Raw genomic sequence first — 72,089 nt, forward strand, 5'->3', positions numbered from 1 at the left:
ATAATTTCAGTGCGGTTATACAACAACGTCACCATTGGCAGTAACATTATAAGTAACATACCATACTTTCTGATGGACTTCATCACAGCAATTGACGTCGTCTTGACAATGAATGTGAGAGGAAACCGACTACTGTGTCGCCACTGCATACTGTGTGTGTGTTAAAAACTGTGGCGCCAAAGCATGGTGAATGTGTGAGAAAACCTCTATGTGACCGTCAAAAGTAACATTTTAATTGTGCTGCTGAGACACAAACTTCCAATTTCTTTGCAACTGAGAACAGGGCGATGATTTAACACTGTGCATTGTGAAATAAAAGTCCCTTATTACTGCTCACATGGTAGTGTGTTTTTTAACCATTTCATGTTCCCCTTCATATTCTGCCATGCAACGTTGCAGGTTGTAGTATGTTCTTTAATGGGTGGCGTATGACACTCTGTGAGCCTTTATGGAATAATTTCTTTACGCTGCCAAGGTACATTATCCAGAGCGCTATTGACACCACTTGCTTTGGCAATGTTAGGCTTAGGGCCATCTATTATGCTTTCGTGCCGTTAGGGTACTTTCTGAAACCCAGATACCCCACTTACCGACATCAGTTCTGCATGAAGACGCTATGTTGTCAGATTTGGTATCTTTCTGTAAGTGGAAAAATGAGATCAGGTGCAGTGAAAGTGTTTGCTGTACAGAAACGTTTCAAAAGCAATGCTTCCTTATAACTTCTCAGTAGACCTTTCTTCACCCATTTCACCTTGTGACACTTACACAAAAATGTGTGCACAGGTCAGTGGTAATGGTGTTGATTGCAATATTTCTGCCATTACTGCATTTTTGCCAAGCATAAACCCTGTATATTCCACACATTTATGTACAGTTCATTGCGCACGAAAACACACCTTTTGTGTTTTGCATGTGGTACTATTTTCATATTTCCTAAGTGTTGTCATGTACATAAGAAATCAACGGTATTCCTTTCGTCTCTGAAGGGTACGCTGTAGGTATGCTTACTGACCACAATGTCGGGGAGATAAATACTGCCATTTACTAGTTGAAATAAAACATTGATTTGCAGTCGCCATGTCCACCAGGCACTGGCTTGCTATTACAGGTGTTGCTGATAACCTCACATTTTAGAACGAATACAAATCTTCTTCGCCCACTACGGTCACACGTTTCCCTTTTTCACTTTCTAGCATCTGTAATGGAAAGCGAAAAAAGACTTTGTATGCTACGGCCGCCTTCCCTTTCAATGGTGGCCATCTTGGAAAAGGATTTGTTTTCTTCAATCGGGAACGCCGGAGGAAGTGGAACATGAGACGAGGTTCAAGGAAAGCCAAGAGAGAGACTAAAGAGAAGGAAGGACAGGGGTACGTGGAGAAAGACCAAGGAGAGTGTGGATAACAGAGTTGAAAACTGATCTACGGGGGGCAAGATGAGAAGCAGCGAGACCAACAAAAAGTGAGGAGCAATAGTTAAGACGAGAGAGAATCAAAGTAGTAATAAGAGGTTTAGTTACGTGAAACGTAAGGAAAGGGCGAACTTTGCGTACATTGTGCAATTGAAAATGACAGGAGCAGGCAGTGCTAGTAATGTGTAAGGAAAAGGAAAGAAAAGAATCAAAGAGGCCACCCAGATTTCATGCAGAAGTTAAGAAAAGGAGGGTAGTAGGAGGAAAATAATTGGAGTGGAGGGTCAGACAGGAGTAGGGACAGTGGAGGCAGGAAAGAACGAAATCTCGGTTTTTGAGGCATTCAGATGTAGGAAATGAGTGTGCATCCAAGATTGAATTGCAAGGATACTGGCAGAGATGGTAGCCTGAAGAGAGCCAGAAAAGGGTGTGAAAGAGGCAAATAACTGGTATTCATCAGCATAAAAATGGAAAGAAAGCCCAAAGGAAGAGACAATAAAAGAAAGGGGGATGTGAAGGAAAATAAGGAAAGGGCCCAAGACTTAATATGTATGGGCAGCAGTATATACTGTCGCCTGTTGACTTTGGTGTTCCTCAAAAGGGCTGGATGAGGAAAGGGGGCATGGCGGTAATGCCTGGATATTCATGACACCTCATCCTACACTCCCTCACCACAGTAGTGATGCTGCTTCCCCCCTCCTAAGTTGAAGATAGATGTGTTGCTGGTGTTCGTTTATTTTAAAAAACTGTACAATTAGGGCAGCAGCATTTTACCTTGTTTGGCTGAAAGGGCAGGGTTTAAAAAAATAATAATATAATTCCTCAATGGGTTCCTGGCATGGAAGAGGGCACACCTTGAAAGCAAATATTGTGATAGGAAAGAGCAGGAGTAAGAGTAATGAAGATGCCTGTTAAACAATCCAGGAATGTGCCTAGGGAATGACAGCAGTGATCTGTAGATTAAGTATGTTTGCAGTACTGTGAGAGCACTTAATGAATGGCACATACACCATATGTCATTTGGAAACATTCTAGTATTGTTAACCTACCTCAAATACTTTATCTTTTGCTTTGGGAGTCTGGTGTAGTTTGCGGGTGTTTCCTCTTTCGTTCTCTCTTATGTCGTTTGAGATCTCTGGTCTCTGTTCATCTGCATGAATTGACTATGGTGGTGCTTCATTACGGAGAGTAGATAAAATCCTCAGGACAGGGCTTAAAGTGCGCTCACACAGCTTGCATTTATGTTACCCTTACTGAATTCCACAGGGGCCCTGGTTTCACCACTTGAGTTGTGCGCTTTAACTCGTCACAGGTTGGTCTTAGCAAAGTAATGGGTAGAGGTTTGTAAAGGCATGGCATCGCATTCTGAACAAGAGTTGCACTGCCACTGGGGATAAGAAATGAACTGCACTCTAATATGTGCACATGTGTGAATTATCACAATCGCCACAAATCAGGTCACTAGGAAAGCCATGCTTGCTCCAAAACAAAACGTTATCATTCATAGAGGAGAAAGGAAAAGGGGCATAGTTGAAAATACCCATGAATTCAGAAATAGAGATGAGGGATGAATAGAAGAAGACCTGTCTGCACATTCTCCTGAACGTTCCTGGAATTTGCTAGGGACGGGTGCACATTCCAAATGATTAACCGTATGCACTAGTGCATTCAATTTAGCTCAGTAGAAAACATACCTGGTGGCTATAAGGACATACGGGACCATGACAAACTCTTCAGGAACTGGCTTATTCCTGGGGGGATGGTCGGGCAACCTAGCTCCTCCCTCAAAGACCAGCCAGTTTATGTTAATGTTAATGTTAAAGGTTTTTATACTGTGCACAGGTGCCACTTCGTCTCTTGCCGCTCTGGCGGTTCTGTGAAAAAAAAAGATGTGGGTAGGTTAGTGGGAGGAGCGGGGAAAGAGCAATGGAGCTGTGATGTGCTGTTGGCCTTCAATACTGATGTACCATTCACTGAGATTGAGTGCGCAATTCGGGAGGCGGACATCATGCAGTGTTGTGAAGTGTGTGTGGTTTGCTGTGCTGAGGAGTTCTGGTTGTTTTAGTTGTAAGTGGTTTCAACCCAGCACTCCAACTAAGTCAATGCATAGCGTGAGATGCCCAGCTGGAACCCTTATTTCTATATTTTTATGTCAAAAGTTATTTTATTTCTGAATGATGTAACCTTATATAACGCCCCTCTCTTTGAATCCCCCCACCCCCGGTCTCACTGAACCAAGAAGTAGGTTTGTTTTGCAAAGTTAAAAGATTTATTTGATGGATTGAACAATATATATATCACACTTTTATGAATATGAACAATATCTAAATATCACACTTATTATTATTTCTACAATGATCAGCAATGGGTAATATGACAATAATCAACAATCTCTTTAATCAATAGGAGTATGGGTGAGAAGAATAATGTAGCAGAGAGAAAAACTTTGTGTGGGTTCAATGAAATGCAATGATATGAAATGAATGCAGCACAGAATAAAACTTGGCATGAATTCAATCAAAGACAATGTAATCACTCTTTCCCGCTGTTACTACTCAATCCCCCCTTATATGCAGTATGAAGAAATGGAATGAGGGCACACAGGTTTCTGGAATAACATCAACTATTGCAAGTTCAACCCCAATTCCCCCAGCAAGCTTAGAGAACAGGAATGATTTTAAACAGGTCAAATGCTTTTGAATGTAATATGAAATGAATGGGAAAAATGCTAAAAATTGATTCTAATTCGCTAAATGGGATTCAGAACTAGTGAGAGTTGCTTTGGATTGGTTCAGGTAGACACTAGCAATGATTGTTGAATGATTAGCAGATGGAAAAGGAAATTCAGAAGTTAAAAGCAAGAAATAGCTATTTTTATATGGAGTGAAAATGAGCCAAATGCAAATCGGGGCAAACGTTTCAGCGCGCGAGAAATTGGGGATGTTAGCTTCAAATTGACAGTTACATTTTTTCCTAGCATGTACGGTTCAGAAGTTACAGAGGTTTTAGCAAAGGTTGATTTTTCTCAAAAGAGTCAAGATTTCAAAATGAAAGATGTGCTGTTGAGGATTTGGAACAAAGATTGGCTTACATTAAGAGGCTATGAAGATGCAAGATACCCGAACGGTCAGCCACCAGAACAGGGCACCTCCGCTCTGACTTTTGCCCACCAAGACACTTGTCTTTCTTCAGAAAATATATTTAGCGCAAAGATGATTATCACTACAATTATCACAGAAGTATATGGATTAGAGAAGGATTCAGGATAGACAAAGGAGATTCTACAATGTAGTCTGGATTTGTTGGAATGGGTTGGATTGGATTACTTAATACTAAGAGATGACTATGGACAGTCCTATGCTAAATACTCACTACTATGGCTTTGGAACGGAATAGGCCCGTCAAAGATCTGGTCAAAGGTTTGGCTGGAATTCGCTCCCCACTGGACAGGTCTCAGGCGCTTGGTTCTGCTCTCAGCAAGGCACTCTGGTCTGCACGGCCTCTTGGACTGGATCTGATGGGTTGGTTCTGGGTACAGCTCTGTTCTACTGATCTGGATCTCGGGGTTCTAGCAAGGGTTCATAGCCAGAAGCAGCCAAAACAGCACAGCCAGGCTGTTGAATTGGTTAAGCCCTGTGGATGTTTGGGGTTAAATCAAGTTGCAAGATTTCAAACGCCAGCTGAGAAGGGTTCAAATTTTTGGATTGGGCCTTTGCTTCAGGGTTCTGGAGTCTGGATGGTTCTGGAGTCTGGATAGTTCTGGATCTGGATATGGGTTCTTCTTGCAGAGCGCTTCACCAGTCGATCAGTTGATGAGTGAATGTGTCCCTGTATGTCCTCAGCAGTCCCTATTTATGTATTTTTCAAGGGGGCGGGTAGGATACTATACCCAACCCTCTAAGAATCTGATAGGTCAGAGAATTCCCTCTCCCCTGATTTGAGAAGGGAACAGGGTGTCATGATGTGTCATGATGTGTCAGAGTGACACTGTGTTTATGGGCCAGAGAAAACCCCTCCCCTTTGTTTTTACCCAGAAAATCTATTTTTCATAAAAAACATATTTCCAATATCCCCAACTTGTTAATAATACATATTTACATTACAGATTAACTAAGGTACGTTGCTGTCAAAGTCTCCTCTTCCTACGAGTTTTGGTTCACAAATGACAGTTTTTTGCGCTTTTCGTTGGTTACCCATTGTCAGATTTGTCAAATTTTTTTTTACATATATTCACTTAACATCTGACTATATTCCTGTAAATTTTCATATTCCTAACATTATCACAATTGCTACAAATTAGCATTTTCTTTCAGTTCAAGAAACTCATTGTCTCTTTACCAGAGCAGCAGAGCAAGTCTCCTCCTCTTCTGATTAGCATCCAAATGCGAGATCCTCTCCTTTTGGTGGGAAGGAAAAGGGTGGTGTGTTCTCAGTGGGGGAAAACCTCTTTGAAGTTTAGCTGAATCAGTAAATTATGACATTGTTCTTTGTGAAATTTAAAGTTACAAATTTAAAAATAAGCAAACATATCTTCAATTCTAGTCTTTTTCCATATGAAAATTAAGTAGTGGCAACCTATTTTGCCTTTGATAGGAAGTCTCTTCTTTCCCCGGGCTTAGATTTTGAGACACAAGTTTAACATGACAGGTTTAGAGATCGCCAGCTTCTGGCACAGGCGAGTAGCGGTATTGCGCCCATTTTTAACCTATTTTTCCAAGCAAGAATCTTTAAATGTAGATTTTCCTCTGACAAATGTACTTCTGCTGACATTGTATATATGTGGATTCTTGAAGCAAAATGATGTTTAACGGCCAAAAAGGCAGTTGGATCTTTTCCGTGGTTGAGAACCATGATTTTTGTAAATTTGACAGCCAAGAAAAACAGATTTTCAAACAGCTCTGTGTTTCTCTTTGCAATGCAGCATTACTTTTTCCAGTAGGTTCCTTTGACTTTGTGGGTATCCAAATGATAGGTTTCGGCAGTGGTCTCTTGTGTTACCACTAACATAGGCAAAAGTGGATTGGCGGCCTATTCTTCAGGTTTTCCTGTGCACTTCTGGGTGATTTTTAGCATGCATCATGCTTTCTGGCGGCCATTCTGATGTTCCTGATGCAAGCAGCGCACAGGAATGTTGCAGGGTATGGACTAGTGGGTTAAAACATCCCAAATAGTGCAGTATGTTAGAGGTGTATTCTGAATTCTGAGTGCAGTCCCTGTTTCTGATTAGATACCTGTCCCTAGCCCAGAGAGTGATCAGCAGGCTGGGAGTTCTTGAACTGGATTCCCTTGGGTAGTTTAGTTGTAGTAGGGGCATAGTTAGTATTTGGTCCAGTTCCCTCTTGCTGCCCTTACTGGTGGCATGCCTGGGGGTGACCCTCCCTTTCTCATTTTCATCCCTCGGTTTTCCTGGCCCTACCATTTCTGGTTTATCGCCCTCTCTTTTCCAGGGTTCTATGTATGGTCCTCCACAGTTCGAATTTCCCTCGGAATGGAGTTCTATAGATTTGCGGCTAAGCAGGAGAAGGCAGAGCCACCCTTTTTTTTCTTCTGGTACCATTTGGGTTCAAGACGGATGTCGTTGCATGATCTCGGGTTTCTAGCTGGCTTGTATATGGAGAATTTATTTTGGACAAAGTCTGCTCCCTGGCCTTGCATTGCTCTGTGCGTTATGCACAGGGCTTCGAAGGAGATTCTTTTTTTGACCGGGAGCCAATGTAGTATCCTGAGCGCTGGTGCAATGTGATCTATTTTGCTGAGTTTGAGGAGGAGTCCAGCTGCCACGTTTTGTATTTGTTTCCTCATAAGGTATTCTGGCATTCCAAGATATATGCTGTTAGCATAATCAATCCTGGACATAATGAGGGATATGATGGCCAGTGTTTTGTGCGTGTAGGAGAGGAATGGTAGGATCTAGTCACAGTCCTTTCAGATGGCCTTGCTTCGGTTCTGCTCTCACAGCCTACTCATTGAGCACAGCTTGATCACCCTGGTATTTGCATGAGCTATACTGTACCAATGAAGGTTGATCACCTTATGAACCAATACATTCCTGGTTAGTCGCACATGTTCTTGGTGCATCTCTCTGAATAGGAGGCAGTATGCACAAGCGAAGACCATCGCTCCCTGCTCTTGCCTCACTCATCATACTGCACCCTACTGTTGCGGTCCAATAAAGTCAGAACATGTCTGGTGTTGCTTATTCTCCTCTTCACAAGGCGTAAAAGCAGTTTGAACTGGGCTGCCCAAACTGGAGGAGAGGTCAGGAATGAGTTGCATATATTTGACCACCTCTGGGAACACAGATAGGCCCAAAACAATTAGGATGCCATGCTAGCCAGTGGAATGGCGAATGCTCAGGAATCATTGACTTAAAAATGTCCATCCATCTCTTTTTTCTTTTTCTTACAGACATAAAGTTAGCCTAATTAGATTCGTAAGAGAGGTGTATAATTTCTCATGAGTACAGCACAAACGTTCTTGTAAACAGTCTACCGTTAATTGCATCCAATGCTTAGCAATCCCGAATGGAGGGCCATTCTCTGTGTTTGTGGTTGGATGCATCAGACATGTTTAGCTGTCTATTGATCATGTTCAGATGCTCTTAGCTAAAATTCAAATCAATCTAGAACCTGCCAGCGCTTCATTTCTTGGATGAGCGTTATACCTGATTATCTGTCATGCACTAAACCCTTTGCTGGGATTCGCAAAAATCCTAAAAAGTATAGCATTACTGGCGGCAATAGATTAACAGGAAAGTGAGCAAAGTGGCATCTTGGGGAATCCATGCTTCTCTCTTAAAAACATGGATGTTATCCTGCAGGTGGTAGGAACAGATCAGTGGGGCTATTCCAGAGTAAGAACATTTTCGGGTTATGATCGTGAATCCAAATTACAAGTAGCATTTACACAATCCCCCTGTGTATACTTACTGTAGCATAGAGCTTCACCTCTCCAAGATGGCTCGTGTTGTTATGCAAGATGCGCAGGTTCAGGCTGAGGTGTGTCATCTTGGCTGGGACAGCAATTTAATTGGAAAACAGCACTGTCAATCAAATTGACTTCTGCTCCTCAATATTTGCATTGTAGTAAGACATCTCGCCACAGAACTGAAGAGGAAATGCGAGCCTTGAAATAATGAGACAGGTCTCCATACGTGCCTTGAACCCTAAACCTGGATGGAATAGATTATAATACCATATGCATTATCTGGGGTTATGTCTACTCATTCAAGTTCTCATCCCCCTTAACTTTTCATTTACCTTCAGTGATACTGGAACTGCATAATTCACTTGAGTGTGTCCCATATTCACATACTGATGCAAACATGAAGCGCATGTGTGCGTGTATTGCAATAATATCGTCACATGTCTGTGTAGCCCTTCTTGCCCGACTGCTCCCACTTCCAAGCACTGCAATCACAGGTGTTACTATTAACGAATTTATCATGCTCAGTAGAGAGAAGTGCTGAGCCCTGCTAGTTGGGTTTAGAACTTCTCAAATGCAGACTGGGCCTATTTTTGCAGCACGCACTTGATGAGCTAGTCTCCCTACAGGCATGTTTAATTTTAGGCTTAGGTGTCACTTGCCAGCGATAGTTAAGAGAGGGATTTCCTAATGCGTAACCTTTTCACACATGATTTTTGCCTCTACTCCACATTTTCATGAGGAGTGCAAGCATTTAAACCAGCATGATATTTTTATGCTAGTAGAAATGCTTTGGATTTGTATGGAATCCTCTTTTTATTTTTACACCAGCGAAAAGCAGGCAGCATGCATTGTAAGCGCTGCCTGCCATGCATGAATGGCAGGCAGAGTTAACTCTATTTTCGCCGCTGCATGCAGAAGGGAGGTGTACAGGTGATTTTGCCTGCTTTTTTCACCTTTGTAAAAAGCCAAAATTACACGGACGGGACCTGTTGCAAAACTATCAACAGGATCCGTCCGTGCAATTTAAGAAGATGGCCTCCTGGGGAAAGGCGATCTTTCGGATGTGGAATTGCCTCAATGATATCGTAAGATACATTTTTATGTATTTATTTATTTATTTTATTTATTAAAAATTCTTATACCATCATGCCATATACCATTATACCATAGGGCGCGCACCCAAATCACAAGACAAACAAGCCAAAAAACAGCATTAAAAGGACAATAGGCAAAAAGGAGCCGGGGGCTGGTACTCGGGATCAGACGGAGGAGACTCAGAAATGGTCCCTGCATTTTATTAACCCATTTGCTCTACGTGTTGTTTTCATTGCAAGCGGCAACCTCGAGAACAATGCGGTTTACGTTCAAAATCCTGATACACATTACGGAGGGGACCACCATGTTTGCACTTACATGCAAACAGTTCCCCTAAATGCAACTTTGCCCTTTGCACTGCGCAGTGTAAAAACAAAGTGGTAAATGCAGGTGTATTTGCGTGCACGTTTAGACATGACAGACAGCATTTACAGTGGATTCCTATCATATGAGCAGAGAGATACTATAGCAATTCACAACAGCATGAAAATGGCATGCAGACGTACCAGAATACTTTTGTATCTCTCCATCATACAAATGAATGAAGATATGGTGTGGGGTAAAGTTCATGTGTAAAATGCACATACATTGTACGCATGAATTATATGATAGGTAATTTATAACGCCCTTTACTCTGAGCTATTATCTACATTGCCCCCACTGATCCTGTTAATAGTGTGTTTGTGTCATGTTCTGCATTGCATCGAAAGCATGCATTGCAAATGTTCCAAAAAATCGTAAAGAGAATCACTGTAACTCTTTTGACTTTTTCTTTTTTTTATGTACAGCACATTCAGTTTGTAAGCTCGAATTTCTGAGGTGAAACTTGGCCTGCCCTTCACTTTTACTAACAAAGGCAAACTGGTATAAATTAGGATTCCCACAGCCATTGCACTTTTTTAATGTGCAAGGGTTTTTCTTTGTAGAACCAAATCTTTGAAGACACTCTGTTAAAATTCCTCGGGGTGGTTTTGTTCCTTTGGAAACGGTTTCTTCCGCTGACCCCCTTGAACCTCGCTGACCGATCCAATAAACTAGTGAAAGACCAAGAATGCCTTTTTTTTAAAGAGAAAAGAAGCATTTGGAGCTCTGAACTGTCTTGGATGTGAGAAGGAGCCCTGAGGGCGAGCAGAAGATCTGATATCGACCTCGCCATTAATGGCCTACTTAGTAGCCTGCCCAAGAAGAAGGGACCGGCCTTCCTCGCTGGACCCTTTCCAGTGCCCGAAGTCAAATCCATTGTGCCTCGAATCACAACAAACCCGCTCTTTGTGGGGCAGGGAAATTAACCTGGGTAAACTATGTAACCACGTTTTGATGAAAAACAATTAGCTCCTTGTTGTGTTAATCACTCGCAGTGTCCTTAGGGGTCTGTAGAGCAGGCCGGCTGTGGTCATCATTCTGTGGGAAATCTATTAAGGGTCTTTTAATGAAGGGTGTACCGTTTCATTTGACTCAGCAGCTCTGTGCTCTTTGCGATGTTTGCTGGAAGCCTGAATTCTGGTTAATTTCTCGGTTCGTGAGCAGCGTTAGCCTATTCCTTTAACAGAAATTAATTAATGCAATTTACAAAGCATTCCTTTAAGCTTAACCTTGCAACGTGTTACTGAAAGGGTTGATGGCGAAAAGGGCACCGACGCCGTTCCAGCAGTGCCGCTGACGCCTCTGGTCACCTGCCAGTAGCATCAAACAGTTGGTGTAGCAGCAAACCAATTTACTTTGAAGTTGACTGGAAAGATCATCACTGTCGTCATGTTTTCACAAGGAGGGTTTTAGTAGGATAATTTGAAACAGCAAAACCAAAATCTATGTCTCAGCAGAGAACTTTACAGAACACACCTGCAGTACCTGTGAGCGAGGTCCAATCATATCGCTTGTTTCACGGCTGCATTTCCTGCATCGACCACAGCAGTGGTGATGCAGGAAAGCAGTGGCGGCTGGTGAATTTGTTTAACTGGAGGGGCGTAAATATTTGTCCCAGATATTCCAGAGCAACTGACTGTTGCGAGGGAGCCCGCACCACTCAAGTGGGGTTTGGGGTTTGTCCCCCCTGAGAATTGTTTTTTAAATAATGTGAGGAAAACGTACATTTTAGAGCACACTTTATTTTTTTAGAAAAATTGGGTAAAAAGCCAAACAGTTTGCAATTGTTTTTTGTAGGGTAACTCATGAAAGAAATCCAATAGATGCAAGTCACCAACAGTGCACAGGAGCATTTCTCCAACACATTTTCATGATGCCTTTGCCCACAATATGTGCTAGTATAAAACATTTTCACACTGGCTGTGCCCATACATTTCCATGCTGACTGCACCATTATACCCTATTATCCCCATATATGAACATACTCATGTTTGCTTTGTAAATAATGCCATTAATAAGAAAACGTGTCCATGTTTGTTCTGCCAATATATGCCAGTATCCCCACATAAGAACATACTCCAGTTGGCTTTACCATTAAAAATGCATGGCAAAGTATGAAGACACGTCCAAACTGGTTGTACTAAAATGCCAGTCGAACTACATAATAACACTTATGCTTGTTTTACCAAAGACCCCTAATACAAAATGTCATGCCTCAGTAAGACATAGCTAGACAGGTTGTATACAAAATGCCAGTCTTGGTTCATAATAACACTTATCATGCATGTTTTACCAAAGAGGCCCAATACAAAATGTCATAACACAATAAGAAATGACTAGACTGGCTGAATTGGAATGCCAGTGTAGCTACATAATAACACTTATGCTTGTTTTACCAAAGATGCCCAACACAAAATGTCATGCCTCAGTAATAAATGGCTAGACTGGATGCATACAAAATACCGGTCTTGCTTTGCATTAACACTTATCATGCTTGCTTTACCAAAGATACCCAATACAAAGTGTCATACCACAATAAGAACTGACTAGACTGGCTGCATTGGAATGCCAGTATAGCTACATAATAAAACGTATGCTTGTTTTAACAAAGATGCTTAATACAAAATGTTATGCCACAGTAAGAATAATACCACTGATCCTGCTTGTTTTATCAAAGATGCCCAACGCAAAATGTCATGCCGCAGTAAGAAATGGCTAGACTGGTTGCATACAAAATACCGGCCTTGCTTTGTATTAACACTTATCATGCTTGCTTTACCAAAGATGCCCAATACAAAATGTCATACCATAATAAGAAATGACTAGACTGGCTGCATTGGAATGGCAGTCTAGCTACATAAGAACACTTATGTTTGTTTTACCAAAGATGCCAATACAAAATGTTATGCCACAGAAAGAATAATACCGCTGATCATGCTTGCATTATCAAAGCTTTCCAATATAGAAGGTCATGCCTCAGTAAGAAATTAAGAAATGTCTAGACTGGTTGTATAAAAAATACTGGTCTTGTTTCGTATTAACACGTATCATGCTTGCTTTACCAAAGATGTCCAATACAAAACGTCATACCACAATCGGAAATGGCTAGACTGGCTGCATTGAAATGCCAGTCTAGCTACATATTAACACTTTTCATGCTTGCTTTATCAAAGATGCCCAATATAAAATTACATACCAGAATAAGAAAGGGCTACACTGACTGCATCAAAATGCAAGTGTAGCTACATAATAACACTTATCATGCTTGCTTTATCAACCATGCACATAAAAAAAATGCCATCCCTGCTCTATGGTGTGCCAGTGCCTTGCAGTGAGATATAATCACCTTAATGATTAATGTTATTATGTGTGATTGTGAGGCACTGAGGGGCCCAGGGGCCAGATGCATGTCCGGAGCTGGGGTCCCAGTGTACAGTCATGACATTTGTTATTGGGCATAGATGCCAAGGAAAAACTGCCATGCCCGCCCCCTGAGGTATGAGCGCCTCACAGGCACACAGTATTTGTGTGCATCTGAGGTGGTGGGGGGGGCCAGTCATGGTATTTTTTACAGGCCATCTATCAGATGCCCATTAATAAATGGCATTCCTTCCCGCATTGCCCTCCAGCACCTCACATGCACAGATAATCAATTGTGTGTACATGCGAGGCGCTGGTGGGCTTAGCGGTCAGGCTTGACATTGCATGTGAGGATTTAGGAATCCCAGCAGACTGGGCTGGCATTCTTTACTGGGCATACCCAGTATAAAATGCCATAACTGCCCCCTAGTCCCCAGTGCCTCACACGCACACAATTAATGTGATTGTGTGTAAGTGAGGCGCTGGGGGCCACTGGGGTAAGGAATGTTTTCCTTTTGCACTGGACATCTATCATAGATGCCCAGTAAAGAAAATTACACGCCTGTCCACTGGGTCCCGAGATCCCCCCACACGCACACAATCAATGTGTTTATGTGTGTATGCCAGGCACTGGAGGTCCAGGAGGTGAGGGTGGTATGTTTTACTGGACATCTATGATAAATGTTCAGTAAATACATACCATTCCTGTCCCCAAAATGCATTTCTTGTGCAAACCTCCTACCCCCACTTGCCAAAATCATCCCAGACCAGCATAAACACAAACAAACCCACACACACACTTACACAACATACACAAAGCAAGCACTCTGTCATGATGCCTACACCCGGAGCACCAGGCCAGGCCCAGCACCCCCGGAAGCAGGCATCATGCCCTCGGGTAAAAGCCCAGCGGCTCCTTATAGGGGCTCTTTGGACTCAGTCCTGGCGCCTTTGGCGCCAGGCTCATGTTGGACATCAGTCCTGGCGCCATAGGCGCCAGGATCATAAAGAGAGGTGTTTTGTGCACTTACCTGATGCAGACCATGCTGCACCCTTCAGGCCTCCCTGAGACCTGAAAGGGACTATTTTTTCATAGGGACTATTTTTTCACTCGGGCGTGGCCAGGGAAGGATACATACCTAGTTGGGGAAGGATACATACCTGGGACTTCTTTGGAAGGCTATTTAAGCCACGCCCAGACAGCAGCTCATGCTTCGCGTTGTTCTGCTTCCTGCAGCTTAACGCTCACCGTGTCTGCTCCTGCTCCTGGACTCCAGCCACTCCCGCCTCGAACCTGGAAGACCTGCAAGGAAGGAAGAGAAGAGAAAGGTGAAAACCAAGGACTATTTCAAACTTCTTACCTGCATCCGGAATCTTCTCGCCAGCATCCCTGAAGAAAGACTTCCATTTAAAAGCATTGCGTTGCTCGCTGCAGCGCCACGCTTCACTCACCTGTCCTCGAGACATCTCCCGGCTCCATCGTGGCTGTCAGCATCGGACGCCACATCTCTGCACCTAGGGGAGAGAGGAAGAAACAAAAGGTGAGCAGAAGGAACACAGAAGGAAAGCCTGATTAACAGCCGTAATACTTACCGGCTTTTCTTCCACATTTCGGGTCGGCGCCGCCCCGTTGGCAGGTACCGTACCCCGGCCCCTATGGGGAAAGGACAAGAGACATTTCTGGGGAATGATAAGGACATTTAGAGGGATCGCCCTCATCACTACTAACCTCGGCAGTTTAACCCCTCGACACATCGCCTTCATTCTGCACCTGAAATAAAGGACAGATCACAGGTTAGAAAGACAACATAAAGGGGGCCTCACTTGAACTTTGAACTTTCATACTTACGGCGCATCGCTCAGGAAAGTCAAGCGGATTTTGCCAGCGCCATTCTGAAAACCAGTGAAGTAACCGGACGAACGCGCGCCCCTGCACCAGAAGCAGGATGGAGAGTTCATCCTTCCAAACCATAAGGTGAGCTTAAACCAGGGTTTGGAGGAAGTTAGAGAGGAACGAAGGGGGAAAGGGGCGAGCTAGCACACTATTCTGCAGATTGTTAATCCCCTTTCTCATCTGCAGAAGGATATTCCTACGGGCCAGGCAAGCACGATTTGGAGGTCCTGTCCAATCGGTGTTCCGGGTCCTGCGCATCACGCTAGAAGAGGCCACAGCAATCCAGACTAGACCAGCACCCCCGTGGGAACCAGGTGAGCGTTACACACTCACTGTTTCATTCACAGACACAAGCACCCATCATGCACTCACTCATAGCACAAGCATACATGCATCCATATGCATATTTAAATGATAAATAAATGAGCATACAAGCACCCACATTTACACAACATACACAGAGCAAGCACTCTCTGTCTCATTCACATGAGCACCCATCAAGCACTCATTCATAACACAAGCATACATGCATTGTAAGTGATTAAAATCCAGCACTCCAACTAAGTCAATGCCTTGTATGGGATGCCCAATGGAAACCCTTATTTATATATTTTTATGTCCAAGTTCTTTTAATTCTGGGTGATGTACCCTTATATAATGCCCCTCTCTTTGAATCCCCCTGGTCTCACTGAACCAAGAAATAGGTTTGTTTTGCAAATTAAAAGATTTATTTGAAGAATTGAACAATATATATATATATCACACCTTTATAAATATGAACAATATCTGAATATCACACTTATGAATATGAACAATGATCGGCAATGGGTAATATTACAATATCAACAACCTCTTTAATCAATTAGGAGTAGGAATAGGAAGATTAATGTAGCAGAGAATAACTTTGTGTGGGTTCAAGGAAATGCAATGAGTTGAAAGACTGAAAGACAGAAATAAACTTGATATGATTTTAACCCAAAGACAATGTAATCACTCTTTCCCCTGTGACTACTCACTCCTCCCAACATGCAGTATGAAGATATGGAATGAGGGCACACAGGTATCAGGAATAACAATCAATAATGCAGTTCAATCCCACTTTCCCCCAGCAAGCAGAGAAAAATAGGGCTGATTTTAAACAGGTCAATTGCTTTTAAATGTGGTTTGAATTGAATGGGAAAAATGCTAAAAAATATTTTAATTCGCTAAATGAGATTCAGAACTAGTGAGAGTGGCTTGGGATAGGTCCAGGAAAACACTAGCAATGATTATAGAATGCTTAGCAGATAGAAAACGAAATTCAGAAATTGAAAGCAAGAAATAGCTATTTTTACATGTGGTGAAATTTAGCCAAATGCGAAATCGCTGCAACTTGTCCACATGCGAGAAATGCGATTACGGAAAACCTATAAGGAATTGGAATGCTGAGGATGTTACCTTCAACATGACATTTAAATTTCGTTTCTAGGACTTATGGTTCAGAAGTTATAGAGGTTTTTGTGAAGGTAGATTTTTCAGAAACAGAGTCAAGATTCAAAATGAAAGATTGCGCTTTAAAGTTTCGGATCAAATATGGACTTATACTAAGGGGCTATGAAAGTGCAAGATAGCCAACGGCACAACCACCAGAACAGGGCGCCTTCCCCTCTGGTTGTTGTGCGCCAGGACACTTGACTTTCTTCAGAAAATATCAGCGCACAGATGATTATCGCTGCAATTATCACAGACAATATAATGAGAAGAATTCAGGACGGACACAAGATTCTATAATGCAGTTCTGGATAGGTTGGAATGGATAGAATAGGATTACTTTAAACTAAGAGATGACTATGGACAGTTCTATACTAAATACTCACTCCTATGGCTTTGGAATGGAATGGGCCTGTCAAAGATCTGGTCACTGGTTTGGACTGCACTCGCTACCGGACAGGTCTCAGTCACTGGGTTCTGCTCTCAGCAAGGCCCTCTGGTATGCGCGGCCTCTTGGACTGGATCTGACGGGTTGGTTCTGGGTACAGCTCTGCTCTATGGGTCTGGATCTTGGTTCTTAGCTAGAATGGCAAAACAGCTCAGCCAGGCTGTTGGATTTTGTGGTGCCCCTTGGATGTTTAGGGGTTAGAATCAGGCTGCTTAAGATTCTGAAGACCAGCTGAGAAGAGTTCAGCTTTTTGGGTTAGGCCTCTCTGCTTCAAAGTTCTAGAGTCTGGTTTCTGGATCTATGCCTGGAGCCTGGATCTTCCTGCAGGGTGCTTCGCCAAGGAATCAGTTGATGAGTGGAAAAAAGTGTCCCTCTGGGTCCTCAACAGTCCCTATTTATCCATTTCCAAATGGGGTGGGGAGGCTGATTATCTATGCCCAACCCTCTAAGGATCTGATAGGTCAGAGGATTTCCCCTCTCCTGATTTGAGAAAGGAGCAGTGTGTCATCATGAGTCAGAGTGACACTGCGTTTATGATCCAAAAGAAATCCCTCCCCTTTGCTTTTACATAGAAACTCTATTTTTCCCCAAAAACATATTTCCAAGATACACAAGTTGTTCATAATACATAATTACATGACAGATTGCCTAAGGTACATTTCTGTCCAACTCTCATTTTCCTACGAGCTATGGTTCATAATGACAACTTTTTTGCGCTTTTGGTGGGTTTCTCAATGTTAGTTCTGCACCAATTTTTATACATGCATGCACATCCCATCCGGCACATTCCTGTAAACTTTCATGTTCCTAACATAAACACCATGGCTATAATATGAATCATTTCCGGGGTTCAGTCTCAGAACATCGCACAGATTCCAGCTTAGTCTTAAACTGTGAGTGAATTTTCCATTTTAACAATCTCTAAGTTTAATATTTTTGTCAGTTCAGTACACTTTGCTATAAGCATTTTTATAAAACATACATTTACTTCCACTTCAATCCACATTTTCAGTCTGGCCCGCCTCCAAAGCTGGGCTGAGTCAGAGGGTCACATGGCTTGTCTTCCTGCCAGAGCAGTTGTGGTCATTCACACCCAAATTAGCATTTTCTATTCAGTTCAAGGAACCCATTGTTTCTTGCTCAGGGCAGCAGAGGAAATCTCCTCCCCTTCTGATTAACATGCCAATGCGAAATGCTCTCCTTTTGGTGGGAAGGAACCTGGTGTGAGTTTCTCTGGGGAAGAAGGCCTCTTGGAAGTTTTGACTGAATTAGGTTACCTTCTGGTCAATTGTAACATAGTTCCTTGTGAAAAAAATACATTTATAAATTTAAAATAAGCAAACCCATCTTTACTTCCAGTCCTTTTTCAACATGAAAATCAATGTGTGGCACTCTTATATGGCATTTTGATGGAAATCTCTTCTTTGGCATAGTTTGAGTTCAATGTTCAACTTTACACATGATAGGTTTTAAATCGCAAGCTTCTGACAGAGGTGAGTAACTGTATTGCACCCATTTTTGACAGATTTCTTTCAGCAAGCAATCTTCCATGTGGAATTTCCTCTGATAAGTGTACCTCTGTGGACATTGTATTTATGTGGATTCTTGGAGTAGAATGATGTTCAACACCCAACAAGGAGGCTGGATCTTTTTGGGTGGTTTGTGAGCCATGATTTTTGCAATTTTGACAACCAATAAAAACAGATTTTTAAAACAGCTCTGTGTTTCTCTTGCAATGATTTTGCTCTGTGGGAAGCCAAGTGATGGGTTTTGGCAGTGGTCTCCTGTGTTCCCAGTGACATAGGCAAAAGTGGATGGTGGCCTATTTTTCAGATTTTTACTGCGCACTTTCTGGTGATTTTTAGCAAGCAGCATGCTTTGCGGCGGCCATTATGATGTTTCTGCTGCAAGCAATGCACAGTAATGTTGCAGGGCTTGGACTAGTGGGTTGAGACATCCCACAGCATCCATACACATATCTAAATAATAAATAAATGAACATACAGAAACACATTTACAAGCATACACACAGCAAGCACTCGCTGTATTATTAACATGAGCACCCATCATGCACTCACTTATAAATAACACAAGCATACACGCATCCATACACATATTTAAATAATAAATAAACATACAAACACACATTTAGACAACATACACACTGCAATCACTCTCTGTCTCATTCACATGAGCACCCATTATGCACTCACCCATAACACAAGCATGCACGCATCCATGCACACATTTAAATATTAAATAAATAAACTTACAAACACACACATTTACACAATATGCACACAGCATTCACACTATCATCCATAATCATACATTCATTCACCTAACAACACAAGCATACATGCATCCATACACATAATTTTAAATAAAAAAACAGAACGTAAACAAACTTACCTACTGCTGCAGGTCTATCCTCATGAGCGCTCAGGCCCCTGCTAGCATGAACAGGAATCAAGAAAATTCCTGGTTTCTGCTCATGCATAGAAGGGCCTGAGCGTTGGTGACAAGATGCCCCACTCCAGCCTGCCCTGTCTCTGTGTACGAGGAGGCACAGGTGCGCCCCCTTGCACACACAGACATGCAATACCGCAGACAGCATTTCCAATGAGCCATGTGAGGCTGGGGAAGCAAACGCCACCAACCATGCATGTCTCATTGAGTTTGCACTGCTAGGGAATTTTAGCTGTTAAAGAGAAACTGGGTTTCCCTTTGACAGTTAAGAGCACTCCCTCATCTGAAAAAAACAGCTGAGGGAGTGCTCATATTTTACTGGGCTGGCTCCTCCATAATGGGCAGAGGGGGCCAAGACCCAGTGGGTGTATGCCCCCTCACCCGTTATGGATGAGCCAGCCGTGTTTCTAAGTGCAGGATCGTGATTTGAACCTGTGTTGACCTGTGTTGTCTTGCTTCCAAGACAAAAATGTGGTTCCCCTGAGCTATCCTTCCAGGGCCAGCCCTAGCATTTGCAGGGCTCTCGGCAGCATAAGATGTGCAGGGCCCACTTATTTGCATAAATGGTGACCAGTGATCTTACAGAAAATCATTTCACAGAATGAGTCTTCAATACATAAAATATCATGTGAAGTTACATTAAAACATGTGGCCTTGAGTAAGGCACGAGTAAAATACAATGTGACGACCAGTATATGATTTGTCACTTTTAACATTTACCTGTGTAGCAATAACAGGAGTAAGGCTTTATTTTGAAGTAGCAGATACAATGAGAAGGGAGCCTCATCAATGAGCCTTGGCATCACAGACCTGGCTCTGGACTGGTTGACATCCTTCCTCTCGGACCGACCTTCCAGGTTCAACAGGGCCCTTTTGTCTCCACAATCTCACTCTGCCCTGCGGTGTCCCTCAGGGCTCTGTCCTCTCGCCCTGGCTTTTCAATATCTACATGCCTCTACCCCATTTGATCTCCACCTTTTCTCCTAACTACCATTGTCATGCGGAGGACATGCAGCTCTCCTTCAAGCTTCACTCCTCTGCCTCCTCCTCTTCCTCTCTCATTCCTAACTGCCTATCTTCTATTCAGGCATGGTGCACTGCTAATTATCTCTACCTTAATGCCAGCAAGACAGAGATCATTCTCCTTGGGACCACTGCTCCCTCTTTCCCTCCCACACTCTGTCCGCCCTCCATGGGCTGCCTCCACTCACCCTCCCGTGAGGCAGAAAACCTGGGTGTCATCTCCTCACATCACTGATCTTGTCAATAAGGCCCACTTTCAGCTGCACCTCCTTAGAGGCATTCTCCCTTTCCTCACCTTCCCCCAGGAACTCAATGTCTCCAGAGCCCTGGTTTTCTTCAGGCTGGACTATTGCAACATCCTCTTCTTCAATCTTCATAACCCCCACCTTAGCTCCCTTCAACTTATCCAGAACAGGACTGCAAGACTTATTCTTGGCCTCAAGCCCAGTGACTGCATCTCTCCAGCCCTAAAATCTCTCCATTGGCTGCTGGTTGCTGCGAGGATCAAGTTCAACACCCTCTGCATCATCCACAAGGCTTTCTGGGGCCTGGGACCCCGCTACATCCAACTGTCTCTCACTGAATACCTCCCTGCTAGGGCTCTTTGCTCGTCTAGCTCTAACCCTCTGCAGATCAGATGTTTTTCCAAGCAGAGAGGGGGGGGTAAATCTCTCTCCTCCGCAGGTGCCTCCCTCTGGAATGGCTTCCCTGCCCCTCTCAGACTTGAGCTGGATCTCCTTAAATTCTGGAAGCTTCTCAATACCATCCTTTTCTCTTCTTGCTTGCCTCTCCCTCTCCCCTGCAAATGTCCCAGTCTGCCCATGGCTGGCTGCCTGGTTCCCTCTGAGGTTTACAGGGCATCAGGCCCCCCTAGACCAGTCTACCCTTTCACTTGGTCTCCCCTGACCCTCCTACCTGCTCTTGCCCTTCCCACACTAGCTTGGCTGAGCCTGCATCCTTGTAGCCCCTCAAGTCCCTTACCTTGCACTTAGCTCATGGACCCCCCTTCCCTTGCACTCTCTGCTTTCCCCTGGCTCTGTCCACCTGGCCTACCCTGGCACTCACCTTCTCACGGGCCCTTCTTCCCTGACCGGCACTTCCCCCTCCGCTCCCCCTGCACTTCTTGGTACTGCACTTTCACGATCCAAAGTCACAAGTCCTAGTAGGATCATTACTGTTTGTACACCCTGTTCCCCCATCCTCTTGTCTTGCTGTGCCTAGAAACACTTGTGTATAGGCTCATTATACATAAAATAAATAAATGTTCATAACCTCATCATCAATGTCATCCTTGCATCTTCATAAATTACCTAGGGTGGGAGGTGACCCCCCCACATGCTCTGGAATGGCCCTGAGGGAAATATGTGACTCCCTAAATTGACCAAACACCCGGACCCAATCCCAAACTTTGCACAGACCGGTGAGGGCCACAGAATGAGCCCCTGGCCTGACACCTCACTGTTCCGTGATGAACCTTGGATCCTACAATAGATCAGAAATCTATTGCCCCTCCAGTGACCCAAAAAGTTGAGCCCATCACTCAATTCAATGTAATTTAACACTTCCCCTCAACCTTTGAACTGAAGGGTGGGATGGTGGAAAATTCAGCTATCTGCGCTGCCTCTGCAGCTGGACGTTCTCGGGAGGAGGGTACAAAAAAGAGAGGGACAGCACCTTGCGCTCCCTTCCTTTATGCCCCTGCCCAAGACCACCCTTCACTCTGCTTCTGGTGTTGAGCGGCGGCTTACAACCATGACGTTGTCCCACAAATGCGCCAAGAAGATCCTACCCCCCCAATTGGTGTCCTTCCCTACTGTCCCACCGCAGTGCCTCCCACACTGCTGCCTGGCTACGCTCCAGGCCTGCTTTTGGGGGTGATGCAGATGGCAGGGCCAGTGAGGGACACCAGACACAGATATTCCTTTGGAAGGCATTAGACATTCTCTAGAGTGGGGGCTGGCACTGTGCCATCTTCCCCCACATGCTATGCAACGGTCCTGAGGGAAATATGTGACCCCCTAAACTGACCAGACACCCAGACCCGATCCTCCACTTTGCACTGATCAGTGAGGGCCACAGAATGAGCCCTTGGCCTGACACCTCACCGTTCCATACCGAACCTTGGACCCTACCATAGATCACAATCAATCTCCCCTTCACTGACCCAATAGGTTGAGCCCATATCTCAATTCAGCGTAATGTGCCGCAACATACCACCACAGGGGCCGCTAAGCGACCGGTCAGGGCCCCCACCACCGCATGCCCTAGTGGTCCTTACCCATATCTGTCACAACCCACTATAGCTAGACACAATGAGCTCTGTCACCTCGCACACTTGTTCCCCCTCAGTACCCGCTTGAACGTATATTGAACCAAAACAACTCCCCCAAATTCACAAAAGGATGTCCGTGGGCGAGCCACCTGATCATTTTGTGGATGACCCTGTCGGGGTGCTTCCACCATCACAGGGTGTCCTCTAATGGTGTGATATACCTATTAAACCAGCGCAGTGCCCAGTTTTGTTTGTTTGTTTTATTTATTTCTATAGCGCACCAAACCCAGAGGTATCTGGGCGCATTGGCGCAAGTTACAGTTACATGTGTTACAAATAGGCAATATCACAGTTATCAGAGCAGTACATTAAAGCAGAGAGTAGAGCAGAAAGATACATGCGAAGGTCATTGTAACATCATTGTAGAAATAGAATGCTGAACATGACCTAAGGGGTGGTGAGATCCTAATCTCGCCAATGGTCCTTCTCAGTTTCCATGTGAAGGATTTTCTCCTGAAGTTAGAGAAGGATTGTATCATCCTAAGTGAGGGTGCTAGTGTTTTCCATAGCTGGGCAGCCATAACAGGGAAACTACTCCCCCCCTGACTTTTTGAGTTTGTATCTGGGGACTACCAGACAGGATGTATTTGTCGATTTGGTGACACGTGCTTAGAGTCTGATGGAGAACTTCTCAGTTAGGTAAGGTGGGGCGGCATGATTCACTTATACTTGAGAGACTTAGTTTTAAGCTGAATCTTATCCTTTATTGCCAGCCATTTATGCTGTCTTCTGGTTTCCAAGATATGTTCTCTTCTTGAGATGCTGAAAGCAGTCCTCAGTGCATTATTTTGCAGGGTTTGTAACTTGACCTCCAGGAAACAGGAGGCCCAAGCCCGGTGACATAACCAACACTTCCTTGTCTGACACGAGAATGGAGCTGCCCCCCCAACTCAGCAGCCCTGCACTTGAGCCACCATGAACTGCCCACAACCAGGGGCAAACACCTCACCTGATGGCTCCTTATAACCCTACACAACTGAAACAATTCACCCCTTAGCAAGGCCCCCCCAAAGGCCATACTGTCCGCCGACCAAGGTCACCCCACATAGCTGCTCCCTATGCATGCCCCATAACCTCGTAACTCTATGGTCTTTTTATCGACCATACCAGAGAGCAACCATCCGCAGACACCCTGCCAGTATGCTCCGACGATGCCCAACCATACTGTTGGTGCCAGCTCTAGACCCCAATACTGCCAGGTGAACCGGAGGAACCCAATCCTATGCTCTGATGGTGGTGCCCGGTGGTGAGGCCCCTCACCTATCCTCCCCTCTGGGCCCTCTGTCGAGTTGGGGTGATACCAGAAGGATCCCTTCCTTGCACCATTCCTATTGCCTCCTGATCCTGACCCCCAACCCCCCTTTTATCCTCTTGTCCCATGACCATCTGCCGACATAAGACGACCGCACAGGGCCCTATGCCCAGACTATGAAAAACCCAAATGGGCACCCCTGCAGCCCACTCGCACAATGGAGGTGACCCCCTTGGACCTCACACCAACCCGTGGTGCGCCAGGTCCCCTATGACTGAAACATAAAACATCTTGGGTTCCCGCCCACCTATTAAGCACAATTCACATCCCCCATCCATACAATCCACGGGGCATCCCAGCACCCCACCTGCCATACAATGGCCTCCTCGCCCCCCGTCACTAGTGAGCCAGGCCCTGAGAAATGGTACCAGGGTGGCTAACAGACCCTTGGCCTGCATCCAGCACCCCTGAACCTGATCCCCCAGCCCCTGCAGAACTCCACCTCCCCTAAGCCCTCATGGCCCGCTACAGCAGGAACTTCAACCACATGGATCCGGACACCAGGAATGCCACCAGGGATAAAGCCTCCAACACGATTACACATGCCCGCCCAAAAACCCATCACTGAAAACCTCTCACTCTGTATGGGCACCTGCCCCACCGGGGCTTCCCCCGCACGAATTTTTGACAATGAAACCCCCTGGGGAACCGCAAGATACCTGGCCTTCATACATTGCCCTCATGGTCCCCAGTACCGGCACGCCGCTACCCCCTGACACACCGACAGAACCTGTCTCTCAGTGAGGGCACCGGCCAGCATGTGGGTGAGACCTCCAACTCACCACGCACCCTGCTGATACCCAGGGTGCCCACAGACTTTTGCACAGCATCCGGCGTCCATGGATCCCGAACTCCCGGCCCTGTACACCCCCCACCTTCCCTGGGGCCCGCCAAGTGCTGCTCGCCATGGGCCCTAGCCACCAATGATTTGCAGCTAGGAAGCAAGCCTCTATTAAGTAAAACCTCTCAAACAGCTCCCTTAACCCGCCACATCCATTGAGAGTGTACCTCAAGGGAGTCCTAGACATGACACCCCTGGGGCTCTGGACCTTGGGACTGCCACCAAGGGGAGAGCATCGACCGCACCTGCCCCTCAAAATCCCCACTGAAAAGTCTGTATCTTTAGCATGAGGCAATGCCTCCTATGTCGTCCCTGTCAGGCCCACCGCCACACCCCTTTGGAATGGTACCCAAATGCCTGACAACAACTGGATCCACCAAAACAAATACACATGCAGCCAAATGAAAACAACATACTGCCATAGCGTCCTACCAACAATTGAGGGCGAAAAATACCCTACTTAAATTTCTGAAATGGAACCCAACCACTACCAGAATGTAAACCGGTCGAAGGCAACCCTGTGCTTTTTTCTTCCCCACCCTCCTGTCAACATGGAGAGGAGTCCCACCAATGGCCCCCTCCAGAGTGGGGAAGCCTGTCCCTTTCCCTGGCCAATGCTCCCTACCCTCTATTGGCATCAACCCCATACCAAATTCCATTCGACCAGCCACACACCATACCCTGCTGGGCAATAGCTGGCAAGGCTTAAAATGTGTTATCCTTTTGTAGGACAAATCAATGTCTTTGTCAACTACACGTCTCTGGGATACCTCCCTTGTCATATCCCCTATTGCAATGCCACGTATCTCACACTGTGCCCATAAACCCAAAGTACACCAACTCAAACTGCCTAAACGAGCCGCACTCCCAATTCCAGGCTTGTCTGCCAATGTGACAAGCCCTGTAGAGCCGGCAGACAACCGCTGTGGCAGAAACATGCAAGGTCTAGTGCAGAGACAAGGCGCACAACCAATTAAGCACATGCCCTTACATACCCATGGTTCCAACACACAGGAAGAACCCCATATCTGTCTTCTCCAAGTCAATTGTACCCAACGGGTCTGGAAACCTTGCCGAACAGGCACACACAAAATTGAAAATAAGTTCTACAATGTAAATTAGATTTCCTAAGAGTAGTCTCCTGTGCTGTTCCATTCTGACCCTCGGGTCCACCAGCCATGGACAACATGAGACCCACTAATGCATGACATTGTCAAATCATTATTACTTTATGCGTGCAAGGAGGCAGTGCTGTGTAGGACCTGCACTGCTTAACGACAATGGCCTACCCATAAACACTGTTTCTCCCCTTTCATCATCATAAATCCTTTTCTATACTTTAGCTAACATGTTGTAACACATTTTTAGGGGGGTATTTAGCAGAAAACAATCAATGAAACCGAATTGCTACAACCAAAGGCGAAAGATTGCACGACATTCAGCTCCCACCAACCTGGCCCAGGTGTTGGGTAACATTGAATTAAAATGACTTTAAAAACCCTTCAGAACGCCTTGATGTTGTATCATGTAACGAAATAACAAGGCCAAGCCCCAACAGCACCAAGGGAAAATTCTTTGCGCACAGAGAGTATTACAACATTACAAATCTAACATTAGATACACCTTGGGCCGACAAAATTAAAACCAAACCAAGCCCCCAACCGCAGCAAGGAAAACATCCCCTGTGCCCAGAGAATATTATCAAATTCCCAATGCACAGAGAATATTACAAGATGAAGGGTAGGAAGGATAGCTCAGGGGCAACGCATTAGTCTTGGAAGCAAAACAACGTGATGCAAAACAGGTTTGAATCCCAAACCTGTGCTTTGAAACCACTCACTGGTATTAAGCGTGTTATAAATGAAAAATACAAATAAAATAAAGATTAAAAACCCCAGATCATATAAACCTTGGCACAATGCCCATGAAACAAGACACAAACACAGTTGCTGCATAGTTATCCGTGTTACGTGGTCAAAGAACATTATAATCTCTCTACCTAGATCAATATCTCGGCAGACAATTTTAATGCAATGGGTTTGTAGGCTTGTCTCAGTCAACCTTTCTGTAACTTCATGAGCCCAAAACACCTTCATGCAGATCAGCTGAGAGAGGTCCTGCTACCGGACCGAGACGCCATTATAGGCGTGTCTGTTCCCTACATTCTCACCAGAGACCCCCGCCCCTGTCTGTGGAAGGCAGAAAACAGCAAAAGGCCCCCAGAAGGCTATTTCAGTAGCCTTGCGGCCCAATGACCTTAACCTCTAAAGGTGAAGCTGCCACTTTACAGTCAGCTCAATCAAAACCAAGAAAGGAGGTCACTCCACACACTGCACCCTCCAAATCAGACCTTATCAACTCCCGGACCTATTCACACCAATACTGCACCCCTAGGACAAAAAACATTCCCCCACCATCTCCCATAAGGCAGGCTTGAATTATCATTGATTGTGAACAACTGCACTTGCTGTGAGCTGCAATCTAAGACTGCCTCCCTGATGATGTGAAGAGAACAGAAACCGGCAGGAGGAGAACATCAGTGGCTGAGTAGGTTAACTGTGCAGGGAACTAGAGTGCGCCCCTCTCTCCTGTATATATATATATATATATATATATATATATATATATATATATATATATATATACCTTTCCAGCAGGGGCTTCAGTTTGGCAAGACACTTTATTGCTCCAGCACGAAACCCCCATATATTCAGTTTACATTCAGCACACCTCTGCTTTAAGGTAGGGTCTGAGAAATGGTGAACAATTTGGGAATTCGGTTTTTAATGCACCCCTCCTTTTAGGGAATTTGGAGTTGGCAAAAAGAAATAGGAGTACCCAATCACTTTTACGGACTATATTTGTATTCACACTGGAAGCAATATTGTTGGTTTCGAATTTCAACAAAAGCACCCGCGTTAGTTGGGTATAGGGTAATTAAGTGAATTATTACTTGGTAAGAAATTGCTAGGGATCTATTTTGTCTGCCCACCCAATGAATAATGGGAAAACTGTTCAATCAAACAGATCCCCACAAGACTTGGTTTGGTGGGACAAGTTTACTTACATAGCCGTTTTAGGTTTTTGCACTCAGAAAAAGTCCTCCTCAGGGCTCCTGGATATCTCATAGGGAAAGGAGAGGGATCTGGTCAGATGGCCTCAGTCAGGGGTAGCCTCCAGCATCAATCCTCTTGATTTGCCTCTCCTTGTCTGGGCCCAGCCAGCTTTTAATATTTCCCTCGTCTCCTCCAGCAATTTGGTCAGCAATTCCAGTTCAGATGATATCAGACAGCTCTCCCCCAATTTCTTTATGTATCACCTTATACATCTTTAACCACTCCCACATAAATGTCTAAATTATGAGGACCAGCTCATTGGCTCTTAAGTGGGATTGGATAACTTATAACTTGTTTCCATCTCCTTAACCAAAGTCTAACCCTACTTCTTTGATTGGACCTCCACCCATTTGGGATAGTATTTTCATAGTTTCAAATATGCAGTGAACATCTACAACATGGTGAAAATGTTTAATTTACAATTAACCCTAACAATATATATATTTCTGACTTCTTCTTATCATCTAACACACAGGGAATTGCTTTGATACACATTACCTCCAACAACGGGTATAGTATCCTTTCTGTTATCAAATATAACTATAACACACAAAACAGAAAAAGGACAGGAATCTTCACTTGAACTAATTTCTTTATTGCGCCATCAATGCAGCCCTAACACTCTCCCTGAAGAGGACACACTATCCTAGCCCTTCATGATGCTCCTCACCCTAGAAAGCGCTGGTGCACCGACTAAGAGCGGGGGGTACATGCGGGCTGCGCTCACCCTGTTCCTACATGCGATGAGATGATTTTCAAAATGTAATTTTTCAGAGACATTGCATTTAACCCAATTTTGAGTCTGGTCCAAACAAGTTAAAAAATTGAAGTTACAGGAAAACATGTTTCCCGACTGCACACTTAAGTCAAACAGACAGTTCACGTGGGACTGGACGTCAGGATTTCAGACAATTTATTTGCCCTCCGTGAGGTGTGTCTGGTTGGCCCAAGTGTAATGTCTAAAACATTTTAAGAATATAAATATCAAAATCACATCTCAACAAGTGGAAATGCACCCGCTATTAAGCTCTTTCTTTGGAGTACATACACAGATGGATTGTGCGAGAGCGCGTGATTCATACATAAAACAAATTACAATGTCCAAAACATCAATTCAAAATTTCCAAACTACACAAGTCCACTTGTGTCACTCTTAGTCAGGTGACATCTATATTTCTGGTCGACCGGTTTCAATTATTGTCTTTCGTATATCAACTTTCTCAGGACCCATTGTTTTCTTTCTTAGACCCAATCTGCATGCCCCTCAGAAAAGGATTTTCGACATGTTCTGTCCATCTGTTGTGTGTGCAATGGAGTGGCACATTAGGTTTCGAGAATTTTAGCACTTCCAGTTAATTAGATCAGGGCACCTGTGTTGATACTTGATCTGGCATCTGTTATAGTTGTCTCATTTCAAGGAAGTAGGCCTCTTGTGGTATAGCAGTCTTGTTGTTAATGCACCTGGGGTAGTCCTTCGTTCTTTCCCAGTTCTGCCGTTTTGCGTCTCATTCGCGGTAGACGGTTTTCTTGCGGCATTCAGCTGTTAGTTTTCAATTCAACTAACAGCTGAATGCCGCGAGAAAACCGTCTACCGCGAATGAGACGTGAAACGGCAGAACTGGGAAAGAACGAAAGACTACCCCAGGTGCATTAAAATGACTGGCACCATAATGTGACAGTTTTTATGGCAGGCCCTCTGTAAGTCTGGACACTGCTGTGGCTTCAAAGATATTCCCTTTCAAATAAAGATAGGGGGAAGCTGACCAGTTATTGGCCTTTGAATCTCATAGGAAAATGAATTTTGGGGTTGAACACAGCTTTTCTTCATGCACAGAAAATCCATACTTTTAAATGTTACAATTTTTCACACATAAGGCCTTTTCTATAAAATATCTCACATCAGGCCATCAACGGCCATCTTTAAATTATACTTTAGATTAAACTGACAGGCACTGGAGTTAAACTGGTAAACAGTTCCTTCCAATTCAAGCTACAGAATGTGTTTATTTCTATTTTTCCATGGCAGCATTCTTTGCTAGCAAAGCTTCCCTTTGGGCATCAGTCCTATGTAATAGAAAGTAGTTTCAGGCCATTGATTGTAGTTCTTTTGTCATCAACACCCGCGGCACACTTACTTTTAGTCTTCCTGTCTCTGACACACTGTGTGTGTATTTGGCAGCGTTGAAATGATCATGCTGGCCTTTCGGTCTGTCAGTCCAGTATGGTTTCAAATCAAATGACAGGAACATATTTCTGCATTTTTAGGCCCCAGTCTGCAGTTTCCTTTTGTCTTGGGGGCTGCATTAGAATCTCACAATGCTAGTTGTTGGTTAAATCCGCTGCTTATGATTTAAATAAAAAAGACATTTCCAAAGTGAAAAATACTTCTAAACCTCAGTGGACACCAGTGGATTGCTTTAATCTGTGTTTATTTTTTAAAAAATCCTTTTTGGGTGGAAATAGCACCACAGATGTGTTGCATTATTGTGCCCCTTCCTTTGAGTATGTTATTCAAGTTCATACTTTTAAAGAAGTTATTGGTTTGTCAAACTTCTTCATCGAAATTAAATGTTTTTATTTATTAGGAAACTGAAATGTGGTGTCATGGGTGCCAACTTTTGTTTTTCATTATGGGGAGGAAAACCCTTCACTCCCACCCTGAAAATGAGCAAATGTCCAGCCCATCCCCTACCCTGGTGTGTAACAGTGCATTTTACAGCACAAATGTTTTTTTAAAGAATTGGAAAAGGACATGATGGGAAACTGGGATTGGTGTAATTTGGCCAATGCTACATGCATCCTACACAGTACATTTACCCAAAAAATAATTTCATTACACACTTCTTAGCTACATGGAGATAAAGGGCCTGATTTACAAAAATGTTTTAACATTGAAATGTCCCATTGAAAGCATTTGTGTAAATCAGGCCCAAAGTGTTTTGTTCAGTCAAATTTCATCAACCACAGAAGAGAGGATTAAAATACAGGGCCATGTTACAGAAACACTCCATTTATTCAACTTCAATATTTTTCCCTCCACTTGCACTGGGATAAAATGTCCATAGGACAAATATGTTTTCTTTTAATGCATTTTTGTAACAGTACCATGTTTGCCTCAGTTCAAATAAATAATACCAGTTTTTACATAGTGCTAGCTCACCTGTGTGTAATAACAGTTGATATTGTTACCCCGTGCGTGATACTCCATTTATCGACCTCAGAGGGATGAAAAACTGAGTGGGCCCCAACAGGTATCGAACCTGCACCGGCAGGCTACACACAGATGTCTGAAATGAGTGCTCAGCTCGCTGTGCTATATGACCAGCTAAAGCCTTTGGAAATCACATTGCACCTGTGCATTTTCTATAATACACGCCCAGGTCTCCACAACTCATTATTGTTCAGAGGAACGATTGGATAAGGAATGGTTTTGGCAAGGAAAGAAGTATGATCATTAGACTGTAAAATAACTAGAATATTTCCAAAAGGAAAAGTAAACTTTATTTCACACAATGCTGTATAGTGCTGCTACATTATTATATGCATTTCTAGTACAGGTCATTGACTAATGTCTGGTTGGGTATTTTATGTAAATTGACCTCATTAATAATGTGTAGGCATTCACAATATTTAGTGCATGTTCACACATTTTACATTTTTTAATAAGAATAAGGAAATTGCAAACACAAATTATTAGATGATTCAGCGGGGAAATATAGAAACAGTAAAAACGACGGATAATTCCAATTACATATTTGTTATTGTGATTTAGCTGTCATCAGAATTATCTCGTTACTTTCCTAAGTTCTACGTTGCAATATTTATTTGAGCAAATGCTATATCCAGACATAGGCAAATCTTACGGTATGGCGGTTCCACAACACACACTAATTCCTCTATAAAATGTAAAACTTGTATTAGAAATGGTTTATGAAAATCAATGGCATTTCTGGAAAATGTATAGCCTAAGATAAAATCGAGAACAGCATTTCAGTATTTACGTCACATGTCACATACAGTGCTAACGGTTTTAAGGGTAGGTGCGCGAGAGAGAGGGGGCGTGTGTGCATGTGTGTTTGTGTGCATGCATATGCATGTAGGCTCTATTCAGGATATAACATCATCTGTCCAGTTTGCTTAAAATAATCCTGATAGAAGACTTCATCCTTTTTATTCAGCCATGTCATGCTCGAATTCTCTAAAGAGCCGTAGCTGGAGCACAAAAGGGGTGGAATTGACCAACCCCTTGGCAATACCCTGGGTAGAGCACACATGCTGCGTCAGGCACACTGCTGGGCTTTACTTATCTTTAAGAGATAAACAATTCTTGGGCGTGGGCAACATACATTTACAGGGCAAAAGGTTCACACAAGGCTCATTTTAAGTATGCTGCTGGTAACCCCATGCGTGTGATGACACCACAGCACCAGCAGGGCAGGTGCACCAGGCATCACTTGGATGCGGGACAGGGCTACCAAAGTGGGCAGTTCATCACACGAACCGTATCCCAGCATTCCTCCAGCTCGAGGATTTCAGTTGGGATGGCTTCCATGGGGATTGAAAACAATTGCAGGCGCCGGGGTATGGCGGGTTACAGATGCAGCATGTTGTGTGGCCGCCTGTGCCTCGGGCCTGCCTGCATGCACTCATGCGCTCACTCACTCATGCAGGAACACACGGGACATGGTGTTGGCCGGTTCACCTCCCGGCCGCAACTGCCGGCACGGGCGCACTTTATTTTCAACCGTGCATGCGCGTAGCCCGAACGAGGCTCGCGCATGCGCATACCGTGACTCACACGTCACATCCTTTTTTTTCTTTAACGAAAACACAAACCCAACATACCTGGAAATAACAGTTCAAACTTATAACACCCCAAACATTTTCTTGCTCTCAGAGAACGCCTCCCCCCACCTCGGCTCAGTCTCCCGAGTCCAGGACGTAGTCCTTGAGGTAGGAGGGCAGTCTGCGACCCCTCCTCATAGGGTACCTGGACATCTCTGGCGCAGCTCCACGGAGACCATCCTCAGCTTGGCCAGAATCCCTCTGGATGTCTTCCACTCGACCCTCCGGGGTTTCCTCGGAAGCCCTGCTCTCGCTCGGCTCACTCGTCTCCGATGAAGTATCGACTTTCTTAAAGAAGGACCTGTTGCAAGTGACTGTGCCGCGGGCACAGGCTGCCGTCACCATGGTCCCTTTTACATGGGTGACTTTCCACGGGTGGGGTTCATAGGGCAGTGACAGCTTGCCCTCGGGGTGGCGGTTATGGACTAGCACCGCGTCCCCTACACCTACTTCTTTGTCTTGCAGACCCCTCCTTTCACTTTCTCGCTGGTTTCGTGCGTTGCGATCCTCTCTGACTTTCTCATTGTCAATGACGCCGGGCCTGCGGCCATCCATTTCCGGTATCATGCCTCTGGGGCAGCGTCCAAACTGTGCTTCAGCAGGGGCAACCCCCGTTGACTGGTGCGGGGTGGTTCTGTACTCTCTTAAGAATTCCACTAGCTTCTTTGGAAGGTCTTCCCCTCCATGAGCAGAAATTCTTAGCACTTTGTTCAGTGTGCACATTAACCTTTCGGCCTCCCCATTGGCGCGAGGCCAAAGAGGTGATACTCTCCGGTGGTGAATGCCTCTGCCCTTGAGGTACTGGGCGAAAACACTGCCGGTGAACGGGGGTCCATTATCATAGTATTTCCGGGAATCCATGTGTCACGAACATTTTGTCCAGGGCCCTAGTGGTGTATTCAGTCGCCGTGTGTTCCACCACCTCCGGGTATCGCGACCATTGGTCCACGGCCACTAAAACAAATACATGCCCCGACCAGTCGATCCAAAATCCACGTGGACAGTTCCCCAGGGCTTTTCGCTCCGTTCCATCGACCTAATCGGTGGGGCCTTGTCCCCGGGAGCCGCTGCTTGACACGGCAGACACCTTCCCACAAAGCGCTCCACCATCCCTTTAAGGTCGTGGAACCACACCTTTGGACGGAGCCTCGCTTTGGTCTTGACGACCCCTTGGTGCCCGATGTGTGCTAACTCCAGGACGCGATTCCTCAGGGCTTGCGGAATCACAATTTGTCTCCCTCTCAGTACCAGTCCATCATCCGAAATGGACAACTCATCCCTCACCTTCCAGAGCGCCTGAAGGTCCTTTTGTGCTTCTAGCTGCCACCTGGAGTTGTCCCTTAGCACCGCTTTCCAGTCACCACTCCTCACTGCCGCCTTGATGATATGGAACACCTCATCCTTGGATGACTCAGTTGCGATGGTGAGTCTCGATAGCGTCACTGGCAATGCACCTTCCACGACGTGGCAGAGTAGTCCCTGGCAGTCTGACACTTCCTCGTTCAGGTCTCCACTCACCCTGTTGGGGTGACGCGACAGGTAGTCCGCCGGGTTGTTGGTGCCTGGCCTGTACACGAGCCGCACCCCATACTCCATCAGGGCCAGCATCCAACGCTCGATTCTGGGGGGCGGCTTGGACGACACTCCCGCCAGGATGGGCAGTAACGGCTTATGGTTAGCCACGACCACCACAGGCTTGTCCAGAATGTACAGCCAAAAGTGGCGACAGCCCCATAGGATAGCTAGAGCCTCTCTTTCAATTTGCAAGTAGGGCTAGTGTCAGAAAGTGCTTTGCTCGCATAAGCGATGGGTCGCATGTCCCCTCTTTTGTCTGGCTGTAGTAGTACTGCTCCAACACCCACGGGACTCGCATCTACAACAATTTCAGATTCAACTGATGGGTTGAAATACGCCATGGTGTCACTATCCGACAGGGCATTCTTGAGGAGCTGAAAGGCCTCTTGCTCCTTCCTCTCCCATGCCCACACGGCATCGTTCCTGGTCAATGCCCTGAGGGGTTCCGACAAGGAGGCCAACCCTCTGATGAAGCGCCCGCAGTAATTGACCATCCCCAAGAAACTCCTCACCTCGGTAGGGGATTGGAGCGCATCGGCCTCACGAATGTCTTTAATCTTTGCCGGATCCGGAGACACACCACTGGCATGGAAGATGAATCCGAAGAACCCAATTCTGTCCTCGAAAAATTCACATTTTTCGCGATGTAAGGTGAGTCCCAAATCATCCAACCTCTTTAGTGTGCACTCCAACCTCTTCATGTGCTCAGACTCAGATTCTGCGAACACTAGAATGTCATCACTCATGTTCAAGACGCCTTTTAGGCCCACCAGCGCCCCCCTGAAGGTGTTCTGGAAGACTTCGGCAGCTGATGAAATGCCGAAGCTCAGGCGCTTAAACTGGTATGGGCCTTCATGCGTCGTGAACGTCGTAATAAATCTGGAGTCTGGGTGGAGTTCCAGCTGATGGTAGCCTGCTCACAAATCTAACTTCGAGAACACTCTTGCGCCCTGCAGTTCCCCTATAATGTCGTCCAGAGTGGGTGTGATGTGTCTCTCCCTCTTGATAGCAGCGTTGGGGAGACGCATATCTACGCATATGCGCACCGCTCCAGGCTGCTTCGGCTTGGGGGCTAACACAATGGGCGAGACCCAGGGTGTAGGGCCTTCCACCCTTTCGATGATGTCCATCTGCACAAGCGAACGAAGCTCCTCTTCAACCTTTTCCCGGAGGTGGAACGGGATTCTACGATGCTTGAGCGCCGTAGGCCTGACGGTGTCATCTATGTGCAGACGTACCGGAGGAGCCTTCAATTTCCCCACACCTTCGAAAATACCTGGGAAGTTGCCCAGTAACTGCTCAATGTCGACTTGGTAAACTTCCCATGCAAAATGCACCAGGTCGAGGGCTTCAGAAGATGCACAACTGAGTAGAGAGTGAGGGCTCACATCTGTGACAAAAAAACGGGCTTTAATGGTCTTGCCTCCTCTGGACACCGGTGCCACGAAAACGCCCTTGATACGGAGCGGTGTATCTCCTCCGAACGTGAATATTTTTGCCGTTGAAACGTCCAGCACCGGTGGGCCCGGTATGGACTGGTAGTGGTCGGACGCCAGTACACACACAAGGCTCCCGTGTCTACCAGTACTTGTGTCGGCACCCCTTGAATGTCCACAACACACTTCGGTTGCCTCTTCATTCTCGCCCCCGTGGCCAAGCTTGAAATGAAGAACATCTCCTCCTCCTCACCTTCCTCTTCCTCTGCCATGTTGAGCCTCTGCATTTGCTGCTCTAGCACGGCAACGCTCCTTTGTCTCCTTGAATTTCAGCCAAACGTCATGGCGGGGCCCCTCTGTACGGTCACCGGGGCGGGAGCACGACACATCCGGGCATAATGACCAGGACTGTTGCATCTGCCGCATGTTCTCGACTCTTCAGAGTGTGGTAGGTCATATCCACAGTATTGGCACACAGACGACGCCCCTTGCACCGACCCCATGTCCTGGCGCCTTTGGCCCCACTTAGCTTTCGACGCCACCTGTTTGCCAACGGCAAATGCCTCATCCACTTTTCCCGGGAACACTGCGGCATCCATTTTGGCAGCCCTTGACTCCGCCAGCTCATAAGTCCTGCCGCTGTCCAAAATTTGTTGTAGAGTCCAACCCGGCTCCCTCAAAACGTGCCTGCGTAACTTGCCTGAGCCACAGCCTTGGAGGACCTGATTCCGAACCATGGATTCCTCATTGTCCAGCCAACAAGTTGTAGCCATTTGACGCAGGCGAGCGCAGAACTGGTCGTGTGACTCCTCTTCCCGCTGCTTTTCGCCGCAAAACAGGAATCTCTCGTAGTCCACATTGGACAACGGGATGAAGTAGTTCTCAAGAGCAGCTTTGACGGCGTCATAGGTTGTTACATGTAGATTCAGGGACTCATAGATACGTAATACGTCCATGCCCGCCGAGTACAACAGGGTGGCTCTCTTTGCGTCGTCATCGGTTTCCCCCGTCGCAGTAAAGTACATGTCTAATTTCTTGATCCACAGCAGCCACCTCGGGCCTAGTTTGGAAGGGGGGCCCGTCGTGTCGAATTCTTGCATGGGTAGTAACGCCCCTTGTTGCCTCCTTACCACCACTCTCGCTGCCTCTTGTTCGCTGTCGCTCTCTGCCATGTTCACAGGTCGCACAGGCATCTCGTGGTGGGTTCGAGGCCGCAAACCTGACTTGGGTGACTAGTGGACGTACCTTGGATCACTGCGCAGTCCTTGAACGTCCAAGTTGCCTGTATTTTGCACCAGCTGCCCCTTGGGTGGTGGCGGCTAGTTCAGGTGCAGTCCTCCTGTCTGGTGAAGACTGCAGAATTTCCAAAAATTATGTTCTGAGAGGCTTTTCCAGGTAAAAGCAGCGCACGAGCACCTTTTCAGGCCGCTACTGCTGTCTACCAAGCGTGAAAACACCTCCGTTGTGTTTGCGCCGGGTTCGTAACGTACCGCGGTGCGGCGTTATGAAGATGAAAGCATTCGGCGGCGTATCACTCTACGCCCCGCTTGCATCCCGCCTCGTCGCCACGATGTTGTGCGACCGCCCGTGCCTCGGGCCTGCCTGCATGCACTCATGCGCTCACTCACTCATGCAGGAACACACGGGACACGGTGTTGGCCGGTTCACCTCCCGGCCGCAACTGCCGGCACGGGCGCACTTTATTTTCAACTGCGCATGCGCGTAGCCGAACGAGGCTCGCGCATGCGCATACCGTGACTCACAAGTCACACAGCACAGATGTCGATAACTGGGCAGCATGGCAGAAAGGTGGGGCATGGGTGGCAGCTAAGCTGGTTAGTTGTGGATGAATGATGGAAAAAAAAGTATTAAGGCTTTGGAATGTTTAGCTGTGCTAAAGGGGGAGTGCTGGCAAATGTCACTACATGTGGAGCACATACGGGTTTCAATTGGGGTTTTTGTAGAAGGAAGACCCTTTCCATAGTTACGGAAAGGCACTGGTTTAAGCAATAGAAGTGGGGCTTAGAGCAGCTCTCCCTGGCAAAATCTAAAATGAGCGGAAGGGTTTGGGGCAGTTCTTTGTATCTATGTGCACAGGCGCTGCTAGCGTGGCACCATACAAGCTAACCCCCCTGAATTAGGCATGAGAGCCATGATTTCTCTTACAAATATTTTGCATATTTTTACTATCTCCCTCCTAAAATAATTCTCATCCCAATGCACTCCAATGGGAAGATGCAGTTCTCCTTATTTCTTCGACAAAAGGCCCTCATTACGAGTGAGCCAGTCTGGAATTAAGGTGGCAGTTTCCGGACCGGCTCACTCCGAGTCTGTTGGTAGGGGCTGTGAACTGCCAGCAGGCCTGACCTGCAGGTAGTTCAGGCCCCTACCTGCAGAAAAACCACAGATGCGCCGACGCCGGTAACAACTGTGCCGGTGCTTCAGTGTTCCTATAGGACTCCACGGGAATGGGAGCTTACTGTTTCGCGCCGCCTGTAATATCCCAGCATCACTAGGATATCGGGCACCAGAAACAGTAAGCCAAGGTTGTTGGTAGGCCTCCTGTACTACCGCAAGTTCAACCAGCGGCCTACCGGCAACCTCGTAATGAGGCCCAAAGTCTTTCATCCAGGTTCTGCAAAATGTTGACATGTAGGTGTGGGACCACTTTGAGGCAAGGAGGGGCAATGTGGTAAGGGGAGCCAGTTTAACAGATGAGGACATCCAAGCCTGGCTAAGGACAAACGTCTTCAATAATTTGTACCCAGTAAACATTTAGACAATAAATAAATAAAATACATGCCCAACACGGAGCAAAGGCATTGTAATCCACAATATACCAATTGATGATATACATCCTCACATGGTTCCTGACATGAATAGCAAGTGAAATTGTGATTACTGTTTCAGATGTCTGGAAACGTTTTCCTACTTTAGCTCTTTAAGATGAATGAAAATGGAGACAACCCACAAACAGATATACAACTCTTTTCTCCTGACTCAGGGCATGAGATAAGGCTGGGCAGGGTCCGGCAATGAGGAATAACGATAGTATGGCAGCTCCTTCATCGTGGCTCTAAGCTGGGTCAGTCAAACTGCACAATAACTCTAAGCTAAGCTAAGTCAGCCGTGGATAATGCAAGATGGAGTTTCTTTCTCCCAGCTATGTACTGCGTGAGACAGTGTGCGATAACTCTACAGCACAGATCTCCTTTATCATCACTGCCTGAGACAATGAGCAACGCATGTTGTTAATTGACTGGTATGCCCGCTGATCACCTTCCTTCCCTATGGTGATGTCCAGATAACCACCAAGCAGACACCATTAGCTATTTACCATACAAACGTTGTGGGAGGCACTCCACAACAAGATGAACAGCTCCTTTCTCCTGTATCAGGATATGAGAGGAAGCTGGGCAGGGACAGTCACTATGGAATAACTGCAAACAAACTATTCCTTTAGTGTCTGTAGGCTAAGTCAGGCATTGAAACTGCACACCACTGCTCCTTTCTCCCAGCTCTGGAATAAGTCCGAAAATGCGGGATAAGTAAAGCAAATTAAATTGCTGTAGTGCACACACCTATCTTCTTGTAGAAATGTAACTAATAATGTTATTGGAGGTGTTCAAGTGACTTCTGGGTGCTGGGCATAACAATGTAACTCTGGCACATGAATTTGCGCCTATAGTCAAGAATCAATACAGTATCCTAAAATGATGGACAATCTCAAAGAGCTGTACATGAAATCACACTCTCAATTCTGTGTCTTCATCACTCTCTCAAGAGAAATCAACATCTGTATGATAATGAGGGATACCTAATTAGTATCAGGACACATGCAGGTTACAAGCTATTAGATGTTTATGGATTTGCAATCAGGATCTTCCTTAATTCCAGTTCTCTTACTAAAGGTAAGCTATGGTGTCTTTCTTCCATAATGGGATATGTTTTAAAGAAAATATGTTTATTGTTTCCAAAATAGACCCACAACAAAAGAAAACAGTGGCTCATCCGCGTGCCCTCATCCAAAATTCAATACCATACCTTAACCCCATGAACATACATACATCTCACCACGATACCCAGCAATTCACCCACCCTCCCATCATACAGCAACTGTAAATCCAAATACACTGGCACTAGACATCAGCTAATACATCCACTGTCCCCTCCGTAACTCCACCAGTCCTCTATATGCCCGATGGCTCAGGTTATCTCGTAGTCTGATTCTTAACCAGGTCCTTGAGTTTGCAGAATAAGATATTGTTTATACGGGTCCCAAACGTCTCTTGGCCTGGCACTCCACACTCCATCTCCATTTCATTGCAATAAAGAATGTCCTTCTTCCAATGTTCAACTGTAAGCTGCTTGTTTCGATCCCACACCATTGCCACTCTCCTCTCTTTCAACAACAACAGTCCTGCTAGCCTCCTTACATGACCAGCAATGTGCCTTGTGTAAGCCAGCAAGGCCATCATTGGTGTGGGATCCACCCGTTCCCCATTAATAACACTGATTACATCAAACTCGCCCTCCCAAAAATAGAACACAGGCGGACAACCCCATGCCACATGCAGATTCCATATTGAGATGTAGTGTATTCACTAATCAATCAGGAAGACAACTAATTAAGTATCCCTTATTTATCATACAGATATTGTATTTACTTGAGAGAGAGATCAAGACACAGAATTGGGAGTGTGATTTCACGTACGGCTCTATAAGATAATACTTTGTGGACTTTTCCAGGTGAATAAGAGTAGAATGACACATGAGCATAACTGTATAATACTGTTTACTTTTGGACTCCTGGAAAACAGGTGGCATAGATTGTCCTCTCACTTATTCCATAGATTTCTGAAACACCCTGAAGACTTTTAATATTGAAAATGTGCTCCTGATGAAGGGAATATCCAAAACGCATTGAGCTTGTTTATATATTGTTTTGATCCTTATGAATTAAAAAATGTTATATGTGGAATTACGAATTTATGTCCCTAAGTATGATGATTTAGCCATTTAAATTTCATTAATTCCAATAGATTATCGATATTAATGGTGTGCAGGGGATGGGAGTGTCCATCAATTTAGGACACTGTATTGACTCTTGAATAAGTAAATCACACAGATCATTTCTGATATCTGTGGGCTGTGTCCGAGAATGGAAGTGTGCTGCCCAGCACACAGCCCCAATTTCCTGACTTGCAACTAAGTGGGACATTGAGGGATGGTTGTTTCAGCTCTGAGAAGAGGGAGTGTTAAAGCTAAAATATCCAAAACCGGCGGAATGTGCGCAGTACAGGAATTCAAGTAAATCCAAAGTGTCTTATCCTAATGTTAATGCAAAAGTCACATCTCTAGAATTATTTTGACCAAATTTGGGCCAAAATATTTTTTAAATGCAAGGACCTATGCCACTTCTGGGTATATGCATGTAGTGTCAGAGTGTTCCTTACTGCGACTGCAGTCCTCCTTGTTGTATAAAAGGAGTTGCAACAAGGGTGGAGTACACGGGAAGTGACGTGACAGGGAGAAGGAGGAAGTTTCGTTTGGAGAATTAAGGGAAGGAGTAGGAAAGGTCATCTTTGGTCTCTGTGTGTTCCTTTACAGTCACCATTCTTGGTGAGCGGTACTCACTACAGAACTGAATATTGGCGATGCGTGAGGAGTGGGACCGTGTGTGCAGCAGAGTCATGCTGGCACTGACACGCCGAGCTGATGACCCAGAGAGAGGCATAGACCCGAGGCGCACAGGAAAGCTCAGAGAGATGGTTCAGCAGCCATGAGAGCCGTAACGTCCGCAGCAAGAAAATACATTAAAAACAAATAAAAGAAAAAGAGCATGTACGAAGCCACATGAGGCACATTGTCTAGGCCACAGGCTGATAAGAAGGTGCACGAGCACCTGACAAGACGGGCGTGAGGGGCATGTGTGCGCTTGGCCACACCCAATGCGTGAAGGGTGTAATTGGCCTGGAAAGCTTAAGAGGAAGGTGATGAATCTAACAGCCCGACACGAGAGACAGGACACACACAGGTGACAAGAGGAGAATGTCAAATAAAAAACATCCTCACTACAGTCACAATGGCATTGCCTGCCATGTTCCTACCATCAAGGGGTGATTTATTATCACTGCAGTTATCAACGGCATTTGATTTGACTGATACAAGTGATTTGGGCCCAAGGTGGGCAAGCAGGATCAGGGATTTAAATGCATACATTGATGCTTTGGGACCACTAACAGATAACAGCAAGAAGATCTTATTGACACTTGGTGTGGGGAGCTGTGGTGCAGGACATTCTGTAGGAAATTCCTGACAACGGTATTGCCTCATCTGACAACCTAAAAGCTGCACTTTGCCAATACTTTGCTTCACACACCAACGTCTTTGAATGATACATCTTGTATATCACCACTCAAGAGAAGGGTGAAACCATGGACAACTTTGTAATGCCACTTAGGATTAAAATCAAACATTCTGAGTTTCACTGCTACTCCAATGCCAAAGTCCTGCAACCACAAATCATGGCGAGCTGTGAATCCCCAATATTTAGGAAATAATTGCTTCAAAAACCTCTCATTGTGGAGGAAATATTGACAATAGCTTGCACTGAAACCACAATTGAAATACAAGTGGAGAACATGAACAAACTGAAACTACACTTAGTCGCAAAAGAACAAGCCAGCATCAACAAAATGTAACTTGTGACATCTGAGCCACCCATGAGCAAGCATTTGGCCAGATTCTGTTCTCAGTGCGGTTATGAATTTCTGAATAAAGGCACATGCCCCACAGTAGGAGAAACATGCTCAGCATGCGGGGGGAGAATCGCTTCAAGGTGGTCTGCCACAGAACAAGCCTTCTCTGAGGCTGAGAAGGAGAGCCTGGTGGTGGTGGGGGCCTGTGAGCACTTTTATCTATTTCTGTATGGGAAGGTGTTCACCATCGGCATGGACTATCATCTGTAATTAACCATCTATAGTAGCCCAAAGGCACGCATGCCACAAATAATTGCCCGCTGGTGCCTAAGACTAAAGGACTAAGAGTTTGTGATCATTCGCAGGGAAGGAAGAAAGTCCTGCAGATTTCCTATCAAGGCACCCGATGGTACATGCAACAGTTCAACCACTGATAGCTGACACTTACATCAACTACGTTATTCTATTTGGATTGGCCCACTATACCAAGAGAATCAGAAAGTAACCATGAGTTCACCATCATCATTCATTGTGTCTAAAATGGAAACATGAAACTTGTGCGGTAGATGGCGCATGCAAAGGTGCAGGAGTGCAAGAGGAAGTCGCAAGCTTACTGCTAGAGCAGGATGAGTTGACCATCACAGAAGATCACATCATTCTAAAGGGGTGAAAAATAGTGGCTCTTCCCTACAACAGGCTTTCAATTTGGTGCATGAAGGACATCGAGTGATAGTCTCATCGGTGAATGCTGAGACAGAAATATGGATGACCAAACTAGTGAAGGGAAGGCCCAAAAACCAAACGGTAAACAATCCATGGGGTCAATAAGGAGTGCACATTTTGGAATAAAAACAAGTTTTATTACATGCAAATATGGACGGGAGGGTCAGCCAGCTCCATAGAACTGGAGAACTGCAAAAATATCTTGATACACCCATTTCAGTTACAAGTTTTATAGCAAAAAAACGTGAAATCTGCATATGCAACATTTATCAAATACAAGTCAATCCTCTTCAGCCAATCCCCTACACCGGTAGGCGGAAGCCGGCATCGGGAGAAGGCCCAAGGGAAAAGGCCCTGTTCCTCCCCAGTGAGCCCCACTCAGCTGCATCTGCTCGCCTAGAAGGGTGAGAGGGCTGGTGCCCTCCCCTACCCCACACGAGCTCACCAGAAGCATCCAGCCGCATATACCACTCGTGCTGCCTGACCTACATAAAGCAGCATCTATGGAATCCACAGCATTGGTGAGGTGATATCTTTGCTAACCAGCCTCATTTCACCTTTATTGGGCCTGCCCTCCGAGCCCTGTTGCCAACCAGAGCCCCACCTGTGTACCTGCACACATCCTCTGCGACGATCCGCCATTTTGTCTGAATCTTGTGGCCTGACCTCAAAATGGCGGGCGCAGCGCGGCCCGAAAACGAGGCTGCCTTTGGTTGCTAAGCAACCTGACTTCTCTTCAGCCAATCCCCTACACCGGTAGGCGGAAGCCGGCATCGGGAGAAGGCCCAAGGGAAAAGGCCCTGTTCCTCCCCAGTGAGCCCCACTCAGCTGCATCTGCTCGCCTAGAAGGGTGAGAGGGCTGGTGCCCTCCCCTACCCCACACGAGCTCACCAGAAGCATCCAGCGGCATATACCACTCGTGCTGCCTGACCTACATGAAGCAGCATCTATGGAATCCACAGCATTGGTGAGGTGATATCTTTGCTAACCAGCCTCATTTCACCTTTATTGGGCCTGCCCTCCGAGCCCTGTTGCCAACCAGAGCCCCACCTGTGTACCTGCACACATCCTCTGCGACGATCCGCCATTTTGTCTGAATCTTGTGGCCTGACCTCAAAATGGCGGGCGCAGCGCGGCCCGAAAACGAGGCTGCCTTTGGTTGCTAAGCAACCTGACTTCTCTTCAGCCAATCCCCTACACCGGTAGGCGGAAGCCGGCATCGGGAGAAGGCCCAAGGGAAAAGGCCCTGTTCCTCCCCAGTGAGCCCCACTCAGCTGCATCTGCTCGCCTAGAAGGGTGAGAGGGCTGGTGCCCTCCCCTACCCCACACGAGCTCACCAGAAGCATCCAGCCGCATATACCACTCGTGCTGCCTGACCTACATGAAGCAGCATCTATGGAATCCACAGCATTGGTGAGGTGATATCTTTGCTAACCAGCCTCATTTCACCTTTATTGGGCCTGCCCTCCGAGCCCTGTTGCCAACCAGAGCCCCACCTGTGTACCTGCACACATCCTCTGCGACGATCCGCCATTTTGTCTGAATCTTGTGGCCTGACCTCAAAATGGCGGGCGCAGCGCGGCCCGAAAACAAGGCTGCCTTTGGTTGCTAAGCAACCTGACTTCTCTTCAGCCAATCCCCTACACCGGTAGGCGGAAGCCGGCATCGGGAGAAGGCCCAAGGGAAAAGGCCCTGTTCCTCCCCTGTTCGCCCCGGGACGCTACGGACCTGCGGCCACATATGTCCGACCAGCTTCCACTAGCCACTACTATTTGCTCGGACACTGACTACTCCCACCCTTAATGCTCTGCACTGCTACGCCAGACCGTTACGCACCGGGGTCAGAGCAGGAGCTCCCCCACAGCAACCCGCACTGCAGGAGCAACTTAGAGACACCTTGTCCTTTGACCTTTGTCCTATAAGGTAAGCCTGCAGGCTTTATCTACCCCTTGCACTATCCCCAGACATGCATGCTATTTTCATATGTGCCGCCCAAAATGCCATAGTCATACTATTAGCTACGCACTCAATGCATATGTACCTTTGCTAGCCATTCCTTTTTCTGCCCAGTCTATGCCACTAAAAAAAATTGTATGCCTACCCCATCTCAAACAAATCAGCCTTCATTCCATAGTGTGCCCATACAAATTCGAATCTAGCCATTTTGATGTGATACCCTGCCATTCGATTCTAGCCTACCCTTAGCGGCCTTGATCTACTGTGTTAACTGCCTGCCCCTAGCGGCCCTGTACTGCCTGCCCCTAGCGGCCCTGCTCAATTGTGCTATTGCCCCTAGCGGCCTTGATCTACTGCGTTAACTGCCCACCCCGACCAACAGTGTTATTGCCCACCTACCTGTACATCTCTTGTCTACAAATGCAGCCCCTTGGCACACACCCCAAAGCGCCTACACACCTCCCTTCCTCTTTATCCATCTTCTTCACATCCCTATCCCTTCTGACCATCTGCAGCATGCCTCTTGCGCACCCAGACCTGCATGCCCACCCATGCCTTACCCCACCATCTGACCTCATACACACCACAGCGTCGTCTGCACTCCATTCCACACTCAACTACCACACCAATCCGATCGGACATCACCCACTCCACCTCAGGCTCTGTAGACTTAGAACACGCACCAAACACCTCCTAACTCTCCGCAGCACTCCACACTCCACACTCCTTAGGAACAACAGACTCAGCTCTCGCACCCATACATCAGCCGCCCAGACTTACCTCTCTGACCACACTCACTACCCTAGCACCCATCACGCTGCATCTATCACGCCCCAGCCTCACACACCCAAATACGCATCGCCCACCCCCAACACCACCAACGCCAACACACACACTCCACGACCAGACTTAAGATGCGCTCTCATCAATGCGCGCTCTGTCCATGCCCATGCCATTGAAATCAATGACCTTATCACCACCCACAATCTTGACCTACTTGCCATATCCGAAACCTGGCTCCATGAAGCTTCCAGTCCATCCATCCACCTCGCTCTCCCTCAAAACTATACCATTCTCAGACAGGACCGTAAAAACTCCAAAGGTGGTGGCGGCGTCGCCCTCATCTTTAAAGACACCCTCTCCATAAGAATGTGTGATCAACAATGGGACAACAACGCTGATCTCCTCACTGCTAAACTAGCCCTCTCACCTAACTGCACCATAAACTTCTTCATCACCTACAGACCACCAGGATCACCCTTTGACTACCAAAAGCAACTCCTCCAAAACATAGGCAACAACCTCAAAAGCACCACCAAAAGCATCCTTCTAGGGGACATTAACCTTGGTTTAGCTGACCCAAAGGACAAAGCAGCCGCAAATTTAGCCAAAGAACTATCAAACATGGGGTTCGAACACAAAATTACTGCCCCCACTCATAACAAAGGCAGATCCATTGACTGGCTAGCTGATCACAACTGCTCATCTGCAATTACCTCCATCTCGGCCCTCCCATGGACGGACCATTACCTCATTCAATTCTCCATTCCTACCACGCCCACTCATAAAACCTTAACTCATGCCCCACCCGCTAAAGTAAGAAGCTCCAAAAAACTCACTGCTTCCAACCTCGCCCCTCTCCTCGATATCCCTGAACTCAAGCCTCCGTTCATCCATGACCCTACCTCTCTAGCCAACATCTATTCCAGCACACTCACTCAAGCCATCGATCTCATTGCCCCTCTAGAAGAAAAAAAAGGGAAAAAATCAATGCACTGCAACTCTTGGTTCACTGAAGAACTATCTGACCTTCGCACCAAGAAACGCAAAGCCCTATCCAGATGGCAAGCAGCGCCTAATCAATCCACGCTTAAAGATTTTAAAGAGATCTCCTTGACCTACAAAAAAGCCATATTCCACGCTAAATCCGAATCCTACAATCAGAGAATTACTAATGCCAGCTCCAAATCAAGAGAAATATTCTCCATATTCAAAGAACTCACCACACCTGCCTCCGGCCCAGATGAAATCATCAAGGATGAAGCCTGGTGCACAGGCATCCAGGCTGCCCTCCTCAACAAAGTTAAAACTCTCCAAGACAAAATAGCCTCACAACGCAAAGCTCTCAACACCCCCACCTGCTCGCCCACACCTTCCACCAACAACTCTCGCTCACAAACACCCCTTTTTGCTTTTAGAGAAGTCTCAGAGACGGAAGTCAAGGACCTCCTCAAAAAAATCAAACCTTCCACCTGCAAAGGGGACATCTGCCCACCCTCATTAATCACAGAGTGCTCAGAATCCCTCACCCCCATCATTACAGCTTTCATCAATGCCTCCTTCGCATCTGGAACTGTACCACAATGCCTAAAAGAAGCCTGGGTCCGCCCGCTCCTGAAAAAACCCTCTCTCGATCCTTCCTCCCCTAACAACTATCGCCCCATCACCACCGTCCCCTTTCTCCTCAAAATCCTAGATAAAGCCGCACACAATCAAATCCAACACTACCTGGAAACCAACACCATCCTAGGCAAAAGACAATCAGGCTTCCGCAAAGGCCATGGGACTGAAACTGCCCTTCTAGATTTAAAAAATCAAATTACCAAAATAATGGACACAGGCAAACCTGCTCTCCTCCTTCTGCTCGACCTCTCTGCAGCATTTGACCTGGTCGACCACAGCATTCTCACATCTCACCTCTTCAATGCTGCACACTTCTCTCACAAGGCCACCACTTGGATCACATCCTTCCTTGAAGGTAGGGCCATGAAAGTGTACTCTGACCAGGACAGCGCCCCCCCCCCACCACTATAAATTGTGGAGTCCCACAAGGGTCCTGCACTGCACCGACCCTTTACAACCTATTCACCAAACCCCTCTTTGACTTACTGGACTCCCTCAACATAGCGTACACAAACTACGCAGATGACACGCAAGTTCTCCTCCCCCTCTCCGGAGACTACGACCTAGACTCAGAAGCCCTCCTCAAAATCTACTCGACTATCCAAACCTGGATGGCTATCAATGGTCTCTGCCTAAATGGAGACAAAACCGAAATCATCATCCTAGCCCCCAACGAAACACTAACCAAACTCAGCCCCAACTATTCTCACATGATCATCGACAGTATTAGCATACCTGTCTCCTCTGCCGTCAAGACCTTAGGAGTCTACATTGACGCCACACTCTCAATGACTAGACAAACCAGCGCCATCGCCTCAGCTTCTGCTCTGACCACCAAACTCATTTACGCCATAAAACCCTACCTCACCACGCCTAACTGCCTCTCCATAGCCAGAGCTACTATAGGAGCCAGATTGGACTACTGCAACGCCCTCCTGGCAGGCACATCGTCAAAAAACCTAAGCAGGCTCCAAATAGTGCAAAACAATGCCCTCCGCGCTGCACTACACATCCCCAAAACTGACCATATTTCACAGGCCAGAAGACTTGTCCACTGGCTCCCAGTCAAGGAAAGAATCAACTTTAAAATCCTCACTCTCACACACAAGTGCATCAATCACACAGCACCCCCCTACCTATCTGAAACTATAACCAAGAACTCTTCCATCCGTCCCAGAAGAAGCCATCACGCCAACCAACTCCGAGTACCCACTGTAAAAAGAGCCAGAGCCGGCGGCATTGGCTTCCCACACATAGCTCCTAAGCTCTGGAATGCCCTCCCTAACTCACTTAGAGCAGAACCTTCTCTGTATTCCTTTCGCAAATCTCTCAAAACCACTCTATTCAACTAACTCCATCCTTCCCTCACAAACACCAGCTCGCATACGTCTGTTACGAAATGTGCCTGATACGAAATGTGCCTTGTAATGAAAACTGCTTTGTAACCATCTTCCTTCCACGGTAACCATATTATGTATGTCCTCATGTAACAGCGCCACGATGCCCCCGGGCTGACGTGCGCTTTAAATAAATCTGAATAAATAAATAAATAAATAAACCCCACTTTTCCTGTTGGATAGCCCATAGACAAAACTCTAAAAATCGCCTATATTTTACTACCCAATTGGTCAATAACCTATCTGTGATGGCATGAGTACAACTTCTGATAATGACCTAATTGTGTAGTCAACAGAAAACAGTTTGTTCTAATTGGTCAATTTACACTCAGGTGACTTGTTGCAACAATGGATTGTTCTCATTGGTTAATACAACTTCGGCCAACACGCGATGTGCAAACCCCTGACAGGACACAATCATGGAGCAAATGTGTACAATGAAGTCAACACCTTGTGGCAATGCAATGGGCGCAACACTTCTTTCCTATGAGACCAGACAACTTAGCAACCACGAACAGCTCTTTCAACCTTGTAGCTGTACCTTCTGGCAACACCTCTTGGGACTCCTGTCTTGAAACACGTTACGTTCCTAGCACGCCTCTTTCCCTATCTCTCTTGGGAACCAGGTGTCTTACAAATGACACAGCAGAGACAGTGCTCTTGGGGATTCATTTCCCAGGTTTATTTGCTCTATTTGGTGTGTCTGCTGCAGTTCCAATGGTGTTGCCTCTTCGCAATGGGAGCAGTATAACCTCAACCTATTTTCATGTCTTGGCAATGCTTAGACCTGAGTCCTAGTTCTCAATTAGATTTGTCTTCCAAGCTGTAACACTAATCTATCATCTGGAACAGGAATGTTATAATGAGGTTCAGTATCAGCGCCCTGTGAGCTAATAGGCTCCGCAAGGATAGCCAACCCTTCACCCGCCCACCAGAGACCTTGACATTCTGAACACTCACTGGGGGAAGCAAGAATAAAATCTAAGTAAGTTAACAAAACAGAAGTTCCAAGATGCAGCCTAATATTCTAGCTAACAGAAGCTACAACCTCTAATCGAACCTAATCCAAAATGGCAGAACTCTTGCTAACACAGCCGACATCCATTATGTTAGTGAACATCAACATCTGTCCTTCTAAATGCTTATACTATGTGGCACTCCAGCCACCCTTTCACCAACCAGCAAAAACCTTCCCTAATTCAAAAGGAACATTTCCTACATTCTCCTAAAAAAAACAGCAACACTACTTTATTCACTAATTGGTGGTTACAAAGTCCTTTACATTCCCTGGTTCTAAACTCTAAATACAATGAGCAATATCCCCTTGTCATCGTGCAAGGCTCTATAAAGTATGTTAAAGCTGGCTAGAAATAACACGTGTGCAAAAATGCTAAAATAATTGACAACACTGCTGACACTAAATGACCAGCTCTCCTTGCTAATATAATTTACGCAGTCTGACCCTCCTCCCACGGTTGGTATGTTGCACTTGCATCCCAACATTCCCCCCTTTAGTTAATTCATTAACTAATCCAGCTTCCTTCTCCCTATCAAAATCATCCTTGGGCACCCACACCTTACACACATAACGTAAGCTTTCTCTGCGCTGAACATATTCTTCTGGGGTACATGTCATTAAGCAGCATCCCCCATCCCCTGCAATATCTACCCAATGCTCTGTGTAATTAACTGGATCAGGTGGGAGATACAAAAGTGTCCCTGGGAGGCCAACTGGATATTCTAAACTTAGGATCTTTTGTTCAATCTCACCATTCCATTTGTCTGTCTTTGTGTGCACATGTTCCAAGAAGGGAGTGGCCTCATTGGTTTTAAGAGTTAGGGACATCATAGTTGTTCCTTTGGGCAGCATCTTCTTGCACCTTAGAAAAAGCTGACAGGAGCAAAATATGACAAGAAAGAGGACAATGGGAACTATCTCTTTTACAGCTATGCTCATACAGGAGGCAACCCAGGAAAATGGTAAATTCACCACCCCACCTTCATTCTCCATTGCTGCACAGAGATTTTGCAGGACCCCAAAGGCATGTGTCAGGGACCCATCATCAGTGTCATGGGGTGGAATTAATGTGCAACATGAACTCCCAAATTTGGCACAAACCCTGCACTCCATGGCAGTGAGGAGATTTTATGTATATCCCTTCTGAAGTGTCATTAGTCGTATGGCCCTCAAATCCTTCCTGATAGCATTGCGGCCGTGCTCAGTGTCATTCGTGATGTGTATAAGCTCCCAGCGGGTGATCTGCAACTATTTGGAATTGGCATTGGTCTGGGTTCAAGGAGCAAGCAAGAAGTAAAAAAAACCTATAATGTTCGGGAATAGCTTTAAGCTTTTTGCTAGAATCCTCAGAAAAATAGTTGAAGCGTTTACAGTGGCGGAGGCCCATTGATGGGCGGGCCTACTGGTGGATAAGGGGCACAGATGTGATATCACAGGAAAAGCAGTAATTCCCCAGGAATTGTTTACAGTTTCCCAGTTGTGACTGGGGTGGCACATTTACTATGGTGAGATGGGTATCTGGCATGGTTAAAACAGGAGAGTGTAGGGTCATTAGGGCAAAAAGCCCTCTCCAAAACAGTTGCAGCTGGAGTTATGCGAAGCTCCCAACAAGTCCAAAAAATGTCTTTAATCGCTACTTCCATTCGGTCAACAGGCACGGTGCTCTTGCCCCTGAAACACAAGGAGAATTGTTTAAGTATCTATACTTTATTTGGTTGTCCACATTAATTTAACCATGTCAGTTATCTGACATATTTTCCCCACAAATCATAACATGTCTCATTCATATGTGCCACTACTTCTCTGAAAACCCCACCAGTCCATCCGCTTTGCAGCTCACCAATCCCTTGTGCTATTAGAGGTTACATTTCTTTGGGAATTAACAATCTGGGTGTGCCAGTTGCATGCGGTATTAAAGAACAAATATAACCTGATTTGTTTGACTTCTCTCTTTCCACCTTCCTCATGTGATTATACCAAAAATGGTATAGTTCAGGTGATGCACATCTGCAACACTATCTTAAAGAACCTCTTTATCCAAAGTGTCCCTTTTGATGTCTAAAAGATCCTCCTGATCCATATTGTCCCCTTTGCTTCTGGGCACTGATACACTGATACACTACCATTTGTTGACACAGGTGCTACTCAAGTACCATTATGCCCCCCTTTTTGCCCCTTGCCCCCTTCAACTTTGTCAGAAAAAGGGAACGAAAAAGAGAGAAAAGCAAACAATCAATATATAACACATTTTTTCTAGTCTGATCCACTGCGCCTGGAAGCTGTGAAGAAGTTTTAACATTTGCTCATCCAAAAGGACGCAATGATCTCAGAAATATCGATAAAATATTGATAGAACACATATTTAGTGTGCCCCTCCCTTGGTGTCCTGCTCCTGGCAAGGGGGTTAGAACTGGTGCCTTTTGAACATCTATGAAGTAGATACAGGTCTTTAACCTTCACAGAAGTGGGTATGGCATAGATGGTATAGATTACTTTGTATGATCCTTGAAACCGTGTTTCATTCCATATTCTGACAAATGTTCTTATAAAGACTTGATCACCTGGAAAGAGTTGTGGTTGCCGCAGAGATGCTAGGTCGTTGATCTGTGATACACCCAGCTGTCATGGGTGCGGTCCAAGCTATTGAGATATAATTTTAACACATTTGGTTAGGTCCCTAAGATAGCCCTGAAATACCTCCCCTAATACTTAAGTTGTTGTGTGAGCATCGGATGCTGTGTGTGCGGGTGCAAGTGGTGTGTGCAGCCTCCTACCTGTCACGATTTCGTGAAGTGTTAAATTATGGTCTTTTCCTGGCTGATTCCTAAGACTGAACAGAGCAATGCGAAGGCAGTGTAGCCAGTTCTTCTGAAGTAAATGTTGCTTTAAAAGGCTGTTGAGGTGTTCTACAATCCGTTGGCTTGTGGGTGATACACTGTGCACAGTGTGTGCTTTATTGCTAATAGGGAGGTAATTTCTTTAAAGAGTTCATTGAAGAAGTTTGTCCCATTGTAAGATGTCGGGACATCACATATTCCCCAGCGAGGAAATACCTCATACACCAAAAATGTAGCTGCCGGTTTGATGTCAGGGTGGACACATGGACCAGCTATGAGCCAACAAGAGAATGGACACACTACAACAATTAAATAACGAAAGTTACTGCACCTGTTAACCATGCCGTCATCATCAATTTTGAGCTCCCGGAAGGGCACTGAGGGGCTGGGCAATGTTCCCTTCAATGTTTTACGGGTGTGGCCTGTACTGAACAGGTGGCATGAGGTGCAGTTTGCTACAAAATTATCAACATGTTCGTGAAGGTTGGGAACAAACCAGTCATCTTGTATGTGTGCTGCAATGTACTGCATACATGCATGTATACGATAGAGCAATTGCTCAAGGGCAACTGTAAGCAATTCCTGGGGGATTACTGCTTTTCCTGTGAAATTTTGTCCCCAAAGCAAATTTGTGGGGGATAGGGAAAACCCTCTTTGGATCCATAAATCCTTTTCTTGCTGTGGTGCTCATCCTTGTAACTCAATAATCTGTGTCAGGGGCGATGCGTCATAAGGGGCGGCAATTGCACCGGCCGAAGTGCTATGTCAGGAGCCCTCTGTCATGCCTGCGCCATGGGCGCACACATTGGCAACCATCATGGACTATTTGTTACTCATTTATCTTCAGAATACTCTTGGAACAACCCCTATTCACACTTTGGTACTTAATTCCCATTTGCGTGACTTTGGTGCTTTCTTATTTAACTCAACTAACTACATGTACCACAATGCATCTTGCTACAGCTATCTATTCCTGGCCATTCCCATTCGTCAGCATTGGAAATACAATCCCCAGAAGCCCTAGGGATCAGTGCTGCTTCCACCATCTCAGGACCAGAGAGGGAGGAGGCAGATTGTATTCAGGTGTGCTGCTCCAGGTGCTGCCAATTAGCCTGCCTAAGTACAGGGCAGGGCGGTATTTAAGCAGCTGCCTGCAGGAGCTCAGTCTCTTGCATCAAGAGTCTCCCAGCCCCTTTTTTGCCTTGAGCCACGATTTGTATGCTGTTCCTGCTTTATCCTGCTTTTGATCCAGTGCACTTTCCGATCTCCCTGCCTTGCAGCCTGCTTCCCCCCTCCGCTGCCTACGCCCTTGTTGTCTGGGCTCCCTGCCTTGCAGCCTGCTTCACTCCGCTGCCTATAGCCCTTGTCCTCTGGGCTCCCTGCCTTGCAGCCTGCTTCCCTCCGCTGCCTACAGTCCTTGTCCTCTGGGCTCCCTGCCTTGCAGTCTGCTTCCCTGCGCTGCCTACAGCCCTTGTCCTCTGGGCTCCCTGCCTTGCAGCCTGCTTCACTTCGCTGCCTACAGCCCTTGTCCTCTGGGCTCCCTGTCTTGCAACCTGATTCACTCCACTGCCTACAGCCCTTGTCCTTTTGGCTCCCTGCCTTGCAGCCTGCTTCACTCCACTGCCACAGCCCTTGTCCTCTGGGCTCCCTGCCTTACAGCCTACTACACTCCTTTGCCTTCGGCCCTTGTCCTCTGGGCTTCCTGTCTTGCAGCCCTGCTCCTTTGGGCTTGATCCTTACTGTCCTGCTCCTCTGGGCTCTCTGTCTGCCGCCTACTACCTCTCTCTGCCCTGTTCCACTGGGCTCCCTGCCTTGCAGCCTATTCCAGTCCTCTGCAGTCCACAACAGTTTACCTGCACCTTGTGCCATCCGTTACTGCAGCCCTGCTTCCCTGTTTGCAGCCCCCCTGTTTCCTGGCTGCTGCTCAATTGCTCTCTTCCTTGTTTGCTACCCCCCTGTTCTAGATCCCTGTCCTTCTCTTCCTTGAGTCCTCTGTCCTACCCTTAGGTTACCCATTTCAATTATACTGCCTTTCTTTCATTTCCTTCTGCTAGATTGCTCTTTGACTTCCTTTTCCCTGGATATTTCTGTTCTTGTCTTCTCTTGTGTCTTATGTAGATCCCTTTGTACAGAGTATGACTGTTGGTTTGCAGCAAGCAACCTATGCCCCTTCCCTTGTCTCGTTTTCAGTGTAACAGACACCCACAGCTGTTGTTCCCAGCTATGAGCATACAGCGTGGGCCTCTGTAATAGCAATCTGTGCAGAAGGCTGGAGTTTCCTAAGGTCCGTGGAACACTCTTTCCCATTTCTGCATACACCCCAAGAGGGAATCCAGTTTGTTTGTACCTTTGTATTTCCTGCTACAGTTGCCTACTCTTCTTTCTTGTTGAGCTTCCTACTGTGTGTGTGCTTATCTGTCACCTTACATCAGCACAGCCACCCAAACCCTATCTGGGGCCCTGTGCCACTCTTGACAGAGTGCTATCCCTGACACCCTCTTGTCCTCTGGTACTTTCAAATATGCTGCTTCTTTGTCTGCTTTGTCTACTGCATCATTGCCATAAGCTATTGGGTCTGTGTTATTGGTATGGGCTGTGCACTTGACTATTACTACCACTGAGGGGTTTGTTCATGCCTCGATCAACCTGTAGAGCAATGCTGCATGTACTGGGGAACAATTTGATTTTTTAAACCCTCTGCTATTCCATCTTGACTAACCTCAACGCACCGTGGATGTGACATATGCTGAGTCTGAATAAATTGTAACTAGGCATCCTTTATACATGTCCAATGCCTCTATGATGGCTATGAGTTCTTCTGCTTGCACAGAATAATGTGAGGGCAATCTCTTATTTATCATGACCTCGTACTCCCCATATACAAGCTTACTACTTCTGCAACCATGAGCATCTGTCCCATGTTCTGATCAATTATTGTTGAACCATCAATGAAAAGCACTTCCCCTTCCTCGAGTGCATTGAACCTGGCACTGGTGCCTTTATTGGTGGGTCCCTCATATGTTTCACAATCATGGCATGAATCATTTAGCTGTACTGGTTATGCAATGAACATTGCGGGATTAACTCTGTGACATCTGACAATATGGGGGTCATTACGACCCAGGCGCTAATTGCGCCAACTTTACCACCATGGTGTAAACTACGTTTACACCATGGTGGATGGCGGATTTACCGCCCCATTCCAAGGTGAGTGGGGCGGTAAATCCCCATTTCCCATTTTCCCTTCCCCATTCCCATTTTTGCCCCATAGGGCATAATGGGAGTAGGGAAGGCGCTAATTACGCCACCATAAATTACGGTGGCGTAATTAGCATCATGGCAGGTTAGCGCCATGGATTTTAACGGCTGCTAAAAGCAGCCGTTAAAATCAGAATCAGGCGTTAAGGGTTAACGACGGCGTTAACCCTTAACGCCTGGGTCGTAATGAGGCCCTATGAATGGGGGTTTTGGACAGTATCGCTTTGTAGTCCGATGCTCTCTGTGTCGAAGGGTAGATTTGGATTTCTCTAAAATGGCAAAAACTGCATGTTCCACATATAACGTTACTGGGTATCCCATTGTGATGGTGGAGGATTACTGTACTGCAAATATTGCTGCTGCTAGAGCCTGCTTGCACGTAAAGTAACCCTGCATTACTGGATCTAAAAGTCCACTATAATAGGCCTGGGGTTTGTGTTCCATGGATGTCTGCTGGGTGAGGACAGCCATCATCACTTGACCATTTGAATGTGAAAATAGAACAAATTGTTTGTTGTAATCTGACGTTGCTAATACGGGTGCATTACTGATTGTATTTTTTAGCTCCTGAAAACATTTGGTCATCTCTTCTGTCCAACTAATTGGTCTATTTCCTTTGTACACTTCCTGTAGCTCTTCCAACCGGGGTTTGATGTAGCTGCAATAATCAAATATCGAAGACCTACGATAGTTACATAGTCCTAAAAATGTGCATTTCTTTTACAGTGGTTGGCCGTGGTGTGTTCTGCATTACTGCCACTCTATTTGGTGTTACTCTCCTTACTGCTGATGATATTATTTGCCCTAGGTATACCACCTCTTACTGGCAATATTGCAGTTTGTCTTTGTTTAGCTTGTAGCCCTTTTCTACTCATAGAGTTAAACATTTTACTGAGTTTTCTCTGCATTGCTGTTCTGTTGTGCTGCAAACCAAAAGGTTGTATGCATATTGAATGACTCTGCTCCAGACTTTCAAACTTTCTAAGTCCATTTGCATCACTATATTAAAGATGCTAGGAGACTCACAGTACCCCTGAGGTAATCTTGTGTGTTGAAATCTCTGCCCTCGATAGGTAAAAGCGGTAAGGTATTGAAAGTCAGGGTGTAATGGAACGGAGAAAAATGCATTCTTGATATTTATTTCTGTGAAGTCGGTTGCTACTGTGGGAATATTGCAAAGGATGGTGGCGTGATTGGGTACCACTGGAAATTCTGTTTCTACAATGTTATTCAACAGGTGTAAGTCCTGAACCATTCTCCAACTGGAACCCTTTGCTTTTTTCGCAGTGTATGTGGTCATGTTACATGGGGATTCTGATGTTTGTATTCTACCTTGTTGCCATAATGCTACAATGGTGGCATAGATTGCTTCATCTGCTTTCCTTGACAAAGTGTAGTGTCTCACTCGTGGTAATACTGTTCCTGTTTTAGTTTTATGCAAACTGCTCCTATGTTCTTTAATAATCCTACATCATGGGGGTTTCTGGTCCATAGATGACTGCGTACCTTCTCCAGATCCTCCTGCAAGTGGGATGATAAGGCCTTACCAATAAGCATAATGTGAGGTACTGCTCTATGTTGTATCATTACCTGGCAGGGTATACACATTTCAAACACCATTTCCACTGTGTTCTCGGTATCCTCGAACAGCAGTTTGTCGGTCAACCCCCTTAGTGGCTGTGCTGGATCTATGCACAAACCTGTGCACCATTTCTCACTTACACCATCTGTGCTGGACAGAATTACTTTGTCCTTTTTTGTAATCACTGCTTCCAAATCTAAGGTAATAATGTGTCTGTTGCCTTTCCTGGGGGACCGCTGGCCTAAACAGAAACTTAGTGGGTACACACCATGTCTTATCCTTATTCCCGGGCACCTATCCTAGCAAAACTGTTGCCCCATAAAGAAACACATCTGGATGTAAGGGCACTCCTCTTGTGGCACTATCGCTGCAAAGTGTTTCTGTTATTGCTGCTGCCCTGTCATGAAATATGCATGGTGTTAAGTATATTATACTTTCCTCTGTGAAATAAATCATCATGTTCAGTTTACTCAGGAGATGCCTGCCCAGGAGGTTAACTCAGGTATTTTTCGAATTCAATAATGTTGCTGACAATTCCTGAGTACCTACGGTGATGGGTAAATCTTCAGTGAAAGTAACCAATACAATTATCCCAGAGAATCCCTGTATGTCCATTATTTTAACTGATAAGGGAAACCTTCCGTCCCTTTTACAGGACTTGGTAGTTCCTGTGTCAACCATAAACATGAACATTCTATCTCCTATCTTCACTCCTACCTGGGGTTCTTCTTCTGGGTTTGCAGTGACTGACAGAACTGGGTACGTCAGAGCTCTCTGCGTTCGTGCTTGAATTTGGGAGGTGAATGCCCCCTAAAATATGTGCTCCTATGTAGTATGTAACTGTGCCTTGTAGCAGGGGATTCTCATCCCATGGCTGTGTAGGGGCCTGCTTGGCTGGCTGCTCTGCTTGCACCTTTATATTGTTTTGTGCTGAGTACTGGATACAATGTGCTTGTATGGAGCCTGGGGCTGGCATAGGACCTGGGGCATACATGGGGGTTGGGGCATATGGGATAACTGGGGGCTGCATTTGAGATGGTGGATGGAAGATGTACTTCGCTGGACGACTAGGGCTGGTATACGAAAAAGATAGCCTGCTTCTACATTCTTCTGCAAAATGCCCCATCTTTCCACAAGACCAACACTGTCCTCCAAACCTGGGCCCCATCCCTCTAAATCCACCTCCTCTTCCTCTCTGAAAACCTTCTCTTCCCCTTTGATAACTTCCATTCTCCCTTCTGTCATCTGCATACCCCTCGACCCATCCCTGTGTTGCGGTCTGGTCGAGCTTCCCCTCTGTGTTGTTGGTAATTATTGCTCCTTCCATGCGCAATTCAGCAAACTTTTTCTGTACCAGTTTTTCTTTGGCCCTCTGTGTGTTTGGTCCAATGTCTCTTTCTCCCCTCTCTTATCTCTTTTTACAATAATGCACTATGTGCGCCTGTATTTCATCCCATTCCTTTGCCTCAATACCAATCACTTAATCTAAATCATTTTGCACTTCCTTGGGAAGACCCTTGCGTAAGCGGTGATAAGATACAGCCACATTCTTGTCCCACACTTCCCTGTCTCTGCTTGCCGCATCGCCTTAATCTAATGGATATAGGTTATGCAGTCTTCATCTGCCTTCATTGTGTGGCTCATAATTGAATTTATGTCAGGTGTGTTCGGTATGTGTCTCTTAAAGCTTTCCATACATGTGCTTGACAGTTGTTAAATGGTGCTCCATCATGAGTGTCACTGTTCAGCTGCACCCCTGGATAACCTGCCTTCTTCCATATTTCATTTGTGTGCTCTCCTAGTAGGGTGGCAAACAAACTCTGCATGTCCCTTACTGCTAATGTGCTACCTGCTTTCTGTTTTGATAGGGCTTATATCCATTTGCCTGCTCCTGCTGTGAGTAAGGGCACTGCCTTCCTTAGGTTGTTCCTATCTGTGTGGGAACGACAGGGCACATAGTTTGCTCTCCCTGCCTGCTTCTGAAACAAGGCAAACTTCTTCCCCTTCTTCCCAACCTGGGGTGTCCTGCCCCTTTTCCTATCTTTTGCCAATGCTATCTGACCAGGACGTGGTCTAAGCCTAACACCGCATGGCCTTATTACCCTCTGTTACTCGTCCATCTCCCAATCCTCTTCTGTGCCCTACACTTTCCATTTGGAGCATACCGAGTCATAGTCAATACTACGACAGCATTCATCCCTTCACTGTGAACCCTCTTTATCACCCCATGCATCAGCTACTTCCTTGCTCAAATCAACCTTAATATTCTTGATAGCCATACTATCTATCTTAAAAGGTATCTGTCCCTCCACTCGTTGGTGCCAATTGCCATGCTCTGCCCCTCCCCTTACCCCAGAGTCACTTTTGTTAGCTCCTTCTCTGCCTTGTTTAACGCTGCTTCTAGTTCCCTACGTGGCTTGTTCTCAACTTCCATAAAAATCTGACTTGTGATTTTTCTTTCTGTTCTTCTGGTGTCCCCTTCTTTGGTTCAGTGGGGAGCGAATACTGGGTGTTGGTGTACCCTGCAGCGGGATGTAAAGTAAAGCACTCATAGGGAGGTAGGGTGGTGGGCGTGGTGGCCAAATATGTATACACTCCTGTACAGGCCCGTGTACATGGGCCAAAGTGCAGGATTTCATTCACACAGTAGGACCACTATATATCCTATGCCAAAAGCTCCCTCTAGCGGTGACAACAGGCAAAGTTACTGCATCGGACAAACATACACCTGGCCTTTTATTATATTGCTACATATGTTCCAATATTGCTTAATCATTTGTGCCTACGTCGGGCCAAGATTTAAACATTCTGCCTTCAGTACCCAGAACACATTTGCAGTGGTATTTCAGGATTTTCTCCTGACACCCTTGCACATATGTTCTAGCGGAGTACCCATGCCCATTCTCAAATTAAACCTTGTTCCCAAAATAAAAACACCAACACCAATCTCATGGCATCCTACCTCAAAAAATTCCAACACTCACACAACCCATTCACCATCACCCCATTAACGATCACTCCCCACCCCCTCAGACACACTACTATTAGTACACCCACCACAAACAACCCTGTCCACCCAATGGGCTACCAATGCCCCACACCAAACACTGCTATAAACACAGCTATTAACAACATCATCAAATAAAACACGATTGCTTACACAATAGTGTAGACCCTTCCTCTCGAGATGAGGAAACTCAACCCTCCTCATACCCCATTCACTCTAGGACAGAGGGATCCCGGGTCCTTTCTCTACAGGACCGTCACTTCAACTACAGCGCTGTCTTTCCTCTTCTAAGATGAGATACCCCACACCAATTCTTCATCTCTAATACTGCTTATAACATTAACTTTCCCCTCTTCGGCAGAGGTTCACCTGCATGAACTATTTCGCTATCTTGCCTTCCCTCATATTTGAGGGGCTTCTCCTTCTTTCTCTATTCATTCCTACTCTTCACAATAACAGCAACACTGTCACCCACCTTGTATTTTCCAGCAAGAGTGCACTCATGTTCTAGACATTCTTCTGAGGTCCTCCAATGCTGCGTCCCTTTTCAAGTGCCAGCACAACTGGGCGCACCACCCCACTGCAGGGATCAGGCAGGCCTTCAGAAAACCACAGCACCTGCTGAACTCCTCTTCGTGTGCACATGGGCTGGTCACTGTAGACAGGTGCTGCAACCCAGAGTGGGTGTCGGGGGGAGCCCCCAGCCTCTTGGGGGTCCTGGACATCATGTCAGGGACACCACTATGAAGGGTAGGCCCAAAAACCAAACAATAAAAAACAATCTGGGTCAATAAGGTATGCACGTTTTGTAAGAAAAACATGTTTTATTACATGCAAACATGGTAGGGAGGGTCAGCTAGCTCCTTAGAACTGGAAAACTGAAAACACTCCCAACACGCGCATTTCAGTTACAAGTTTTATAGCAAAAAAAACACAAAATCTACATATGCAACATTTATCAAATAAAAATCAACCCACATTTCCTATTGGCTAGCCCCTATGTAAAACTCTAAATATCATCCATAGTTTATTACCTCATGGGTCAATAATCTATCTGTGGCGACATGAGTACAACCCCTTTGAATTACATAATTGTGTAGTCACCAGAAAGTAGTTTGTTCTAATTGGTCAATTTACACTCAGGTAACTTGTTACAACAATGCATCATTCTTATTGGTCAGAACAACTTCGGCCAACACGTGATGTGCATACCCCCAACAAGACCCAGCCATGGAGCAAATTTGAACAGTAAAGTGGAACACCTTGTGGCAACGCAATAGGCACAATACTTCTTTCCCGTGAGACCAGACAACTTGGCAACCCCGAATGGCCCTTTCGACCTTGCAGCTGTACCTTTTGCCAAAAACCTTTGCAACTCCCATCTTGAAACATGTTACTTTCCTGGCACGCATCTTTCCCTATCTCTCTTGGGAAACAGGTGTCCAATAGAAAATGCAGCCAAGACACTGCTCTTAGTGATTCATTTCTCTGTTTGATTTGCTCTATTTGATGTGTCTGCTGCAGTTCCAATGGTGTTGCCTCTTTGCAATGGGAGCATTCCGACCCTCAACCTATTTTCCTACCTTTGCAATGCTTGGACCCTAGGCCTTGTTTTCAGTAGGATTTCTTCTTCACAGCTGCAACACAAATCTATTGTCTGGGACAGGAATGTTATGATGAGTTACAGTACCTGCCCCTGTGAGCTGCAAGGCCTCACAACAATAGCCATTCTCTTCACCCGTCCACCAGGGACTTTGGCATTCTGAACACTTGCTTTGTGAAAGCAAGAAAAAAGTCTAATTAAATGAAAAAAACAGTAGCTCCAAGATGTGGCCTAATATTCGAGCTAACAGGAGCTGCAACCTCTAACAGGGCCTAATCCAAAATGGTGGCACTCTTGCTAACACGGCCGACAGCACTTATGTTACTGAAAATCAAAATATATCCTACTAAATGCTTATACTATGTGGCACTCCAGCCACCCTATCACCAACCAGCAAAAGCTTTCCCTAATACAAAAGCAACATTCCCTACGTTCTCCTGAAATACACCCAAAACACTACTATTTATTTTTCACTAATTGGTGGCTACAAGATCCTTCAAATGCCCTTGGCCTAAAGTCTAAATACAATGAGCAATTTTGCTGCTGCTCCCCTTTTCATTGTGTGATGCTCTCTGAAGTGTGTTAAAGTTGGTTAGAAATAAAATGTGTGCAAAAATGCTAAACTAAATGACAACAATGCTGGCACTAAATGTCCAGCTCGCCTAGCTAATAGAATTTACACAGTTTGAACCTCCTCTCATGGTTGGGACATTGCACTTGTATCCCAACATTAGACACCAGAGTGGAGGAAACTCTAAGTAACTGCCCCACATGCGGTGTGGTGTCGCCAGTAGCTTGTCCCAGTCCCCTGCAGATGTCACCACTGCCAGGCAATGTGTGGGAGGAAGTGGCGATAGATTTATTTGGGCCTGTAACAGATGGATTATACATATTGATAGCAGCAGATTCATATTTCCGTTTCCCAGAGGTAAGTATTGTAAGTGGATGCAAGTATCGTCAATGGCGGCATTGCGTGTCATTACTGCACTATATCGAATTTTCAGAACCTGCAGCATACCCTAAGTTGTTAAGTCGGACAATGGACCACCATTCACTAGCCATGACTTCACAAACTTTGCTGCATTCATGGACTTTAAACACTGGAAAATCACCCCGTTGTGGCCTCAAGCCAATGGCATGGTCGAGCGGTTCATGTCAACATAAAAAGAGCATTACAGATATCTGACATCACCGTTCACCCCTGGAACAGATTCTGTATCAGTTGCATGCTGTTATTTTCTCTGAGTTCAATTAAACATTGCTGAGATTTAAAATGAATGTGTTAAGCTGAAGAAATGTGATATAATTTCTTTGCAATGAAATAGAAGCTTTGGTTTCTTTCAGCACTTGGATCTGATGGTGGTCGAGTCTCAGCCAATCAGCATGCTTGGATTGTGAGGGCATAAAGCGGGTAGCTGGCTACAGCTCTTAGGATCCTTTTGTCTGAGACTCAGCCAGAGTCGGTTCTGGGTGTCAGCACAATCTTCTGCTGGGCATGCTTTTACCTTTGGTTGTGTGCTGAACTGCAATTCCCCCTCAGCGCTCTGCTGTGGCATCGCTCCATCCATTGTAGTGGCTCTGCTCAGTCCACTCCTATTGATGACCTACAAATTGTTCAGTTCTTTATGGTGGCCATCTTGAGAGGGGTATTTCCTCTTTCACTGAGTGGCACTGAACATCCAAAACATGTCACCGTGTCGGGAGGTTAAATAAGTGGTAAAGTCTTGGAGAAGATACACTACTGGATTAATAGTCCTCAATCCATGTTAATGATCCTGTGGTCAGTGAAGGCTATTAATGATGGTTAAACGCAGTTAAGTCACATTAGTGACACATTACCCCCACAGAACTTAATCAAGACAAATGGAAGGAATCTGAAATCCTGTATAGAAATAAAGTAATTGAAACAAAGAAAAACTATTATAATGAGCAAATTACAGGTGCATCCAACTCCACAGGAAAGCTGTTTCAAATTCTAAAAACCTTTGAAAAGCCGCCTACTCGCACCCCTCCCTTCCAGCCAACCATGTTGGATTGTGAAAAAGTTCAAACTGCATTCGCACAAAAATTTTTAAAAGCTAGAGATACCATCTTAAATTGCAATATCATTGACACCACACTGACTTTTAACAAAGCTGATCCCGAAATTAAAGTATCCAAATTTCAATTCACACCAATAACACCAGAAATCATGTCAGACACTCTCTCCAACATGAATTGCACTTCATGCCCTGAAAATATACTGCCCCCCAAATTCATCCTAGACAACGCAGGCATTTTTTCACCTTTTCTTTGCCGTATGGCAAACTCGTCTTTTAGAGACCGGACTGTTCCCACCAGTCTAAAAACAGTAACAGTTACACCATTGGTTAAAAAGCCTAGCCTTGACCAGCAAAACCCGGCCAATCTTCGACCTATCACGAATTGCAACTTCTTGTTGAAGATTCTTGATAAAATAGCCACGCACCAACTCCAAGAATACGTAGACAAGCACGACTTGCTACACCCCCAGCAATCAGGATTTAGAAGTGCACACAGCACGGAATCAGCATTACTCGACCTTCAGTCTAAAATGCTGGAAATCCTTGATAAAGGAAAGGCCGGCCTGCTCATCCTATTGGACCTCTCAGCGGCATTGGATTTATTAGATTATGGAAAGCTCCGTGAGGCCCTGGGAAAAGCAGGAAACTGTGCCGAGGAAGCCATCGAGTGGATATCCTCCTTTCTGGAGGACAGAAAATCGAAAATCACCAGGGGTGGATATTCCTCTAGTATGAACCCTGTGGACTGTGGCGTCCCACAAGGCGCCAACTTCTCCCCTCTTCTATTTAATCTATATATTCGCTGCCTCTGCGCCCTTCTCTCACAGTTGGGAATTTACTTTACCAACTTCGCGGATGATACACAACTGATTATAGAACTCAGCGGAGACCACACTACAGACAACAACAGGCTGTCAGCTATCTATAATACCATAGAAAGCTGGATGAAGGCCCACTGGATGTGTCTGAATGGTTCAAAAACAGAACTTATGACATTTGGATCTACAAAAGCCTTATCCAATCTAGGCCCAGTCTATTCGTCATTCAATATCAAGGACTCCAACATTGTGGTCTCAAGTAAAGTGAAAAAACTTGGCATATACCTGCAATCCTCACTAGGAGCAGATGCACAGGTCTCATACCTTAAAAAGAACTGCCAATACTACCAGAGATTATTACGCCGCATTAGGCCATATCTCAACGCCAAAAATAGCGCCACCATTGCTAGAGCCACGATTCTGTCCTGACTGGATTATGGGAATGCGTTGATGCTTGGTTCAAGTAACTCCTGCATTAAACAATGCCAGATAATTCAGAACAACGCTGTTAGAACTATCACCGGGAAATCCAAGTGCGAGCACATCACCCACGACCGAATAGGCCTCCACTGGCTCGCCATAGAGGAGCGTATTAAATTCAAATCGCTGACACTTGTCCACCGCTGTCTATTCGGTACGGCCCCATCATACCTTAAAAGGGAATTTCACTGGTATGAACCCAGCCGTTGCCTAAGATCAGCCAAAAAAGGGCTACTTAAAGTTAGCCATACCAGAGTCAAAGCTACTGGACTTGGGAGAGCTTTTCCCACCAAAGCCATTGTACTCTGGAACGAGCTTCCAGATAACCTCAGACTGGAAAGCAGTTACTCCCTATTTAGGAAGCAGCTGAAAACGTTACTTTTCCGGTAATTCGTTAATTATTCAGCCTGGACTCCCTCGAGTCCTCCTCTTTTCTTTTTATGTAGTCCTGTGACCTCTGTCTTTTTTCGTGTTCTTGTCGCACCCTGATGCTTGCAAGCTTCGGCGCGTTATAAATACATAAATAATAAATAAATAATTAGTGCCCACACCCTGTGTCCCCAACGCTAAGTCAATCCATCGTTCACATAATGTAGGGGTTTAGTTTTGTTCTTTATCATTATAACTTTGTCCTATTGCTAGCATGTGAATTATCTGTTGAAGAGCATTCCTATTGTCCGCGCTGGATACGTTACGAGGGATCTTGAACCAGCAGTATACCTTTCAAACTCATTCATAAGGCTCACTAATGGTCGAACGGCTGTTCTTGACTGGAACACACATTCTGTACTAAAGGAGTTTTCCAAAGGGTCAACTCAGGTTATGGACATTTGCTTGTGGCTCCAAAGATGTCCTTATAAAATGCAATCGATTGTGCAACAGAATAATAATACACTTAATCGGGGGCAATGGATTAGTTAGGGATCTATCATGTGTGATTAATTAAGTGCCAAGGACGAGTATGCTCGTCCTTTTTGCATACACCTGCATAATAGCTTGGTAGATAATGGGTTAAATGCTCATTCCTGGAATTGTACATCAATTATACGGAAATCAAACTAACGTTTAAGTGAGAGAATTTTGACTCATGGAAATATTTGTGTTTAAAAGGCATACCAAAATGTGATGTGGTTTCGCAGGATGTCTATCCTGGTACTTATTTTGATAGAATGATCGGATGCCTAATTGATTTCAGAGCATCGGGTATTTACAGGGGCTTGACTATTGTGGAGACAAGTGCAACGTGGGTTGCACTGGGGAGCTTCAGGTTACGTTCTTGCAGTCCCAGTGCAAATAAATGCAAGACATATATATCAGAAAATATGTTTTTTTCAGCTGTGCCTAAAATGTGAGAATTGCTAGCAGGAATGGGGTTATTATAGTCACATTGGCTGCTTCTGTAACAGCCCGGTGCTTTGGTGTGGGCAGGTTGATGCGAAAAAGTGTTGTGTTGGTGATCGGTCAAAGATTTTTAAACATATTACCTTAATTTAACTTATTATCATCTAATGTAAAAAAAAAAAAAGGCGATCTGTGTGAAAAGGAACATCATTGGAAATCTGATTCTAAAACTTTTTCTCTGGCAAATGGACATTTCCAAGGAGGCCTGACCGGACCGAGTTTCTTTCAAACTAAGAGGCAAGGGAGTTTTCATCAGAACTGGGATACATTTTCACAAATGTATTCCTCAATTCTCCATTCGTCCTTGTTCTTTGTACTGCTGTGTCTGTGGGTTTGGGTTTGGGGTTCGGTGTCTGGTGTAGCTGGACCTGTAATCGTATTAGGGTCTGTATGTTCTAATGTAAGACAAGTGTGTTGAGTTCCTATGAACTCGTAATGCGATCTTGGAGCGCGGCGGCAGTCGGCGCGCTCATAATACACACACGGCAATAAAAGGCTTTAAAGTAAATGAAACGCGGGAGCCGGGCTCGGCGGTGACTGCTTTCTTTAATCATTAACTGTAGAACCAACCGCGGAGGCGGTAACCCCGCCTCCTCATTTTCCCTCCCACGTCACCACGTTCCCTAAACACAGAGAACGGACGGGAGATACGAATACACAAACAGGGGCATAGAAAGAGGACGCAACATCTCCCCCCCACTTAAGAAAGAGTGAACCTTGCTACATTTCTTCTATCCATCGAGTGGGTCGACGAGTAGTCCTTTTGGGAAGGCTTCTCTGCGTTGTCTCCTCCCCGTGCACAGGGGTGTCACTGTCGCTGTCGTCCGCATCACATGCTTCCACCTGGTACTCTGACTCCACATCTGAGGATTCATAGTCGGTCCTTGACTGATCAGTGATCTGTTCGGAGTGTCCCTCAAAGTTTTTGAAGAATGACGAATTTCTTGTGATGGTCCCTTTGGGACTGGCTGCTGTTATCATGGAGCCGTTGATGTGTGTCACTTCTAGGGGTTCCGGTCTGAATGCCGGGGTGTCCTTGGTGGTTTGTTCTTGCCTGACTAACACCACATCGCCTACTTGAATGTGACACGGCTTGGCTTGTCTCTTTTGGTCGGTGTATGCTTTTGTCATTTCTTTGCTCCGCTTGTCTCTTTGGATGGCATCACCAACGACTGTTGCCGATGATTGAGCAAGGGGATTGTGGGGCAATTGCGTTCGTACGACGCGCCCAAACATTAGTGTGGACGGGCACACCCCTGTGGTGCTGTGTGGAGTGTTCCGGTATTCACGCAGAAGAATGCAGATGGCCTGCATGAACGAACGATTGGTGATGGCACATACTTGGAGCGTTCTCTTGAGGGAGCTCATGAACTTCTCAGCCATTCCGTTGGCTTGTGGCCACAGTGGTGTGATTGTTCTATGCTGGAAACCGAGGTGTTCTGCGAACATTGCAAAGTCATGCCCACTGAATGGTGGGCCGTTGTCTGACTTTACTATTGACGGTATGCCATAATCAGAGAAGGTCTTGTCCAAAGCGGGAATCACAGCTTGGGCACTCGTTGAGTGAATAAGATGTACCTCCGGGAACCTGGACATCTCATCTACAATTACCAGGACGTATTTCCCGTTTGCAAGGGGTCCAAACATGTCCACTGCCACTCGGTCCCACACTTGCGGGGGTATCTCCGATGGTTGAAGGGGTGCTGGGAATGTTCGGGGCCCCACCGCTTGGCAGGTGAGGCATTTGCCTAACATCTGTTCCACTTGTTCATCCAGTCTAGGGAACCAGACCTTTGTTCTCAGCTGCCTCTTGGTGGACACTATTCCACGGTGTCCCGCGTGGGCTATGTCCAGTATTTGTTTTTGCAAGCTGGTGGGGATTACAAGTCTGTTCTCTTTGAGGAGCAATCCTTCTGGGGACACAGATAATGAGTGGCGTATTAGCTTGAAAGTGTGGAAGTGAGCTTTTTCTGCTTCTGTTAGTTCTTTGGTATGCCACCGGCCGGTTCGCAGGCATTCCTTCACTATGGGTATCAGCACGTCCGCAGCTATGGCGTCCACAAGTTGAGCGAGGGAGACATGCTTCGGAAGTGCATTGTTGACTAAGAAATTAACATATTGGTTTGCTTTTGTGGACTGTCTCTCTATTTGGGCTGGTAGTGGATATCTGGAAAGAAAATCAGCCGGGTTGTTTTCTTTCCCAGGGCGGTGTATGATCTTGAAGGAGTATTCTTGTAGCCGCAGGCCCCATCTGGCAATTCGGGGTGGCATTTTGGCAGTAGGTTTGCCGTATATTGTGGTCAGAGCTTGGTGATCAGTTACGACTGTAAAAGGGCGGCCATATAGGAAAAGGTGGTAATGCTCACACGCCCATACTACTGCGAGACTTTCCTTTTCAGGTTGTGAGTACGCGCATTCTGCCTTTGATAGGCTCCGACTGGCATATGCTACAATACGCTTGGGTGAGTTGGGTGGTGCTCCTGGTCTGGATTGAGCTAAGATGGCACCCAGGCCTACGGGGCTGGCGTCCACTGTGAGTTCTGTGTCGTAGTCGGGGTCATAGTATGCCATGGATGACGCTGAAGATATGCGTCTTTTGATTTCCTGGAATGCTGTTTCGCATTCTGTTGTCCATTCAAATTCTTGGTTTTTGCCGGTGAGGATTCTTAGTGGTGTGCTCACTGACGCAAAATCTTGGATATATCTCGTGCAGTAGCTCGCCATGCCCAGAAATGATCGTATTCCTGATGATGATGTGGGAGTGGGTGCATCCACCAGGGCCTGTACCTTCTCTGGATCAGGACGCATGCCCTTGTTGGAGAATATATGTCCAAAGAACTTGAGTGTGGACTTGTTGATCTCACATTTTTCCGGATTGAGCGTGAGGTTTGCATTTTCTAGCGCCATGCAGACCCTTCTTAGTGTGTCATCGTGGCTTTCCTGGGATGTGCCGAAGATGAGAATGTCATCACTGTAATTTAGACAGTGTGGAATATGTTTGATTATCTGGTGTATCTCATTTTGAAAAATCTCGGCCGCAGACGATACTCCGAAACTTAGTCTCTTGTATCTGAAGAGTCCTAGGTGTGTCGAGAATGTGGTTATATAGCGTGATGACGGGTGAAGCTCGAGCTGATGATAGCCTTTGTTCAGGTCAAGTTTTGAAAAGATGGTGGCACCATGCAAGAGATGTATCATGTCCGTCATGCGTGGGGCTAGATGTCGCTCTCTTTCAATGGCTATATTCGGGGCACGCATGTCTACGCAGATGCGTATTTTGGAGGTGCCATCTTTCTTGGGTACTGGGACTATTGGCGAAACCCATGGGGTCGGGCCTGACGCTGGTTCGATTATGTCTTGTTGGAGTAGTGAGTGGATCTCATCTTCTACTTGCCGTTGTATGTTGAGGGGAATGCCCCGGTAATGTTGTGCTATGGGTTTTATTTGTTGGTTGATGTGTAATTTGATTTGCTTGCCTTTTAGGCACCCCAATCCTTTGAAGAGTGAGGGAAATATCTTCTGTATCATGTCTTTGGCGCTGGAGGTATATGCAGACATGATCTGATACATGATGCTAATGAGACCCATTTGTATTGCCGTGCGAAAGCTTAGGATGCTCCCACCTGGAACTTCCCCTTTGATTACGTATATGTTTATTTTCTGGCTCTTCTCCTTGTATTGGCAGCGGGCGTTGAACATTCCTATGCAGTCTAGTGGTCTGTTGGATCCATAAGGGTATATCAGCGTGTCAGCTTTCTTCAAGTCTTTCTTGACTTCTAGCGACCTGTATATTATGTCATTGATGACATTCACGGTGGCACCTGTGTCAATTAGAAATTCCAGATTTTGGCCGTTTAGTTGGAGTAGCAGGGTCGGACTATATTCTGCCGCTGTAGCGTTCCCAATAGCATGTACGTATGCCCGTTTTCTGTCTCCACTGGAAGAGGATGACCTGGTTGTCTGTCTGTCATGAGGCGAGTTATCTACGTATCGAATCCTTTGTCTTGTTTTGCGGTGTGGGGAGTGACGCCTGCTTTCTCGGTGGCCAGACGTTTCTCTCTCTCTCCTCTCTTCTCGCCTCCTCGAGGATGGCGCGTATTCTTTGGCTGAGCTATGAGAGCGCCTCCTTTCATGTGTGGAGACTCGATGTGAGTATTTGCGTGGGCTTTCCCGTCTGGAGCGTCCACCTTCTTGTCGTCCGGCTTCCTTTGTGCTTCCTGAGCCTTGTAGGAACTTGATGTTACGGCATACGGCCTGGAAGTGGTTTTCCCCTCCGCATTTGTCACACTGATGTCCGATAGCAGGGCATGGGCCTACGTGGGGAAAACGGAACCCACAACGATAGCATTTCTTCTGTTCAGACGGGCCAACTGGCGTGCGGATGGGGCAGAGGGACGCTGACTTGGCATTTTGCGTTATGGAGATGTTGCCCAAAGACTCGGTTTGTAGGGTTAGTGCGGCGTCTGCTCTTGCAATTTGGAGAATCTCTTCCAAGGTCCTGCTCTTTTGTAATAACTTTCTGCGAAAGTCCGGAGAACCGCACCCAGCAATGGCCTGCGATTTTAGTGCTTCGTCAGTGGAGTATTTGTCAAAATCGCAGTATTTGGCTCTTTTTCTTAGCCTCATGACAAAATTATCCATGCTTTCGTCTTTATCCTGTGTAGTTGTGTGGAAAACGTGTCTCTCATAGTCGACATTCCGTAGGGGTGCGAAGTACGCATTTAATGAGTTAATTATGCCTTGAGATGAGTTGGTGTTGGCTTCGGGCATTTCGAATACGATGTCCCGCACCATGGGACCCAGGGAGTGGAGCAGAATGGCTCTCAAGCGGCGTTCTTCTCTCACGCCAGAAGCATCGACATAGATGTGGAATTCTTGTAGCCAGCGAGCCCACCGGGGTGCCAGGCTATTGGTGTCAGTCATATCAAAGTGCGGGACTGCTTGTAGCT

Source organism: Ambystoma mexicanum, chromosome 5q (genome assembly GCF_040938575.1).
Source record: "Ambystoma mexicanum isolate Mex_15411 chromosome 5q, UKY_AmexF1_1, whole genome shotgun sequence".
Lineage (NCBI taxonomy): Eukaryota > Metazoa > Chordata > Amphibia > Caudata > Ambystomatidae > Ambystoma > Ambystoma mexicanum.